Source organism: Falco rusticolus, chromosome 9 (assembly GCF_015220075.1).
Source record: "Falco rusticolus isolate bFalRus1 chromosome 9, bFalRus1.pri, whole genome shotgun sequence".
Taxonomy (NCBI): domain Eukaryota; kingdom Metazoa; phylum Chordata; class Aves; order Falconiformes; family Falconidae; genus Falco; species Falco rusticolus.
This window is the reverse complement of record NC_051195.1, coordinates 34,038,555-34,110,490: the sequence shown is the minus strand read 5'-3', so window position 1 is coordinate 34,110,490 and position 71,936 is coordinate 34,038,555. Positions and strand designations below refer to the sequence as shown.

Below are 71,936 nucleotides of genomic sequence, written 5' to 3'. Positions count from 1 at the left end.
ACCTTACCACCTGGTAGATCTGCATCAGAAAAGACCAGTGCATTTCTTTCCAGTTTTAAATGCTTGTCATTCCTGTGGTGCCTCACTTCTGAGTCACAACTTTAATATAGTAACAAGCAATTGAAAAACCCCAGCATCTATTTGGCCCACACTATCAACTGAGTGTGATTCCATGGCTGTAATTAACTGTGCAGTGTTTGGAAGTGTGTTGTGTCCACTACCTGCCTCCCCTGTGCTGAATTTCTGCTTCTGTGTTGTTCTTACAAACCTACACAGGAGCAAGGCTCAGAACTGAGGTATTTCTTGATTGAATGTCAAGGAGGCCAGGAATTCTCCTGTGATGTGGTGGCATGTCTTCTGCTGTTCTTGTTGGAGACAACCCACAGTAGTAGATTAAGTTTTATGATCTTAACATTGAAAGCATCATTTTTTTCCAAAACAAATTGCCTGCCACCTTCTTTTGTAAAAAACTGATTCTCTCCCACCTGTACAATAGGTAGCTGTTAATTCACTTGCAGATTATGCTCTGCTTTTACATGATAGCAGTTTTTTTTTTTCATAGATGTGATGGCCTAAAGATACTGCTCTACTTATGTCATGTTCGTCATCCACTTGTAACTGCTTTTGGTTAGTAATCTTTGGCTTAGGACCCTGGTTAGTGGACAGTACACCTTGCAGCCAACACCTATATGAACTGGTTATCTGTACAGGATATAGGTGACTGTATGGGCATAATTTCATTAATTCAATATTGTTCCCTTTAAACTGGCATATGAAGGGGAATTACCAGTGAGTCATGTGTTATTTGCAGATTATTACTATCCAGAACCTGGTGCCAAGTAAGCCGATCTATTCTCTGTTATTACTGTGTTATTCGATGCATTGTGCAACAGATCAGTTCCTAACATAAATAGACAGAGTAGTCCATGGATAGGAATAAATCCTGTTACGTTCAAGTACTTACATGCTATATGCTAGGCCTGGCACAGTGAATCAGAAGTCTCGTGTAGTTTCTTTGGATTTTTCCTTTTCTGTTACTGGTACTTTGATGCAATTCTTTTCACTTGGCTGCTTCATTTTTGATGGTAACTTCAAAGAAATGACTTGAACAGAACATTTTCGACTTTTTCCTGAAACTCACCATGCTCACAGCGCGTCTCTTGTGTTTTTTGACAGTTGCATAAACTATTGGGACGACGTAATTTCCTCTTGGCTTTCCCAGCAAGATTCAGCAATTAAGGTACGTTTGGTTTTGTATTGGTAATGTTTCGTTAGGTGAAGAAGACAGAATCACTCTGTGTTACTATGTAGAACATATTTCTATTTCTTGCAGCTCCTTGTGTTCAGACTGGAGGCATCCTGGGAACTTTGGTATAGTACAAAGTCCCTTCCCAGGCCAGCGTGTCCAGTTCAGTAAGGATTTTTGCAGTGCCTTGGACCTCTCCTAAGGCTCTGTCTGTGATTTGCACAGTGGTTTCTGCAAAACAACTTTCTTATCCAATTTGACACTACTCATAATCAAATCCCACTATTGGTTTCACCAGCCCTCCTTAGGCAGTGCTGGTAGAATCAGTCATTTAGAAGCAAATTCAGCTTTTTTACAGAAAAGTAGCCAGCAACTCATGCAGTCTTGCACTGATTGAGATTTTTGGCTTTGCATTAAGGACAGTGACATCGTTCCATGCAACCTTTTTTTCTACAGTCTCTGGAGGGTTTTCTCATTTCTACTGTCACTCTCTGGGTTGTATTTAAGCAGTGCTGGGGGAACAAAGAACAGTCCTTGGGCACGGACCAGCCGTGTGATCACAGACGCAGAGTATCACCCTGTGCCTTTGGCTGCCCTTCAGCCTTGTATTTTTAGCTTGCAGTCTCCGTAGTGGAAGAATTGTCTCTTCTTACTATATTTGTAGCACAGTGGGTGGATTAGCAGTTCTGCCCACTCCTGCTCTGGTCTGTAGTAAAAAGGAAATATTAAAAAAGTATTCCTTAATTGTGATTAAGGAATAATTGTATTTCCTAACACATACATGGCAAGGCATCCTCGTTCAAGGGAATTTGTTTGAACTGGCATCCGAGCTTGGATGTCTTTGTCACACAACAGGTGCTTCAAATCACTAAACTGCAGTCTGAGCTGGTATTTATTCCTCTTCAATGTCAGATGCTTTTCCTTGGTGTAGCAGAGCATACCACGCAACCTGCAAATTGTGCTGGCGAGCATATTTAATCATACATCAGCAGATTATCTATAATTAGCTCCATCACAGCTAGATCCGTGGAGATCTTCAGTGGGAGGATAATGTCTACTCCAGGGACTGAAGCAACCCTGCAGGGAAGATGGGAGCCCAGCTGCAAAGTACTGCTGGAGTAGATTTGAGTTGGTTAAAGCCTTTGATGATCAGTCTGACATTGCTTATAGTTTCATATTTGAAAGTCCAGGCTTTGACTTCCTTGAGGTGTTCCAGTGGGTAACTACAGATATCTCAGTGCTTCATGGCAGTCCTGTGCATCTAGATAAACTCTTCATTTATTTGCTTTATACCGTTCTGTCAAGGCTTCTCAGCTGGGATGGGGTTTACCCTGCCCATCACTAGGAGTCAGTGGTTTGTCTGTATTTGGACTGGTCACCTTAAACTGATTTTGTATTCAGTGCAGCGAAACAGGGTCCTGTGGAGCCTGTTACAAGCAATGCATCTGAGTATTTGAGGCATCTACTTTGTGATCAGATGAACTGTGCCCTAGAAATGAACGTTTCTTTCTAGAGATACAGATACAGATATCTAAGTGTAGCTGCATGAAACTCACCCAGTACGTTTGTCCTTCGGTCGAGTTCAGCTTTTCCTCAGCCTCTCAGTATTAGCAGGACTAAGAAGGACTTAGGACAGTTTTTCTAGGTTATAGGAGGCACAGAGAAAGCAGACAGAAAAGCAGGGTGTGGCAAATAATGTCTATAACTTGTTCAGACCTGTTAGGCCACTCCATTGTGTGTTATTAATGCTTTTCCCCCAAAAAACCTCCAAATTATCATCCCTTCTGAGTGTACTAGAGCAACACCTGCTACCTCGTAGACCCTGTAGGTCTAGCACATAGCCAGGGAGACAATCACAGCTTTCCTTGGGCTAAAGCTGGGGTTACAATGTTGTGGTCACAATATATGCAATGTTGTCCTGGATGGTTAACTCCTCTAGATTAAGAACCCACAATGGTTTGCTGCGTTGCTGTTTCAGGCTCTCCCACCTGATTAGCGCCAAATCTGTTTTCGCTCATCTGAATATATATACTAGTCGTATTATATCTTACCATATCAGCAACTGGATTTTCCTAGGCATTGGTATCTAATAATCATATTTCTTGTAGGGATATATTTAAGAAGATTAAAACCTGATTCTTCTGATTGAGAGTGAGCTGTGTCTGTGCCTTCTCCACCCCCCACAACTGACAAAGCTGCACCAGGATCACTTTTGTGACTTGAAAATCTGAAAGCTAGCTGCGTCCAGAAGTTTAGCAAAATTAATTCTGACCATGTGGTAGGAGTTTAAGTCACAAACCAGAAAGACCAGGTTAATGAATATTTTCTAGCATGCATATAGAAAGAACTAGAATATGAAAAATACTGCTATAAGATATTCAAGGAATTAGCAAAAGCAGTCACTGAATTTCTAGTTATCTGTGGTAGCTGTAGAAAATTAAGACACAACACATTTCAGCTTTCTCAGCATTATTCATCAGTAGATTTCCATCTCCACTAAACAGTGAATCTACTTTTTCCTTCCTCTTGCTCATGCAGATTTCTTTCTTATTGCCTTTTATGGTCCTTGCATCTTGAATCTTAATCTTTCCAACATGCATATCCAGTGGTTGAAATAAAAATGTTGGAAACCTGTTATAAAAATTTAGACATGCTGGTGTAAAGACATGAGAACTCCTCATAGCCTTCATTGTGCCCTGTTTTCTCTCTGTGGAAAGTACTGGTTTGAAGTATGGCAGCAGCTACCAGCTCATCCCAGTTGCTGTGGAGAGGTGTCTGCTGCAGTGTATTGCTGTTGAATGCTTGTAGATTTTTGTTACTCCCAGTGCTGTATAGCTGGAATGTATGTATCCATGTAAGCCTGCCATTAAGAGAACTGAAACCATACATACAGAATGAGTTGGAAATTAATTTCCAGCCTTGCACCATGGCTCCTGTGAGTAATATGTATGTCACAGGCCCCTTCAGCATCACTGAGATTCCCCTTCTGAGAGGGGACTGTTCAGCTGAACAAATGTTTGAGGGTCAGGACTTGAATTTTTATTATCTATTAATGCGCTTCTGCTGCGAACTGCCCTGCATGGCCAAACTGACTGGAAATACTGTCATGCATATGTGCAACGCTATCTGTGTAAAGAGAACAAAGTTAGTCTGCTTTCACATATTTGTCCAAAGATTTCCAAGAGAGAAAAATGAAATGCTTGTCTATTCAGAAATATCACTGCAGAGACCAGGCAGTGTTGCAGCATTTCTGAGCTAGCATCTTCACTTTTCAGCAAGGGATTGGGTCAAAATTGCTTGTATTTTTGGATGAAATGGGAGCTGAACAACAACAAAAAAATCCTATAAAGACTAACTTTATATAATACTTGCCATCCATTTTTCCATGCAAAAATACCCTACCAGCTCTAGTGCAAGACTTTATTGAAACCTGGTAAGAACATTTTGGAATTGGTTGGCTCTTACATCTGACTAAACCATATGAAGGTTAATGTATTAAATAAACTTTCAAACACAATTGGTTACAGCTGAAATAGCCAAGCTGTTTCACCATGAAGATATGAAAGGTGGAGCCCATAATTTCCCAGAATTTCAGGGTCATCTGAATAGGTGCACTGTGTGAAACTGGCTAGTGTTGTTGCCACCAATTCCAGTCCAACTCCTCTGATTTTTATGAAGCTCAAATTGTCACCACTAAAAATTGACATTATTAGTACATGCTGAAAACATCCTTCATTTCATTGCTGCAATGGTGCTGCTGCAGAAAGTGTGTTTGGCGTCTAGAATTCCATGACATTTTTTTCTTGTATGCTTTTCCTTTGGTACCTTTATTGGTCACAGCTTTTTGGTCATAAAGATTTACGTAAAGATCTATAACATATCCTTGTGACTTTAAAACCAAGAATAAAAAATAGAAGTTGGTTTATAAAACAAAATGGTTAAAAAACGTATTATATAATGAAATCTGAAGCAAATTACTGCTGACTAAGCTTACTGAGCATGAGCACATTGGCATCAGTGATATCGTAGAACAGTTTTGGTTGGAAGGGGCCTTTAAATGTCATCTGGTCCAACTCCCAAATGATGGGAGATACATTAATGCATTATGTTAGAAGGATGGTACTAGATGAAGAATAGATTAAACTGGAATATTAGGTGTTTCAAGGGAAAGATGTCAACCATTGCCAAGTGTTGTCCAAACCCATTATTAACTTTGAGCAATCCAGCCTTGCTATTTCTTTTGCCTATCAAGGCCCATGAAGACATGGGGGGGTGTTAACCAAATGTCAGTGGATCAGATATATTTCTCTCTCTTGCAGGACTTAGCAGTCAGCAGTCTTAAGAGCTTCTCCAAATAACAATTAGCTAACTTTCCCAACTTCCTACCAGGCTGGTAAGTATTTTGCCATTTTTTACAGATAAGGTTAATTATAAACATGTTAATACTTTCTGACTGTATGGTATCATATAGGAATCATAAAGGATTGTATAAAGAGCATTATTCCTCTACCTGTGGCAAAGCAAGTGTATAGAGTTTATGGACTAAGGGGCATAAAATGGGTTACTCAGCCAACCAGCAATGGGTACCGCTGCAGGAGAAGCTATCAAGTGGCATACAACCATCAGCCCGAACTTACATCACTCACGGTAGACGTTAACATGCCTGCGTCCCATGGAGAAATCTCACTGCTGGCTTCAGTAGATAAACAAGATCATGTTCATATATTTATATTTTGGGCATAACTTCTTGATGCATGTAAACAGGTTTGTTTTGCTTCCAAATGAACTTCAGGTATAATGCTGCTTTAAAGTATGTTCAAAGTTCTAACTTTGAAAACCTAAAGGCATAAGTGAGCTATTGACATTTTCATCTAATAGAAATGAACTCAATATCATGACCATATGGGCAATGGGGCAAATATAGTCTTACTAGGCACTCTATGATTGAAATGATCAACTGAAATTTACAAGTCTTGACTTGAAATATATTTATCTTGACAGCCATAGCTGAAGAGCATTTGGTGTGCACCAAAAGAAGCTGCTATAAGTCAAACACCAGTTCGCTTCAGTCATTGGTTCATGTTCAATAAAACCTCCAAGATGGGGCTTCTTGACTATTTTAGCCTAAATGCTTGAGAAACACTTGGATACTTTGGGAATGGGGTTAGGTGTTGATTTCTATAGAAATCATCGATAAACACCTTCTATTGATCGAGAGCTTGTGAAGCTCGTGCTATGATCTATTCTGCTTCAAATTTCTGACCTGGGATAACCCACGTAATTTCTCCACCTCATTTGAGTGTGGTAAGAATAGCTGTATGTTTCTGTATGTTCTGGCATCATAGTAATGGGAGCCATGTAAATGCTGTAGCAAGACAGATAAAATAGCAGGGGACAGAGATCTTCCCTGGTGCGTCTCCTGGGCCTCTCCCCTCTAAATATGAATCATGCTTCATCCGGGCAGATATTAGTTATGATTATTTATGTTCTTGTTCGTGACCACGCATTTGGCAGGATTGGCTAGACTTGGTAAGACACTGGTTATTTTGTCATTTGTTTTCTGCATAAAAGGAAAAGAAAATACAGTTAGAGGTGTCCATCCAGTGCTCAGGGTACTAGCAGGCAGAGGGAAGGGTGGGAAATCAATGGTTCTCAGGTGTCTTACAATGGACAAAGTGAACCAAATTATTTGGGGAATAGCAGCTTAATTTCTTTCAGACTCACTGCCTGCTTTACAGTTATCTTTTTTATGTGTTCCTTCATTATTATTTTTTAATTGAGGAAGAGAAATCCATGATTAAAAATAAGTCTGTGGAATGATGTTTTGTATTTATCTGTTAGTTAAAGCAATACAATTAGGATGTTGTAGATGACAGACAATTCTGGAATAACAATTACAAAGAAGCATTTAAAAAACTAAGGTAAAAGTAATTCAGAAGATAGTAAACAAATGCTTCATCACATTTCCCAGATTCTTCTGCAATCATAGATCCTTACTTTGCATGCAGAGGCTTTAACCATGCATATAGACATAAAGTGGCAGTTTGCCAAAAGAAGGCAAGGAAAGAAAGTAGCCTGTATGACAGCTTCCAAACTGTAGGTGGTAGAAACCACTTTGGAAACCTGTTTCATTAAGAAAAAAATTACGTTCCTGACCAACATAATTATAGTGTTTTCAAGCGTGGCTGAACTGGATGTAACTTACAGCAAAACATCACATTGAGGAAAATAACCTTGTTCAAGAAAAATGTGCTTTGATGATGAATCTCATTGACACAGCTGTGCTCTAAAGGGCTTTGACAAATGGAATTCAGTTTTAGTTAGGGAATAAATACAAATATATTCTGGTGAATTGAATTGTCAGCATACAAGCAAATTGGTATATTTTTTTTTAACTGGGAATTTAAATGAGGGAAAAAGGCATGTTATGAGTATTTAAGTTATTTTCCTTTTTTTCACCCCCAGAAAAAACCCTAAGCCATAACCTGGATAATCATGTAAAGACTGTACTTTTTAAAGCAGTGATTTGACCTCATTCTCCATAAAGTCTGTTTTCCTCTCGGGGCTCTCCCTCCCCCATGTTTATGTTCTCATTTAATAACAGGAAACAATGCTATTCCTCACAAGCAGTAGGATATGACTCTTTGAGCACCACTCAACTTCTGTTTTGATGGCCCTGCCACTTTGTGCAGCTCCTGCCCCTCCCTTGGTTATTCCTCCCACCCTTCCGCTGCCTCTGTGGTTGGACCAGCGTGATGGTTTTGATGATAACTTATTTCTCAGGTGGATTGTTTCCCCCATCTATCTCACTGCACACCTCCCAGCTGAGGATTGTATTTTGTCACTAGTGAGTTTTAACCAAAAAAACCCAAAGGAATTGTGTATTTTCTTTTCTGTAGAGAGAGAAGGGGAAAAAGATGGAAAAGGTGAATCGGGAGGGGAGTAAGGTTTTCAGGTGATTCTTAAACCTGGTCTCTGGGCTTTGTTGGGCAGGCTTTTCGGTGACTGACTGAATGTATTTAAGTATTTCCAAGTGATTGTGCTGGTAAAGATGGAAGCCTAAAAAGAGGAAACTCAACAGGGGAAATAAAATGCCTCCTTAGTAGACTACCTAGTTAGAAGTAAAGTTGGATGGGTGAATTCTTACCAGGCTGTGAAAAAGAGTAAAACCCAACCTTTTCCCTTCTTTCAGCATTCCTATCCCCCTGAATCCAGCCCCGTTCTGTGTGCCCTAGTCATCCAGTGCTACCATTTTATTGCTGTTTGAATATATTTCATTTAAACACGTTACCTTTTAAACCATTTATGAACACCTCGGTCAAGGAAGCAGGCAATGCCACAGGTTAGAAACAAAACTCTAAGTCTCTTCTTACAGGCCTGATAGTGTTTAAAATATTTGAGTGTTTTCTAAATATGTGATCTAGTTGAACTGTGATAAGCTACACACCTCTCAAGAAGTACTTCTGACCACACTGTTATGTCTTCCCATGCAAGTGAGTATTTTATGATGACTGAGGAAAAAATACCTGTTTTGTTATACCAGTAGCAAGTTGGAGTCATCCCAATTTCTATTGATGTAAAAGTGACCAGAATCTTTCCCATAAAATAGTTTGTATAGCACTTCAACTTCTGCAACATAAAGTATCTAAAAGTGGTCTTGGAATGCTCCTTTTGTAAAAATGAACAAAATTTATCGAGAAATTACATAAACTTTAAAAAAATATTGTGAAGGTAGTACAAAGATAATTTGATGTAATTTCTTAAATTTAGAATATATGCATCTACAGGCATGGATTACTGAATTTAGACATACCCTGTGACCTAAGTTAACACCTGACAGAAATGTATTGCCGGCATTATTATTAAGTTATAATTAAGGCCCATTAATAAACTTTGTGCACAGAGAAATGGAGTATTTCCTTCACCTGTACTAAACCTGAGAAAGCTGCAAGGCCCTGGCATCACGGAGAGATATCCAGACATCAACTGCCAAGTGTGTGAGCAGAGCGAAAAAGGGGATGGCAGGAGGAGAGGGGCCCAAGTAACCACAGTGCACAAAAGTATCTGTTTGCTAATGACCTGTTTGTTTTAGACCAAAAGTTTATTATTGCAGCCAGTAAAGATATGAGTTGAATTGCACACACATTTTGTGGCAATGCTGGTCAAAGTTTGTATTAACAGGTTCTGAAGGATAAAACTTTGACAATAAAAAGCTACTTTGTAGCGGAGCCTGTATTAAGGCTACCAGCAACTGATATACAGAGCATCCCCTGAAGTGCATTGAACGTGAAAAAAACATTTTCTGCAGGTAGAATTTGCTTTCTGGCACTGCTTTGATGATTGCTCAAGGTCCTGTCTGTGCCATGGATTTTCATCTGTCAGTGGTGTTTGCATTAAGTTGTGTAACTGCTTCTTAATGCCTGTTACGTAAGGATGCATAGATTGCAGCTCCATGAGGTATCCTGCACAAATCACAACTGATAATGTCAGCATGGTGGCAAAGGTTAGTCTCGGTTGAATTAATTTTAAATTAATTAAAATTCTGCCTGCATAAGTCAAATACTTGATTAATACAGAAGTGTACAATATAAGTTCAAACAGGGCTGAGAAAGCAGGTAGCTGTTGTTATATTGCAGTACGTAAGTTTTCTGATATTCATACCATTTACCAACGTGATGCAGCTTTCCTGGTCAGGGTGGGAGTTTTGCCATGCCATGATTTTACCCCAAGGATCTCAGGCCATATTAGCTAAAACTCAATAATATGTTGATAGACAAGACATCAGAAGTCAACATTCACAAGGTCGGGTGGTGGGGTTTTTTTAATGATTTTTATACTATATTTACTGTGTCAGCCCTTTTGCTTGTATTTAATCTAGTTTTAATTAGGCTAAGTCAGGATCTGTACTGAGGAAAGAGAATCTAAAGATGTCTTGGACATTGCACTAAATACAGTTTTGCCTGTAATGGAAAAAATTTAAAAGAATGGAGATGGGGAAAGGAATCTTAGTTTAGCAAAAATAAGTGTTTAAATCTGAATCAGAAGGATTATAGACAGAGTTGCAATTTGAAATGTGATCAGCTATAATAACATTTACTTCTTTTCCTTCTCTAATGTTAATTTAACACCTTTCTAAATGACTAATTTGAATTCCTGTAGCAAACCCCGCAAGTTAGGTTTAAGGCATTTCTTCACTGGAGTCCTCCATCAGCACATATTTTCTGGTGTGGTCCTCTGAAAATGCACACCTTGCTTTGTATGGAGCCTTTTTGAATTCTGACTATGAACTGGCCGCACAAATATGAGATGTGACACATCTATGGTCAGAAAACATCTTACAGGGATTTACCAGAGGAAGACATAGAGCAGGGAAGCAGAGAGAGTGGAACATCCTACTGACCACAGAGTTCCAAGACAGCACTAGGACTCTTTGATGGTGCACTGTTCTGCTTCCAGATTTTGCAAGTACAGAGATATGAATGACTTTTTCTCCAGATCTGCCTAGCTCAGGTTTTATGAGATTTAACAAGGCCTAGATCAGAAAATAAATAATGTTTCAAAATATATTGGCTCTCACTTTGTGGGCTGATCAGGAACAGATAGCATATCTATCTAGTGCTTGAAATATTAGTTAAAATATAGTAACTAAGACATTTTTAGCAACAAGCGTTCCTAGTGTAAACAGACTATGAAATTTTGTTCCATGTTTCATCATACTGGTGTTACTGATGGTACCTCCTGGCCCATATGTACTAATGATCTACCAGAGGAGCTGAAACTGGGCAAAGAATGGCCAAAAATGTCAGGATAATCCCATGATGTAGGTTGGACTTGAGGCTGATGTTTGCCCCATGATTCTCTTGCAAGGCTGTTCTAGAAGTTACTTCTTAACTGCATAGGAGCCTGCTCCAGTTTCCAGTCTGGCTGGTGCTTCCCAAGTGTTTCTTTTTATTCATTAACTTCATTAGCACATTCTAAACTTGTGTCGTATAAGAAATATTAAATACTAACTATCCACAAAAGCATAGCTGGGAAATGTCACAGGTGAAAAAGCACAGAAAGTTCTTTTATGAAAAAAGCTGGTGGAGAAACACCACTTGGCTGAAGTGGCAGAGCTCAGCTGGATCTTGGGGACACTGCAGTAGCACAGATAGAAAATGAGATGAAAACTTCTTGCAAGGAAGACCCTGAAGCAGATACATGCCCAGTATATTCTGACCGCTAAAGCAGATTTCTGAATGCGCATTCAAAACGCGATGGCCTGCTCATTACTTTTTATATTTCATAAAATCAGGCTGCTGTAGTCAATCCATAACACTGAAAATTAAAAAGTTCCATCACGAATGCAGAAGTGGTATTTATAATTTACTATTTTTTCCAGCCCCTCAGAAAAAATAATTCAACCTGAATTCTATCAACTACTCTGACACCTTTAGTAAATCATGCTGATGGACAGGTGCTCAAATATGCCCAGTTGTTTATGCTGGATGGATTTTTTTTTTTTTTGGTAACTTTGTGTCCCTGAAAGACAGGCGTTTCAAAGGCAAAAGCTGATACAACTTTCTCCTGTACCTCAGGTTAAGTTGATTAGGTCTTAACGAAAGGCATTGATCATTTCTCTTCCGCAAAAGACCTGGCTCAAAATGCCTCTCTCCTGCAGCCTGGGGCACTGTGCTGCAAGGAATGTGTAGTCTAATCTCTTACTGCACCTAAAGATAGAACAAACAAGAACCCTCCAGAAACCACCGTTGCTTTACCCCTCCTAAGGAGAGAACGAAAGGGGAAAGTGCAATAAGAATAAAAAGGCATATCTGATCCTGCATTATCCTAAATCTGAAAGAGCTGTGGGGTGACTCAGCCCTAAGCCCACAAACAGCTTCATGAAACCAGCCTGGCATGCTATGAACCATGCAATTTTCCTGAAGCAATGGTTGGTCGTGTGTGAAATACCAAGTTAGTAATGTGCACTGTTTTTCATAAAGGGGAAAGGCCAGAGCTGCAGAAACAGCATCTCTTAGCCAGAGATCATATCCTTCTCAAGGCCTCTGCCTTTCTAGGTGAATATCCTGGAATAAGCAATTTAACAGTTCAGGGTGTACACATAAGGATTTCTGCTTTCATGAAGGTACAAGGTGCTTGGGAAAGTATTAGGTTATGCTTCTAACAGTGGGGGAAAAAAAAAAAAAACCACAACCCACACACAAACCACCAAACCCTAAGTAGGATTTCATCACGTTGTGAGCTGGATATCTGTTATTTAGTAACTGAAAAGGTAAGCTTTTGCTGGGTCAGTTGGTATTGTTTCGGTCAAACTATCACCGGTAGTTTGTGAAATCCAGCACTGCAGTACAATTGTTGGCTGGGTCTTAGGACTTAAACAAGGGTATTTTTCTGCATTTCCTGGATCCAGGATACACATAAGTGGGAGTGGGAAAAAATGCTTTTGTTTGGGAAACACACTGTGGGAAAATTGCCTAACATGATTTGAATGTCAGAATTGGAATGTAACAACTGGTGTAGCCAGATCAGAGCAAAGCGACAGCCAAAGGCAGAAAATTGCTTTTTTCCAGGTTTCTCAGTGAATTTTACAATCCTGAAGTAAAATTTGTAGTTTACTTTTTGTTGATTGTGTTCATAGATAAAATTTCAGTTACATAAAGTTAATCATGTGTATCTGTGATAAACTAAAGCCTTAAGACCTCGTATTTTTTAGTGAGACTGACTTTAAAAAAAAAAGAAAAATATCTGGACGTCTGTGGGAAGTTTTCCTTCCTGTTTGCTTTTTGCAAAACCTGAACCGGTGAATCCATTTTGTGTCCCTGAGTAAACTGAGGGGTGGGGGGGTGTTGCCCTTGGGAGAGATGGCTCGTGCCCTGTTCATCTGCAGAAGAGATAATTGAATAAGAGATTAGAAAATACAGGGGTTGTAAAGCTGCCTTTGGAATATATGGCAGCCTGCATCAGGTCAGAACAGATGCCCTGGCTCTCTCCTAACCCCTCCAAGGTGTTTGTAAAATATATCCCCAAAATTTGAGAAAATTTTTCAACCAACAGGTCTTATGTTTTCCATGCCAAAGGCATTAAGACTCTTTTGGTGGCCCACACAGCAGGGTCTTGATTAACAGGGTCTTGATTAAGGTCCCAAATACTCAAAAATAAGGGGAGAGGTGGGCTATCATGTGATTTAACACCTGGGTCATATAATCTGTTGCAAAGACTCTTGTGCACTGGCAGTTGAAAGAGCTGTCTGTGATCCCAGCTTCCAATACCTACAGTGCTTTAAATTGTAAGATATGACAAGTCCTTCTAAAGCCAACAACTGCACAACAGAGCAGTGAAAACTGCCTCCTTTTGAGATACTGATTTAAAGGCTTGCCTAGCACCTCGTAATAATTAGGGGTTGTGTTATTCTAGAACAATTTGCAATCCCTCAAGGATGAGTCACAGCAAATTTGATAAGATCACGATTTTGTGATTTTTTTTAATGAGATGCTGCTTTTTTCAAAATGGCCCATACAGCCCTAGGATCTGATTTCTTTATTTCTGTTCCTTGGTTCTTTGTTTGAAGGGACAGAAAGCAGCTCTGCATTCCTGGAGAGAGAACTCTTCTGTCTGTTTTCTGCGGGAAAGTTGGCCACAAGCAGAAGTGCATTGGGCTTGGCATGAAATGCAGTCATTAGTGAAACTTGACATATCTGCAAACAGAAAACTAGATTTATCCTTGCTATAACCAGAGTCCCCCACATACAGTGATTTTTAATGATTTACAAATGGATAATATCTTTGAGGCATCTAACAGTATTTAGGGCCTTTATACAGTAAATCAGTTGTTTCATCTGTGTTATTTTTCAGATAAAATCAACTCTTGGATAAAATGTCAGCTTTGCAGATACCCTCAACAAACAAAAGCAGAAAACTGAAATAAACCCTCTTACAAAATAACACAGCAGGCATGGGGAGGCTTGCATTGTTATAGCAGATGATTGCTTAAGGTCTAAGTATGGGAGAATCTTGTTCCAAATTCTATCATTCAGTATTCCTCAATTAAAAATGCTGGCAAATTCCTTTGGATAGTTAAGGTTTTTTGATTTGTGATATATAAATGGTGCAAAGTTTGTAAGTGTAAACATTAGTTATACTGGTTTTAACCCAGTAGTGCTTTCTGTTAGAACAAAAGCCTTTTTTATACTAACTTGAGTAACAAGTTCAAGAGAAAAGCTAGGAGCAGTTTGGGCTAAAATACTCTTATCTTTTCAAAATTGCAGTAATAGATATTTGAATGAGAAGAAATTGCAGAAAAACGATGTGCTTTATATTGCATAAGAGAGAGTCACTGTACTTTTAATGGATTTTGCATTTGTTCTCAAGACAAGGGAGGTGAAATAGAAGAGATCATTTGTCTTGAAAGGAGATCTAAAATATACCCAAATCATTTCTACATACAGTCTTACCAGTCCATTTCATGGCCGCTTGCCACTCTCAGAAGCTCTTAATATATTGTACACCAAAGGCAAAACTGCTGACATGGAGTTCTGCAACTGCCAAATTGCATGTTCATAATTGTTCCTAGTCATGTGAGGTCGCGTTTGGTCAGTGCAAACAAAAAACCTTTGTCTGGATCTTTACTCCCTCTTCAAGCAGTTTTTGGTTTCCTAGCTTTTGTAGCACTCCCCGGGTTGAAAGTTTCTTTCTTAAGAGGATGCTGTGTAGTCTTTTGTAAACATGTCTCCATTACTAAAAGTGACATCATGGGAATTGCTGGTAAGGAGCTGGGAGCAAGACCTGGGGTAGAGGCGATGTACAAAGAAGTTCCCCTTATCCCTTCCCCCTTCCCACAGCATTGCTGAGCAAACAGGTACTTTGTTGAACTCTGTTGGAAGCTTTATGAGGAATTTAAACATAGGAAGGACAAATCGGTTTTGTTTTTTTTTTAAATAGAGTCCTGCCACTTTCTCATCTGCAGGCTGCTATGCACGATATGGTCAGCAGCTTATTCACACAAAGCCAGGGTTCTGCTGATTTGCCATCATATGTAAATTGCCTCCCTGGACTCATTGGCACGGTAAACACCTCAGTTTAAAGAAGTTTAAAAAGATGGATTGCAAAACTTAGGCATGCTCCTGCTCCTACTGAGATCAGTGGCAAACCTCCCATTGACTTCAATGGAAGCAGGATAGAGCCTCTCTTTTCTGGAAGCGAGAGCCAGCAGTATGTGAGCTTTTTGGAGCACATGCAGCTCTGAAAGTCTGTTCCTTTTGGGCATTCCAAAATTTTTCCTATTTGCTTGATTCCATGGCAACACAACATCACCACCAAGCTCTCAATACTGAAATGAGATTTTACTACTAAGCCTGAAGATTTATACAAGTGTATCCTGTGAAAAGATCTTGCTGAGCTACAATTGCCATTGGACTAATTCTGCATCCTTTTCAAATGAGTGACAAAATTAACTCTGGATTTATTTTACAATAAGCCAATAATTTTATAAGGTTAGAAAACCAGGAAAACTGCTCTACAAATACCAGAAATAACTTTCTATTATTATTACACAGAATTGCTATATTTGAGTAAAACACTGTATCTATTCACTATTCTTTTCAAAACAGCCTAGAGAATAGCGTAAGCAGTTTTCTCGTAAATGATAATAAAATCGGACTCTAGAGACTGCATAAAATTATGATAAAGCCATTGAGGCTTTTCTTCTAATTTTTCTATTACTTATATCACAGAAATAACTGTTTTGCAACCTGAAAAATATACCAGTGCAAAAGCATGCAAGGAAAAAGCATGCTAAAAGATCCGTATTAGATTCTGAATGTACTATATAGTTCATCTTTTACAGAGGGAAGGAAACAGGCAAGCTTGCTTTACACTCAGTGGCTGAGAGTTTGCCCCGAGTTACATTATAGTGTGCCGAAACTGAGTGCGCTGCTTGATCATCTCCTGTTTTTATGCATGGAAGGGGAAAAAAAATCAAAGTGATTCCATATCTGGAGAAGATAAAGTTGTGTGTAAGCAATATTTATGGTCCTTTATAACACAGAGTGCCTACTAAGAAGTACCCAAGTAACAATCAAAGTGCAGTTTAATTATGAGAAATTAAATTATGAGACAACACTAATAAGAATTATACGTGTCTTACATTTCATGCATTTTCTTAGACTCTAGAGGTAACCATTCATTCTACCTCTGTTATATTCAGTTTTCATGTAATCCAGTTATTGAATCTCCTCCAATGTGATTTTGGGGAAAATTCTGCCACCTAGGACAAACTCCGTGGAGTTCTGAGTGTGGGATGTGGTCCCGCTGACTAGCTGTGCCCCAGGATCAGAGGCAGACATCTCCTTTTCTGGCCTCCACAACTCCACCAAGTCAATGAGATGCTCATTATACAAGCGGAGCTGAGATGAGGATGTAACAACTGAGATCACACAAATCTGACAGTAGCACTGTGACTCTGAAAACCTTCTGTATTTTTTTTCCATATAGACTGCCTCTTGGGCTAGGCTCTGATGAGCAAAGCAGTTACAAATCCACTTAGCTGCAGTAGACCCAGATGAAAACAGAATCCATCCCCTCGTTTCCAGCTGACCTTCAGCAAGCAAGAAAAAATTGATATCAAGTCTAAAGCTTTGTTACAAAGCTAGACAGTTATGGGCTTGTATTTCAAAAGTGACCAAAGATTCTGGCTATGTTGCTTTTCAAGACCGAAACTTGAAAGTGGGTGTTTGGCACTATTTCAAGCAACTGACACACAGAGCTGCTAATCAAATTTGAAATTCTTGGCCCAGATTATGAGAAAACGGGGAGAAACTTTAGAATATGAATGCGCTCTAAGAAATAGAATTAGAGATTGTCCTTTATAAAAATGTGATGCTTTGCTATACCCAAATGTTGCATTGTATATTATGCAGAAATACAAACTTTTAATGTCGTGCATTTCACTGGGCTGCATCTTGTAGTAATTTTTTTATTTGAAAAGTCGACGTCTTATATTCCAGTCTACTTTGCCACAAAAGAAGAGTATCTTTTCTTGCAAAGGGGGGAAATTCAAACTCTCATCTGACGGGTAAATTGCAGAATGCTCTCTGTAAAGTATCAGCTGTAATGCCCCAGTGATATTGCCTGGGACGTGCTCAGTTGTGGGAAGTAGGGAACTCACAGACGCTTGTAGCAGTTTGGGTTCTGTCTATCACATCTTACGTGTGAAAGGCATTTGTAATTCTTAGTTAATTCTCATTTGTAGTAAATCCAAAATTACATCTAGAAGCAAGATCTCTAGAAGGACAATACCTCCTTGGGTCACTTAAATTTATAAGCAGAGTATTTGCATTAGTGTGAAACGATGTCTTGTATTTTGTCACTTCATTCCTGTGCTGTGCTGTTTTGAGTAACGCTGACCACTCGGACATGCAATGAAGCGCAGGCGCCAGCCTTTCTTTCCACAGGCCTGCAACTCGCCTTAAGCCACAGAAAAACGATCTTTAAATAGCCCAGGCCAAGAGATACCCTCAGCCCGTGTTTGGTGAGGTGCAGCAATCTCAATCAACATTTGCTTTTGCGCTCAGCGCAGGGCAGCTGGCACTGCGGCAAGGCCGGGGGCAGATCGATACCTGTCCCCAGCCCTGCGCAGCTGCTCTGAGGGCACCGCGGCGCGGCCCCGCCGCAGCCCCCGCGGGCGCGGTTCGGCGTGACTCTCGCCGCCGTTTTCTGCCGGGCAGCTCTGACCCGAGCGCGGCGGAACTGCGGCCCGCGGGGGGGCAGCCGGCCGGTGCCCCAGCCTCTGCGGTGGCCGCGCCGGGCGCCGCGGCCCAGAGCGGGGGGGGGGGCGGGCCGGGCAGCGGGTGCGCGGGGTGCGGAGGCGCCGCCGGTGAGCGGGTGGCGGGCCCGGGGGCGGGCGTTGGGCCCGGGGCCGGGCGGAGGCGGGCGACAGGCGGCGGGGCCGGGCGGCGGGCCCGCACCATGGCGACGGGCGCTCAGGAAGTCGCGTCAGGCGCGGCGCCGCTGCGCGGCCCGGCGGGCAGGGGGCAGCGGCGGCGCCGGCGGTGCGGGCCGGGGCCGGGGCCGGGGCGGGGGCCGGGGCCGGGCCGGCGGGGCGGGGCGGGGCGGGGCGCGCGGCTGCCGCGTGGCCGGAGGGGCGGGCCCCGGCAGTGGCCGGCGGTGCGCGCGGAGCCGGCGGTGGCGCGGGGCAGCGGTCGGCCCGGGGTGCGTGTGGCGGTGCCCGCGGGCGGAGCGGGGCGGCGCTGCCGGTCGCTGCGGCTGCCGCGGAGCCGGGGGCGGGGAGGGGAGGGGGCTCGGCCGGCCTCGCGGGGGCTCCGGGGCCGGTGGCTGCCCGTCCCTGGCGGCGGTCGGGGGCGGCCCCTTGGCAGCGGGCGCCGGCGGTGCCCGGGGGCGCTGCGCGGCCAGCACGGCGCTCGCCGGCCGGGGGCTGTCCGCCGCAGGTCCGTGAGCGTGCGAGGGGCGCCGCGGCCCCGGAGATGCCGTGCTGCAGCGCGGTAGCTGCCTGAGCGCCGCGGCGGCACCGGCGGGGCGGGCGTTGTCGGAGGTACGTACGAGGCGGCTGTTACTCCCAGAGGCTTTTAATTATGGGGGGTTATTAATTTGTTTTTTAATTCATCCCGTACGTCTGCCGGTGCAGCCAAGGTCACCTTGAGCGCCAGGAGAACGCGCGTTGCTCTCACCGTTTAGGTGTTCGTCAGCCTTTTTGTTGTGTGTATGGGGTGGGTTAGGTATTAATTTGCCTGGGCACTAATTAATTAAAAAAAAAAAAAAAAGAAGAAGAAGAAAAAGGCGAATGGAGTGCTAAAGCCAGAGGAGGCGAGGCCAGCCCGCGCACCGGGCTGTGCGGTCGGTGTACGGGTGGCAGCGCGGCCCCGGCCCTGGGAGCTGCGGCGGGCACGGCGGGGGGGGGCTGCGCCCGCCCGGGGGGCTGCAGGTCTGGCCTTGGGGGGGGGAGGGCGTCAGCGGCGCCGTGCGGGGCGGCCCGTAGCCCGGCCGCGTGCAAGTTCGTTCGCCGTGAGAGCTGGGAGAGGCGGTGGTGACCGTTCCATGGGTGAAGATGCTGGATCGCTGCTCCCGTGGCTCTGTCACAGAGCACGCTCAATCCGTAGCCCCCCCACCCCCCATACACCCTACAATGCTAAGTTGTTCTGATGCGTTTGGCCTACTTGCTTTTTTCTTTGGCCAGGGGAGAATGATTTACTGCACTTATTATATGAACTGTAAAACTTCCATTTGAAAATAATAGCTCAAGTTTAGACTTCTCTCCTGCTTTTTAAGCCCGTAGTGTCATTGATGTCAACAGCGGGTTCGGATTTAGGGGTGCGCTTTTGTATAGCGCACGTCTTGCTCTGGGGGGTTTGCAAACCCATCTGACTGCAGCTAGACCAGACACGGGAAATATACAGTGAGGCAGGGCTGGCACAGAACATTAATGACATTTTTTATAGATAACAGGTGTCCTTGAGAAGCAGATGATGAAAGACTGAGGTCATGGAGTGCAAGGGAATAGTAAACTTTTGAAAGTGGCTGAATGGTATAAACTGCAGTGAAGAGGCGTAAAGGGACTATACTGACCTGTAATGGGAAGAAGAGCAGGGAGAGGTGGACATGCAGGTAGCCAACTGGTGTGCCCTGCTTACGGAAGTTGAATGCGCTGGTTTTATTATCATATTAAAATCATGCTGATTTCTGACTGCAATGAAACAGCTTCAGAACCTAACTTGTACTGAAGAGTGTACAAATACCAGTTTGCTAATTTGTTGCTAGATACCCATCACTGAAGTCATGTGTCTGTAGGTGTGTTCCTGTGTGTGTGTATATATATGTATGTACATCTGTATGTTATTATTTTGCAGCTTCTGATCTTCAGTTCAACTCTTGTGTCATGGATGAAACTGCTTTGTCCCTTGGAACAATAGATGTTTCCTATTTGTCCACCTCAGCAGAGTGCAGCATCAGTAGATGTAAGCATTCCAGTGAAGAATGGGTAAGTAAAAGTTGTGAATTTTACTAGCCATATTTATCTTACTTTTTCTTCAAGATAAAGGTGGACTTTCTGTTTTTATTATTATTGTGATGCTTCATCTCCGTTCTTTATGTCTCTCATGCATAATACAGTTTGGTTTTAATTCAACTTGAAAAGTAAGGAGGAGCCAAGAGTTCAGTGCTGTGCCAAAGACTGATGCTGCTAGAAAAGAAAAACCCTGTCAAACCCAGTTGATAGTCTTACTGTCTTCTGGTGTGATGTTACTAATTATTTTAGATACCAGTAAATGTGCAGAATCCCATTCTGGACTAGGCTGGGGTCAAACAGAAAGTCAAACAGTAAGCTTATAGCAGTTCTGAAGGATGTAGTTTGAAATGCATGAGTGAAAAGGAGTGTGAAGCTAGAGGTATGTAGGTCACGTAGCCATTGTAGCTGGAGCTTTTCATGCAATACAGGAGGCAGAGAAAACTTGGTGGATATAAATAAGGAGTCTATTAAAAGTCTGTGTCCTCTGTTGAGTGACTCTTGGGATTTGGAGGAGTCAAAGGGGGCAGTGAGCAGAGGGGGCTGGCTGGAGCAAAAAGCCACATGGGGACGGGGCTGGTACTGGTTGGTTTAGAAGCATAGATCAGGAAGAATTAGACACAGCTCTGGAGAGGAGGAGTTTGAACTCGATACAGAGGAAGAGTTGGAGACATGGTCAGAGTTGAGGGAAAGGACAGATGTCCTGGCAGCTGGGTTTTCTATCTAGCTAGATGTAAGTTGCATTGGACAGCAAGCTGCGGTAACCGACCGATCTGTGAGAGGGTGGGATAAAGGCAGGCAAGATGAAAGAGATAGGAAAGAGTTTTTTTAAGAAAGTGGTATCCAGTTCAGTCAGGGCTTGGAGGCAAGCAGAAGGAAGATGGTATTGTTACAAAGCTGGTTCATTTTGGAGTTAGCATTACAGAAGGTGACAGAGAAGGGATTGGGCCAGACTTAGCATCTGGATGCTTGTTTATTTCAGGTGAAAGGCTTAATCTTGGAATAATTGTCATTTCACACCTCTTGCCAAATGTGATACCTGCACATTTTAGGTTTTAGGCGTCTTCAGTGTTGCTTTTGCCTTTCTGGTTGTTTCTCACTGCACTGGCTTTCTAGCTGAGTATGTGGCAATCTGTATTCGTGTTTTCCAACCCTTCTACCCTGCTTCTCTTCCACTTAAATGTGCTATTTTAAACAACATTTTAGTTTGGGCTTTTTTTTTTTTGTCTCTATAGCTTCCCTCATTAAAAACTTGGAATATAAACTCAGAAAATGGCAATCCAATGCTCATTCTCAGGCAAGCAATAATTCAGTAGACTTTAATGGGCACAATCAATGTCTTTACAAAAATTGTAGTTAAGTATATTTTCATTATGCCCTAACGCAGAGAATGTGTTTTGTGAATGCAGTTGCTTTGGATATTTTGGTTCTGTAATCTTCAGAAACACAGTGTAACATTGGAGAACGCACAGCTGTTCCTTTTTCATATCACTTTGTGTAAAACTGCCGAGAAAGAGGCTACAGAGTTAATAGTTTGTGTACATTCAGTTGTCTTGCAATTTTACAGGGTAATATCCAGTTAAAGCTTAAAACCCATTGCTCATATTACAAGCACCCTTACATTGAGAGTGTAATTTACTGTTAATTTCTTTCACTTTTCTCAGCTGACAGCTTTCTTGCTGTTTCTTATTAGATTTATTATTTATTTTAAAATTTTGCGTGTCAGTAAAAGCTACAGTGCTTAAGATACGTAAGTATAACACTGTGGTTTTGCTTTTATTTTTAAAAATCACATCATCTGGAAATAATTATTTTAGAAAAAATCTTGGCAAAATTTGTGTTAGTTTTTTGTAATTGTGCTTTGCTTTTTTGTTTGTTTGGTTTTTGTGTTGGTGGTTTTTCCCCTCTGGTAACTCCTCTTACATTGTACTGGGTATGTGAAAACTTTATTTCTGGATATTTACATAGTGCTTTTTATTCTGCAGGGAGAGTGTAATTCTAGGCCCACTCTCTTCCGATCTGCCACTTTAAAATGGAAGGAGACCCTGTTGAGCAGAAAAAGGCCATTCGTGGGACGATGTTGCTACGTATGCACTCCCCAGAGCCGGGTAAGAAGATTATGGACTGGATTATGTTAGACAGTAACGCATAGTTGCAGCATAATGAAATATCAGTAGTTTTCCTGCCTTCAGAATTAAGGCCATAATGTTCTTACTTCATAAAGGAATATAGTTTTTCACCTTTGTTTTTGGTTGTATTTGTCATGGAATTAGTGGATGACACAGACTTACTGTGATGCTTTGTCTCTCACTTTTCAGTGTGAACTTAAACGACATTCCAGCTCTTCAGAATTAGCATTAGGAAGTTGTTTGGAAAAAATTATCTGCTCTGCTAAATTAATAATAGGAATTTGGTGCATATGAAAGTGTTAAGGCTTACTTTTAGGACGCTTAGTTCTCCATCCACAGAATAAATACAGTTTTGAGGGTAAGCAATACATGTCCTCTCAAACTTGAAGAGATCAATCCTGTGATGGAGAAGACAGGTTGGTTTTCTACACTTGGCTGATTCCTGGCTTCTCTGCCCAGCCTGGAAACAAGGAGTGCCAGTTACGATGGTGAGGATATTTGTCTGCTGGGAACAGTGTCAAGATGGTGGCTCTAGAGAGGTTGCACAAGCTGATTTAAAATGTGAACTTTATTGAACTGCATTGGGCAGGCTTTCCAGAAGCTGAAGATGCAAAATGCTGATAAATGCCATAATATAGTTCGCAATCAGCTTATCGTGTAATTTGACTATGTGTACAGCCTGGACTTTAAATTGTGCTCAGTTACACCGGCACTGAGCTCCACGGTTGGCTGGACTAGAGCGAAAATTTGCCTATTCCTTTGACCAGGGAAAATGTATTATTTCACTCTATTCCTATAACAGAATAGAAAATTGCCGCAATGACATACAAATGTAGGATAGAAATCCAAATGTTTGTGAAGGCTACGTATGATGTGGGCAGCAAGACAAGCAATTACATAAACTGAGCCAACATTTAACAGACACTTAAGTGTTTTGACTTGTAAAAAGGTGTGTGGGAATCCTCAGCTTAGGGCTTTATACGTTTAGTAATCAGTCTGTTAGCTCTCAAGCTGGGAATTGTGCTTTAAAAATAAAAATCTTGCTCTGTATTTTGTTCATTTAATAAGAAACAAGTGAACTATCCTAAGATCCCACTTAAGAGAGGGGTGTGACCGGATTAAGCCCTTTATTGCCTTCTGCCACAGGGATTGAACACCATCTTTGCAGCAGACAATAACAAACCAGTTCCTGTCATTAGATTCCAGATATTTCACTTTTTTTGAGCTGCTTGTTTCGTTAATTCCCTTAAGGAAAAGGGATGGATGAGTGAGACGTTTCCTTAAATGCATTGGCCAAACTAACAGTTTCCTGATGTTGGGAGTGGGAAGTCTTACTTCTCCCTCTTACTTTCCTTCCTGCTTTCCTGGGGGCTGATCAATTCACTAACCAAGCAGAAAACTACCTGCTTTATTTATTCATTTAGTCTGGCTGTCTTAGTTTTCAGCCTTGCCTGAATGAGGTTGGCTTGTTGAGGGGTGGGATGAGTGCTAGAGGTGGTACAAGCTAAGAGGTGAAGGGTAGTTTTCAGTGGGAAAGCGCAGGATGTCGTGGTGGGAGCTGGGCTTCTTCCTCATGGCAGCAGGGAATGCTGTTATCGTCTCGCTTGGTCTCACAGAACCAGATCCTCTGCCTGACACAGGGTCAGGGAAGAGTTAAGTAAGAAAAAGCTAAAGTATGACATGCAGCTGTAGGATGAATTTCACAGAGCGAGGTTATAACCACTGGAGTGGACTTGGGCATTCAGTGGTACTTAACTTTGCTGATTTTTGGGGAGACGAAGCACAAGTAATTTCACTTCTCTTTGCCAGAACATTTCATCGGCTTTAAGGCATACAAAAAATTACTAGTGAACAGTCAAAGAAACTAGTATTACCTTGAAGTTTCCTCTTAAGAGCCTAGAGCAACAATTTGTTGATTGTATGTACAACACAGTTATGCTTTAACATGGGGCAAAAGACTGTGCTCCCATTGTAGCACGTGACTTCTACCTGATTTGCAAATTACATAGGACATTCGTATATTTAAATTTCTGGCAAATAATGTTTCCTAAATAAAATACAAACAAATGAGAGTCTTACCTGACTCCCATTGCAAAATTGGTAGTTGAGGCTGTTCTGCAGCTGTGCTATTGCTAGTAACCATCTTTCTCCTTCACTGTCCTGTTTTTGTCTTCCTTGACATGCACAGTCCCAGTGGTTTTAGCTGCAATTCACTGTTGGCATGTTATCAGTTTTATAATTAAATATTACTTGGGCAGAAAGAAACCAGCCTCTCGGTCAAGGTACTCCACTGGTATATGGAAGATTAAAGTTTAGGTCTTCCTGCGAAGGAATATTTGCTTATCCAAGTGGAACTGCACCCAAACTCATCCCAGAACAGTTAATAGCCTGGCACACAGAGGCTGTACCAGGGACGTAGAAGGCTGGATTGAGTTTGTTGTTCAGGCAGTGGAGGAATGTGGAGGTTTGCCACCTAACCATGGATGGATATCCTGACCCTTGGGCTGCCGTTAGGTGATGCATGATCTGCTGGCAGACCGCGTGTCACAGGCAGAGTGTCAAAAGGCTCGTGATTACACGAATGCCAAATGTAGCTTAATAAAGTTCTGTCTCAGAGATGAGTTCTGTATTTTGACAAGTCCTGGTTTATATTACATCAGAATATGATAAAATATCCTGAATTGAAGAATACAACTGTTTTTGTATGCGGTAAAGCCTACAGAGTAGTTTGAAAGTATTGGAGTTGGGAATAGTGACTTTCTGAATTTTATTTTCATTTCAGGACAGTTTATGTGCTTTATAAGCAGTTCAGCACTTTCAGCACTTTTCTGCTTTGGGTTTTGTTTGTAATAGAGGTGAAAAACATTGCATTATTTTAAATGTTACGATGAATGTACAGGCACAGCTATTCTTACGTAATGAAATAGTCCACCAATCTTTTTTTACTTTGTTTTACAGGATAACTTCTTCAATGCTAGTATTCCATCTTTGGGTCTACGTAATGTCATATATATCAATGAGACACATACAAGGTAATGTAGCAAGTCTTTCTTTTGCTTTTAAAATTTCATGTGTTCTGATCATATGGCAGGGAAATCTCCATGATAGTCCGGACTGAGTGAATGTATGTCGCTGTCCTAAAATGCAGGAATTGGTGCTGAACTCAGGAAAGTAATGTACTTGTTAAATCTGGCTGCATGTATCTGGGAGCTGGGCAAAGTCCTTTGGGTTTATAGACAAGGAGTGTAAGGGTCAAACCTGTGTCACAAAAAGCAGAGCATGTTTATATCCTTTCTCCTTTAGTGCAAATGGCAGCATCCACAGCATAATGCTGAGAGGAGCCATTTTATTCCCATGCTTAAGAATGACTTCAGGCTGCATTTTAATTTACAGAGCAGATCTGGCTCACAATTTAGGCGTTGACTATTATCATTAATGACAATTAGACCTGAACATGTCTTGCGAGACTGTCTCTGCCTCAGTGGCAGAGTGCAGCTCCTGTAGAATGGTGTATGTGACCTAAAACCCATGATAGATCTTTGCTCTACTGGAAATAAAACTTATGTTCTGGGATGAAGATAAAGTATACAAAAATCTTTATTCTGTTCTTTGAAAAGTTAATAAGGCTTGCTGAAGTTTTTACAGTAATCATTAGCATAAGCAGGTCCTGCAGCGTTTGTCATAGAGTCAGAGCAAACAAAGAGAGGCCAGCAGCCTGAAAGAAATGAGCCGAAGTGTCTCAGTGGAAGAAAGGCAGCATTGTGCTGTGCTCGAGAGGGAGGAAGCTAATGTTAGAGGCTGTTCTTTCTTCAATTTGAATTAATTATGGTTTTTTTTAAGAGTTGAGCTTGTAGTTTAGAGTACAGAGAAATAACAGAAATAGCATTTAACTTTTTTTTTTTTAGTTTCAAAACTCTGTTTGAATGGTTTTGAACGGTCAGACTTCCTTAAATTAAAAATACAAGGGCATCAAAACGCAGGTTAATGAATTATTCTGCAATAAAATGCCTTTAGCTCAGAATGTCATTATAGTCTGGAAACTGACAAATATTAATGAAGTTATGAGGTCCCGTGGGGTTATATAGTCACAGTTTCTTGGCCTTAGAAAGCAAGAGGCATTCTCTTTAACTGCAAGCGTATCGTGCCAGTACTGAGATGTTACCACAGCCTTTTTCCGAGGTGTGAACATGTCAGTTTTACATTATATCTTCGCTGGGTCTATTTTGCGTGGGTTTTGTCTTCTACCATTGCTACATGATTAGAAAACATTTTTTTCTAATTATGCTACATCATATCTAAGCTGTAAAATGAATGTATAAGCCTTTATACTTTGACATATCCCTGCAATAACTGTATGCTGCTGTGATGATGTGTTCATAGTTGCCAAAATTGTTGTCAGAAAGAAGCATATCCTCAACTTTGCTTTTTAGAAAAATCAATAAGGCTCTCAAACTCTCATGAGAAAGGGAAAATGGAAAAGCAATTAAGGCAGAGTCACCAGTCTACTTTACTGACAGCATGAATAGTCAGATGCATTGTCCTTCGAGATGCACTGAATATATGTCTAACTGTTACATGTCAGGCAGGCTGTGCTGGTGGCTGGTGCATGTGCACTCAATTATCATGCGAGTGGCCTTTTGCAGTGCAGAAGTTCCTTCTCATCTTTCCTAGCTGGTTTTAACACGTATAAATTCACTGAAATGTGGTAGGGAGGTTTAACAGCCAAGATCAGTTACTCAGGTGACAACAAGGAGTGGGACCTTGGCGACACTCCAGCACGGAAAGCGACATGAGCATTGCCACCAGTTCAGTTTGGGACACTTGGTAGAGCATCAGCAGTGCATTGCAGCAGCAGACTTCAGGACAGGGTTTTTGCATAATACTGAGTGTTCTGGTCTTAGGAATGGCCAGAAATTAATTTCTTCTTCTAGCTGTTAATTCTGCCCCATCACATCAGCTCTGCTGTTCAGGGGTCCCAGCTTTTTTTGCTTTGTGGAGTGACCCTCATGTGTGGTGGCTTGCCTAGTCTAGTCTAGTCCTGGCCTGGTGAGTGTGGGTGGCCAGGAGACAAAATAGCAGTGAATATTCATTGTTGGGAACTGGATTTTAGCCTTTCCTGTGTCACGCGCATCTTCTGTACTGTTAGGAAAACTGTGAAAAACAACATTTTCTCAGGTGATAGCTGCTTATATGATCCAGATAGTAGAGGACAGGGTTTATTTAAAAGAGACTGGCCACATAAGTTAAGTTGCCTTACTTAAACGCTTGAATGCATAGAGAGATTTACGGATTATTCAGTGGTTCTGCTCCTGTTAGAACCTTGGAAGTACAAGGTACATAGGAGCACATAGGGCTGGGTGTTTAAAAATACTGGAAGAAAAGGTTATGAAAATAGTGTTTTTAGTGTTGGTGGCTAATGCAAACATATTTTCAGGAGTGTCTGTGAGAGTTTACTCTGTGTGTACAATGTGAGTAACTTTCCCATGAAGAGTCTGTTTCTTGAGGAAGCGGGCAAACCTCTTAGCTGGGCATCTATGTTCCTCAGTGGAAAGTCACTGGATCTGAAATCAGTACTGCTTCTCTCTCCTTTTGTCCTGGCTGGGCCGGGGAGTCTGTTCCAGTGGACAGACAAAATGTATGTGCTGGTTTGTCACTGCTTTCCTGTGGTACTATGGATATTTTAAGGCCACTGTCACCCTGAATTGAAGTAATGCAGACCCCAGTTGTCTCAGATATTTTACATTACACATCAGTTGTTTCACCCATAACTTAACATATTGGCAATTTACTAGACAATACAAAAACCTTAGGCAGCCTTTCATAAAATTTGATTTACTTTTGCTTCTTAATTGTATTTTCAGGTGGTCAATATTCTTTTTTCTGGCAGTGAAGTGTTTTCAGGGTCACACTCAAACACCCTTCATATTTTTGCAGGTACAGAGGGTGGCTTGCAAGACGCTTTTGTTATGTCCTTTTTGTGCAAGAGAGGGATGTTCATAAGGGTATGTTTGCCAAGAATCTGACAGAAAATGTGCTGAATAACAGCAGGTAAGATAATGCAAAATAAAACTTTTTTTTTTTAATGACTGATACATTATAATATGGTTTAAGAATTTGGAAATGGCAGGTTTTGAAAATCAGATTATTTAAAACGTTAGAAGATACAGTATCTGCAGCACAGCCTTTCAGGACTGTAGTTTGCAATTTCTGTTTGAATAGTAAAAGAGGGGGGATTAGGAATTATGAATCTCCAAATGAGTGATAATAGTGGGTGGACAGCAGAGAGTACACAGGAAAATAAATTGCGACATGGTAACTTTTCAAATGTTTGTTTAACTAGTTAATGTAAATACATGGGACTGAAGTCACACTGCAGCCATTGGAAATTGACAGTGTTTCAGAAATAAGAGGAAAACAGCATTTCAGAGTACCCTGAGTGTACACCCAGAGCGTGAGGCAAAACTGGGTAAAGGCTATGGCATAAAATACCCACCCTTTATTTTGTGCAGCTTGTTTTGTGTTTCATATACTGCATTGTAAGTGGGACGTTGAGCCCCTGATCAGCTATTAAGGTGTCAGTTTTCCCATGGACACAAAGAAATTCAACCGCATGCCCACTCCTTGAGTCTGCTTTTGTCAGAGGGCACGCACTGCCTACATTAACATTCCTAACTCTCCTGAATTTTTAATGTTCAAGTCCCATCTGTAGATGATAGTATTGCTTTGGAAAAGTAAAGCAAACTGTGTTGTGCCATAGTTATGGTGTGTTAGACCACTTAATCTTTCTTAGCCTTTATAAAATCTAGTTACACTTTGTAAAACTGAGAATTCAAGGAGGAGTATACTGTAGAAGTGCAGAATAGCAACTGCATAAATCTGTTTGAGGTAAGTGAAATTGCCATGGCAGGAAAAAAAATACTGAAAACCAGGAGATTTCAGCTCTTCTTTCTGCATTTTTAACCTCACTTACTGTTTCTGAAAATTGGCAATCACTTAATATCATACCTGTGAACTGTGTACAAACTCTTTTATATGGTCAACGTTCATCCGTCATGCACCTTTTTAATCAGAGCTTAGAAAACTGCTGAATTAAATTCTGTGCATTTGGAGTATGCAGTACTTCAGCGTGCATGTTCTTTTATGCCTGCAAGTTACTCCTATAGTAATATGCAGCTCATTCCCAGCAGTAGTTGTCTGTGACTTAAACTCTTTTGTTGCAGGACTGTCTCATAAGTTTTACTTTTTAATGTTAGAGTCCAGAAGGCCATTGTAGATGAAGCTTCTGAACCAAGTGCTCCAGGTAGTTTTGCTCAAACGGATCCCAAAGCCATCAACAAAGTGAAGAAAAAAGCTAGGAAGATTCTGCAGGAAATGGTAGCAAATGTGTCACCGGCTTTAATCAGGTAAGAAAAATGGCTCATCAGTATTGTCAATGGGTAGAAGGACAGCCAAGCTCTCTGTATTACACCAGCAGAGCTTGTAACACATTATTCATGAATAATTATTCTAAAAAATAATACATTCTTCATAAAAATCCCTTTTCTAATGTTAACTAATGAAGTGGTACTTACTTTTCATTTTCAGATGGAGCAGAAACCCTCCACCTTTTCAAGGGATAAGTCTTATGATAAGATTAAATACAGACAGATTGTTTTAGTTTTAGTTTTATTTTCTCCTGAAACTACGTTTGGTGCTAAAGCTTAGACCAGTATTAGTATGTTTTGTTGTTTCAGACTGATACGAGCGACAGCAGCTAGCTGCAGCATCTTAGACTGTGAAAGACCTTTTTTCCTGTATCCCACTGAATATCATAATCTGTAGTTATAAATATCTCAGACAGAGTCTTGTCTTTAAAAAAAAATCTTCTACTGTGGTGTCTACCTTTACTACTAAGGATGAATTTGCCTCTGTCATGTTCCTAGTCCCTTTCACCAAATTCTGTGATGCAAACCCTCCATTTTTTAACTGTATTAAATTCCCCCACAAGACCAGACATGCTTGTCACCTAACTAGCTTAGCTAATTAGAACTGATCACAGGAGCTCCATTAACTTGCCCTGTATGTAAAGTGGTCTGTGCCCTTTGAACAGCCTTCACTGAGGTTTATGCTAACAAGTTTTGTGTCATAACTGCAGGAGGCTAAAATGTAGTTACTAACCGTGGCTTAGCTGATAGGCAAAAAATGTTATGCAATTTGATTGATAGTAATTTTGTTTGAATATGAAGTAATCAGATTTTATGGCTTTGCTTTTAGTCATATACAAGCATTATAAAACGGAGGCAGAAATGAATGAAGTTTTTTGAGTTGTGTTTGTTCTTCTTTCAGGTTGACTGGCTGGGTGTTACTGAAGTTGTTTAACAGCTTTTTCTGGAATATTCAGATCCACAGAGGCCAAATAGAAATGGTCAAAGCAGCAACAGAGGTAAGGGAGGGTGGGAAAGAATCTAGTAGGATAGATTGCTGATGTAGTTTCTGTTAACGTTTACAGCACTGCCTCTTCTTAGGAGAGTTCTGCTAAGTCTGTATGGAATCAGATTGTAGATAGATAGAACTCTCTCATATCTGTGAAATAGTGTTTGTAATTACATGCAATGCTCTTTGAGTTGTGTAACCTAAAAAACTACGTGAACTCTGGTTTTACCTTTGTTTCAGGATCAAATTTTAACTATCAGGCTGAATGATTACCTCAGATAACCTGCATCCAGCATTATTTCTTTTTTTGTGCTGAGGCAGCCAGTTATAAATTAGTAGATCTGTTTAGGATTTTTCATTCTTACCTTAAGTTGGAATAAAAAGCTTTAAGAAATAAACTTTTCCTGGTTTTTACTAGCAGTCTGTTCCCAGTCCTTCAGTATTTATTGAAATTGATCAAAGAGCAGGTGTGGGTGCCCCATCCCTGGCAGTGTTCAAGGCCAGGCTGGATGGGGCTTGGAGCAACCTGGTCTAGTGGAAGGTGTCCCTGCCCATGGCAGGGGTCTGGAACTAGATGACCTTTAAGGTCCCTTCCAACCCAACCCATTCCATGATTCTATTTTCTTTACACTCAAAGGAATTGATTCTTTTTGCAGGGTTCGCCTTAGAAAGATGGATTAGATAAACGAAACAGAAAAGGTTCTTACTGTTTTCTGTTACCTTTTGATTACAGTGTTTGGGAACCCCACTGTTCATAGAGCCTTGCTGATATCTAAGAAACAGCAGTACATTGGTGATACTGATGATTTGGCCATATCCCTTTAATTGTTTGATTGTTGTCTCAGTACTGTGAGTCTGAAGAAACTGGGAGTATTAATCATTGTTAATGTAATGAATACAACTGAAAGCTACAGTCAATGAAAATTAAGAAGTACAGTTGACTGTAATGTTCTCCCAGTCACAGCTGAATGAAAACCAGAAGTAAACAAACAAGCAGAAACTAGCATTGGTTCTGATAATATGGTAGTTCTGATAATATGATGCTAGCAATCTCAATGATGGATTTTAAGAAGGAGTAATATTATGCCTTTTTTACCATCTGTCTTCTCTCTTTTTTCCGCTTCTCCCCACCATAGATGAATTTGCCTCTCATCTTCTTGCCTGTTCACAAATCCCACATTGACTACCTGCTCCTTACATTCATTCTTTTCTGCCATAACATCAAAGCACCCTACATTGCTGCAGGGAACAATCTCAACATCCCCATCTTCAGGTAATAACCTGTTCTTATCTGGAAAAGACTGAGGTGGGGGATCTTCAGGTGACCTATTGTGCTATGTATCTTTTGTCCAAGTATAGTCTGAGTATTATTGGGCCATCATGTAGAACTTCTTTGGTTCCTACTACATGCTCAGAGAGACAGCATAATAAAATCCTTCTGAGAAACTGTGTCATAACCTCAGTAGGTTAAGGAGGGATATTCCTTTCTTCTTGGAGTCTCAGAGTGGGTAGGTGACTAAGGAAAGATGAGTATGTTAAAAAGTGTTGTGAATGGACCACTCTTCTTCATGAAGTTTAATGAGCTGGCTACTGGGTGGTAACAGTGCTGAGTGAATAATACTTTGTGGGAAAGTACTCCAGTTTGGTCTGTGTTTAAATTACATTTCTGGTGGCTGAAGAACCTAAGGTCTGTTAGGTAGTGTTTCTGTGAGGCAGATTTTGGAGATAACTCAAAAAATAAAATGATAACTTTTTCTGAAAAGCCGCTGGATATTGCAGGAAACGAAAGAAGGGGGATACCCTAACTTAGAGATTGTTCTGCACTGGTAGGTGTGAATGATCCCAGTAAGGCATTCGAACTCTATAAAGTATTAATTCCAATGCTATTTGTTAGGCCTAGCAGTATAAAAGAAAGAGAGACTAGCATAAGTAATCTAACATCCCTTTAGACGCTGGGAACCCCGAGCTGTGCAGCATCCAGCAGGCCTCCCTCCGCACGCTGCATTCTGTGCGCACCCTTTTCTGCAGAAAAGGTTACCCCATTTCAGTCACTTGAGCTAGTATAGGATTTTCTTAGAGGAAAAACCTCTGTTCATCATTTATTCTGTCAGGCAGAAAGGATGTTCTCATGAGAACTTTTTGCTGCATGGTTAGATAAAGGCAAGCCTGCGCAGGTGGTGTAATTGCTGGTACCCAGTGGGAGCTGCTGGCAGGCTCCTCTGTCAGAACTGGCCGGCTGAGCTGATCCCGTGGCCACGGGACTGTGCAGCACGGTGTGGGCACGAAGGCTGTGCTGTATGTGCAGCATGGCACAGGCTTGGGCCAGCCTGGGTGAGCTGTTACGTGCGTCACTAGCATCTCCGTGTACCACAGCCTCCCAGCCAGGTCACTGCAGAGGTAAGTTGTCTGTCAAGGGGGTGAAAGGCAGCAAGACAGTGTAGAGAAGCCTGCTTAAGTTAAACGGAGTAATACTCGTGTGGTCCCATCATGTGCAGATAGCGTAATATGGTTTCGTTTTTGAGAATTTCAGTCATTTCAGTTCCTGTTGTGTGCTAGGAGTTTTGTGCTGGACATGTAGTAGTTTCCTGCAAACTGAAATCGATGAGTATAATTCTTCTTTATTGTGTAGCACACTGATCCGCAAGCTAGGTGGATTTTTCATTCGTCGAAAGTTAGATCAGAGTCCTGATGGTCGTAAGGACTTCCTCTACAGAGCTTTGCTCTACGTGGTACGTATTTCTTGTCTTTATACAGGTAGTGTTTCAGTTGGGTGGCAAGAGGCAAAGTGAGTTCCATCAGTCTGGGGATGTTTTTTACTGCTTTGAATTTGTCTTACGTTTCATGCTGCAAAAAAAGTATACATTTTTGTATGAAGTTTTTGGCATATAGAAAAAAGATTGAATGCCCAGCACCTTTGAGGACAAGCAGATTTTCACCTTGTGTAATCCTTATTAAAGAAAGTGGAATTAATACTCTCTGAATTAATGTTAAACTTAAGCCTTGTTTCTCCAATTTATTTTGTACTGGGACATATCTACACTGATTTTGTTAACTTAATGCAAGTCCCTGTTTATGATGGGTTGGTGTAATCCCTTGGGCCTTGCAGTATAATAGCTGTATTTGAGTCTTGGAAGATGGGGTGTGCTGAGGAATCAGGAGAGGCATATGCAAATCAGCTGGATCAACTGCTGCTAGAGATGCTGTTCTTGAACAAATGGCATTATACTGCTTGTATATTCATGCAAATTCAGTGGCGCTTTGGTCTGGGTTTGTGTCAGGCATTAATTATTACTTTTTTGTTTTCACTTGTATTCATGCCAACTCATGATCTTCCAATGTTTTAAAAAAGAAATGGTCGCTGACAGTATATTTCAAATGTGAATTTGCCGGTATAATTAGATACTTATTTTTACCTCTTTTCCAATCCTTTTGTATTCAGCACATAGAAGAATTGTTGAGACAGCAGCAGTTTTTAGAAATATTCTTGGAAGGCACACGGTCTCGAAGTGGAAAGGCATCTGGAGCTAGAGCAGGTCTTTTATCTGTGGTGGTGGATGCTCTCTTCTCAAATGCTACTCCTGACGTCCTAATTATACCCGTGGGAATCTCTTATGATCGTATAATTGAAGGTCACTATAACAGTGAACAGCTGGTAAGAGCAAATGAACAACTTGTTTTGCCTAGGAAATGTTCTGTTTATATGCAGGACAACGTGTTACGTAGTTAAATAATGTCCTAGTAGTCTTCTGTCACATGTACTTGGTGTTAGTGTTGAAGAGTGTGTGAATCACAAAACCTCTGTGATGGGGACTGCTGAGGTACAGATGACAGACTTCTAAATGCAAATTCATGACACAACAAATAGTATGTTCAAGTGGATATCTATGGAAAAAGTAGTTCTGTAGATATACTTGAATTTACGAGGTATGCCTAAAGATTTGGGCTTGCTTTGTCTGCTGTCACATGCATTTTAATTCTAAACATAACCTTTTAATTGCAAATGAGAAAAAACCCCAGAACAACTACCTATTTTTTTCCAGGGCAAGCCGAAGAAGAATGAAAGTCTTTGGAGTATAGCTAGAGGAGTCTTCAGAATGCTGCGGAAGAATTACGGCTGTGTCAGAGTAGACTTTGCACAACCGTTTTCCTTAAAAGTAAGTTTGATATTTTGAGGATTCTTTTGAATGTTTGACATTTTTGATGTTTCAATAGTGGGACACGTTTATTTTTTTTTTTCTCCTTGTGGGTTGTCATCGTTAGCGTTATCTCCTGAAGCCCATTTCAGTGGGACAAAAGCATCCCTGTTTTGCTGCATGTGTGAGTCTTTGAACATGTTTGTGTTAAGCTGAAATAGTCTCTGAGTTGATATAAAGGGTTATGTTAGTTTTGAAATGGTGTAAATATTCTTACTGGGGATCTTTGTTTTGTTTTAACAAACAGTCTTTAAAATTGTTTGACATTTGAAGAGATGACACATTTGAAGGAGACATTTGAAGTTGAAGGAAACATAATACTGTTCTCCAGTTTTAAGTGATTTAATGGCTTACGCTGTTGTTGAGGAGGGGCATTTATGTCACTGGATTTTAAAAACTGCTAAGCAAATTAGTAGCTATAAAAGTATCATGGGTAATGTATCATAAAAATCTGCATACTCTTTGAAAGTCATGGTTTGTTATTAGTTTACACAACTATTACCTACAGTAGTTCACCAAATACTGTTGTGTCGTGCAGTAGTATGTACCTTCACTTTTATTTTCCCTGTTCTCTGCAGAATCTGCTAGTACTAATACCCAATTTACCTGCATTTCACTAATCTGTGTTCTGCTACATTATACCTTATTTTTAGTGTGACTTTAATAAGATTAATTACTGTAACAACAACCTACTAGAACATTATTCAAATTAATTAGGTGTTCTTCTTTCTGCCCTACTTCTCTCAGAAAAGCAGTGGGTTGGAGAGCTTTGGAGGGTTCAATTACCACAGCATGAAATTGTTGTGACTGTCTGCACTGCATTATAATTAGCGTAGTAGGGAAAAGATGTTAATTCACTTCCAAAGGAGAAGGCTTGGGCTATTCTTGGTAGGGAGTTAGCAATTGTTCTTGGATCAGTGTAAGGAAAAGAAGGTTATCTGCCCACTTAATCTAGTGAAATGCTAATCACTCTACCTTCCTAGCAGCCTCTGTCAGGTCTCATTTGTATGTGTATTCATTTTTGTACTCCAGAAAGATAATAAATGGCACACATTGTTTAAGTGTGCCTAACTAAGATTTGCAGAAGTGTAACTATTTTTAAATCGAGGTAGTTATGTTGCTGCAGGTTTTTCTGAAGGAGACTGAGCTTTGGGGGTTAATTTTGAGTGTCTGCAGTCCTGTGAGCACAGGCTTAGGAGCAGAAGAGAGTGAGCTGGCTGTGAGAGTCTTCTAAGCAGCTTTCCTGGGAGGAAACTGTTTTCCTGACCAGCAGGTTAAGTGGCTCTTTAGTTTCCCACATCAGTCTTCATAGCAACTGAAAGAACACAGCGTCCTGAAAACAGAGTAATGTGAATGCTAAACTGTAAAGAGAGGCTTTTGAGAAATTTGGGATTCAAGAATTCCCAGCATGTAGGACCTTGCCTCCTTCCTGGGTGCTTTAGTTTGTGGCACTATGAGGGGTCTGTCTTGCAACTGGAGTCTCTATGCTAGGGTTTACCTTTGGAGAAGCTCCTTATCCTGGTGTTTGAGGAAAGAAGCAGCAAGTAATAATTACAGTGTTGCTTCTGAATGGGTATTAGACTTTGCTCTCACTCATGTTAATGAAGGCAGTTCTCATTAATTTAATCGTGGAGAAGCTAGTCACAAAAGAGTTGTTCCCAGCAGGGTGCTGACAGGGGTTATGCATTGTTTTTATTGCAATGTTTTTCATGAAGTACAGATTCCTTGCAGTAGAAAGTCTGCCTTTTCATCAAATAAAATCAGAAGTGAATAAACTGTTGAAAACTTTTAATTTCTTTGACCTTATTACTGCTCTTTTAGCGTGAGCTATTTTTAATCACAGTTGAATTTTTGAATAATTGCCTTTTTCATAAAATAATAATACCAGTTGAATGCAAGAATAGGGTGGGAAAAATACAAAAAAATAACAAGTCTTCTCTTAACAGGAATACGTAAACAGCCAAAGCCAAAAACCTGTGCCTGCTCCTCTTTCTTTGGAACAAGCTTTGTTACCGGCTATACTTCCATCAAGGTAGAGATTTGTTTGGGTGCTGGGGAGAGGGAGGACAAGTTAGGGGTTTTTGTTTGCTTGTCTTTTTAGTGTTCTGCGCTACATTCTGAGCAGTGCTTGAACTCCTCAAGGGTGATCTAATTGTGTATAGAAAAACCACAAACGTAGACAATTGTAACTGCAATTTATAATAAGAGTTGCATTATTTCGGGGAAGCTCTGTTTAAGCTCGAGGAGGCTTTTTTCCTTTTTTCCTTTTTTTATTTTTTTATTTTAATGACCTCTGTTTGTCTAAATTTTATGGAATAACTTAGGGAAAAAATGACACAATGAAAAATGAAGGATTTGGTTTTAAACCTCAGAAAAATTTCAAGTAGGTTTTGGTATAATTCCAAAGTAAATAGGACCTGGGCGTGAGTACCCCTTACTCAAGCAGGTGACTGTCACTCAGAACTGCAAAACTGTGCTCAAGGGCTAGATCTGCATTTATTACACAGATACACATTTTAGTCGAGGTCTTTTCTGGACATGTACAACCCTGTGTGGCTCTAGTAGAGACAACCATTTGTCTTTAGAAAGTTGTAGATCCATACAAAGATCCATTTCTAGTTTGTACAGGGGACTGGGCTGGAAACTACCTTTTAGGCAATTTGCTTAATCTACTGTTTTCATATTCACTGAAGGGAAGAGAGAAGTGACATGCAAGTGATGTAAAGGCAAAGTCATGAATAGCCGTAGGACAAGGTTGTGATTTTTCTTTTGATAGTCTTAGCTGGGATTGTTGTTTAGTGTGAAGAAATAATCAGAAGTTGGTAGATACTAAAATTTTTGTGGAGCTTGTTATGCATAACATTTTTGTGCCTTTACCAGACTGCGTAGTGATGTTTTGCACTGTAGTTCAGTTAGTGTATTAAAAAAAAATGTTATTCCAAATTATTTTACATTTTGATCAAAATCTAAATGTCATAATGTGAATTTTTATTCTGTATTCAGACCTAATGGTACTGTAGATGAAGGTACAGAGGCCTCTCTGCCCAGCTCCAGGGATATCACCAGTGAACCCTTCAGAAGAGAGTTGATATCCAACTTGGCTGAGCATATTTTGTTCAGTAAGTGTCACACTATGACTATCAGCTGCCTGTTACGTTTTGCTGATTGCCAAACAGTAAGTTAGTTCATGCAATGTCGTACTTTCCCAATTCCCTCCAATCGGATGGTCATTTCATGACTTGAGATGCTCTTTGGACAATTTTCCATCCTTTGCCTCCCTCCCTCCCACCTCCTTCTGATTAAATACAAGCTTTTTATTCTGATTGCTTTGTTAACTTTTGTATTCCTTGGACTAGTATGCTGAACTTGCTGTACTCTGAAGTGTTTGACTGTCATGCTGGTATGCTGGTTTCTTATCACTTCATATGAGAGGTTATTGCAGAAGAACTTAATGCAGAAGTTAATGGCATTATTTAAGACCGTACTCACATTAACTCATCTGTATGCATGAACCACTGTTGCCAGGTTTTATAGATTGTATGGTGTATGCTTCAGTCAGTAGATCTGTGATTTGTGATATGAGATGCAGTACTTAGCTTAGTAAACATTTAAGCTTTACTCGGCCTTCTTAGTTCAAGTTAATTGATGAATATTGTTACTATATAGACATGATACACTTTGTATTTCATTCAGAAGGTACAGGTCTATGCCAATATCACTTCTTTTTTTTTTTTTTTTAAATAATGAGTACTCTTTCATTTGTAATGATGTTCTGCACTTCTCAGGTCCCTAACCAGTTTATCTTGTTTCCCTCTAGCTGCTAACAAGTCCTGTGCTGTGATGTCTACACACATCGTTGCCTGTTTGCTGCTGTACAGACACAGGCAGGTAAGGTTTCCACGCTGCTTAAATAGCCAAACTTTAAGTTTAGTTAAACATAAAATTTTAGCCTTTACTTTAGCCTTGTTAATTAAACAGTATGCATTATACTATTATATGATACTAATAGAAGAAGAAAGACACGTTTAAATTAAAGTGGATTTCAGGTAGTCTGAGTGCTAGTATTTTAATTAGTAGTGGATACTTGAAGATAAGCTGTTGTTGAATGGGAGATAATAAATACTCATGCGGAAACAGATTTTTGTAATTCAAAATGTAGTTAAGCTTTTTTAAAGAATACATGGTTTCGGTTCATTGCGTTAAGGTTGTTTTTTAGATCTCAAACACATTCGTCATTGAATATGCTAGAAACTCTTCTGTTAATTTTCAAATTAGTTTCGCTGGTCCTCAGTACTAGAATATTATATCACAATGACATAATGGTACTAATGTTTAACTGAAGGCTTGTGCGTAGGCCTTGGAAGACTGTTTTTTTCCTTGTACAAGTGTGTTTTGCGGTTTTTCTGCAATTCTTTCTCCCTGTAAGCTGAAGCTTTTATTGCACATATATTGAGAACAAATTGAAAAATATTGGTCAGATGTGTAATCTTGCTTGTTGAGAATAGGATCATCATTCCCATCAGTCCGGTCTTTATAATTTCCTAAAATAGTGGGATCAAAAAAGCATTTTGCATTGTGATCTGAAGCCATCTTGACAAAAAAACAGGGAAAAGAAGTGCTTGAGGCAAAGCTTTTCCTCCTGTCCCCAAACAATTGAATAGTTCTGTTAACTACAATATTCCCAGATAATTGATCATTCATTTTATAGCAAAAGTAATAGAAATGCGGTATCTCTGACACATTCTTGAAGAACAGCTCAGGTCTCTGCAGGTCGTGAAATAAACCAAGAAGCAAACAAAAAACTTTCATTCCCAAATACCTGCATGGCTTTAAAATATAATTGCATGTAATAAAGAACCTGTGGACTATTGCAGCAAATTCTCCATGGGAATAAATTTTTCTAGTATGACTGTGGTGCTTTGGATTGTTGACAATTATTGTATTGTTTATGTGTTTGCTAGGTATGTGGTTTACAGGTAAACTCCTGTGCAGAAAAATTTTTTTCACTGTGTGATTCTGTTTCTGTACCTAGGGAATTGATCTTTCCAGGTTGGTAGAAGATTTCTTCTCCATGAAGGAGGAAGTCTTAGCCCGTGACTTTGACTTGGGGTTTTCAGGGAACTCGGATGATGTTGTCATGCATGCCATCCACTTGTTGGGGAACTGTGTAAATATCACAAACACTAGCCGAAACAATGAGTTCTTCATCACTCCCAGCACGACAATACCTGCTGTCTTTGAGCTCAACTTCTACAGCAACGGAGTACTTCATGTATTCATTAAAGAGGCCATTATTGGTATGTTTTGAAATTTGCCAAGGAAAGACTTTCTTGTAATCCATGAAGTCAAAATATCTGCACAAAGAAACTCATCGGTTTTTCCTGTAATTTACTTTTGTATATTTCTTCCCTCCCTGCTTCAGCCCAAGTTTACCCTAACAAAACCAATTTTAAAGTAACCTTGTGTTTTGTTTCTGGAATTTTCCCATCGTCCTTTATCTTTCATAGAAGTTGGTTTTTTGTTTGTGTTTGGTTTTTTGTTGTTGGTTTTTTTTTTATTGGTCACTGCTATAGCCAAGCCACTATCAGAGTTTTGAGCCACCATGGCAAAACATGTGCTTTATTAAGATTTTGTTTCGATTGTCATTAACTAGACACAAGTAAAATAGCGGTGAATTCTGTCTTTATTCTTCAATTGTATGTGTAATGTTGGATGGCTTTTAAGCCTAGAAATAGGCAAAACAAAAGTTTTATGTTTCCTTTGCTATAAAACTCTTCGGAAAAATAAACTTTGCTTCTGTTTGTTTCTGTTCTAGCCTGTAGTCTTCATGCGGTTCAGAGTAGGAGGTACAGAAATTGTTCCAATGGTGCTTCTCCAAGTTTGATTAGTCAAGAACACTTGGTCCGAAAAGCTGCAAGCTTGTGTTACTTGCTTTCTAATGAATTTACTGTATCTTTGGTAAGTAATTGCTTTGATTGTCCATGTTGCAAATTTTGTTCCACTTGTAACTGTGTATATTACTTTAAAACTAATCGATGCTTCAAGTGTCACAGTTCTAATTACACAGTTTGCTGTAAGTACAGTCTGGTGGTAGTGGGTATCAAGAGGCTGAATATAATTTGAAGGAGGAAGATAACATTGATCCCACTTGCTTCAGGGAGGTGTCTGAACATCTGAATGGCTGTGGCTCCATCAGAACAGTTCATCCAAAAGATGTCAGGCCTAAGATAACAGGTGAATTAACTTGCCCCAGCTCCTGTTGTTTCCTTGTTTCCTCGGCAAGGTGTGACACAACCAGTTGGTCTGGTTTTAGGGCTCCATGCTGACTGGAGTGCTGAAGTGGGTGATGCTGGGATGAGCCTGCAGCACTCCTGCTGCGCTGGCATGAGGCCTTTCCCGAGAAAGAAGAGGGGCTCGCTCGATCTCTGTCAGCTTCCCACAACTTGAGGCTGGGCTGATTAACGCCTTCTAACAGATTTTGTGTCGCTTATGTCATTAGAACATCGCAACTCTATCTCCATTCTGCCCAAACTATTTAAGTATTTTTTTACATATATACAAGTCTTTGAGAGTACCCAACTCATACAAGTTTGCGCAGATGATTGGAATTATGCTGGGAACTAAGGCTCCAGATTCTAAAGATATTCTTGATTTGCATAGGAGTGCAATAGTCACAGTGTGTCACACCTAGTACTTAGTGGCAGTTTTAAACACGGCCTGACTTTGGTTTTTGTGTTGTTACAAAACACTGAAGAGACCTGATGTTATCTCAGATTTCAGACACTGTATGCTTACACTCTGCATACTTGCAATTTTAAGTGCTAGGTATTTTTCTTTCTTATGCATAGAAGTTACTTGGAATTCTGGAGATTCTTGAATTCTTACATTTGTACATGTGTCTCTGACTTGTGCCTTTTAAAATGAAGCATAAGCTACTTTTAGTGTTTTTGTCTAGGCAGTAATGTAGCTCATAGCGTGGGGTTCTTTAGTAATCTTATCCTTCTGCTTTCGAAGTTAATAATTGATTATTTTTTAAACTTAAAAATATTTCCTACATGATTACAAACAATGTAAAAGAGGTTTATGTTTTTTTTAATTCAGTTTCAAAACATATAAAGGAATTTCTTGAAAGTGTGCTTTCCTTTAAATTCCAAATAAATCACTGGTATGGGTCTCAATGATTTTAGTTTTATAATGATTTTATTCCAGAACTGTTAAAATAAAATTTGGTTAGAGGTGATTAAAGGAGGGGAGAGTATTTAATGTGTTTTTCTACCAGTGTGGTGATAATGCATTTCTTAAAAAAAAAAATAATTGGGCAAATTTTAAATATCCAATTTCACTTTAATTTTTTTAATGTCTGCCTGTTTGCTAGGATAAACATAAGAGTGGCACATTGGGATTATGCTGGTAAAAGTTTAATAACTTAAAAGGAATAATGCTGCTGTATCTAAACCATTCATACTTAATGGAGAACTGGTATTGCTATAATGGGTATAATGGATGTGATTTTTTTTCAGTTCATTTCTTTTATGTTGTGCAGCCTTGCCAGGTGATATATCAAGTTTGCCATGAATCTGTGGAAAGGCTGATACAGTATGGCATTCTTCTGGTGGCTGAGGTAAAGGCATAGAGATACTAAATGAGCTTTGTTTCTTGTACTTGACTTTAGCTGTAAGTGGTTTATGCTTCTGATTTGTGAATCTTGTTCTAAATATATGCTGTTACTGAAGGCTTGGAACAACAAGTCCAGGACTGATACTACTTCATTCCCACATTTGTAAGCGTCAGACATTTGAATATAGTTATCCTGTGATGCTAGGAATGACTCTGTGTGTAATTTCATTGTTCCATTAAACCTACTGAGGAAGACACATTTTTTATACTGTCTTGTAAAATGGGGGTTTATTTTATTATTGGAGCCCTTTCAAATTGTAGCATAGCTACATGGATGTTTACTTTCTACCATACATGAGTCAGTAGTCCAGATCTTCTGTCATTCTTTTATTCTTTGCATCGATCTTGAAATTATTGTAAACCTCCTGCGCTAGCACAACTTGCAGTTTCAGGGATGTCCTAGAGTTGCTGTGTGGTGCAATCTGCCAGAGGCATACAGTGTAAAGAAAACCTGGGGAACAGAGGGCAGTTTACTCCGTTTACCTTTCCTTTCCAAACTTTTTTAATGCACAATAAACAAACCTTGGTGCACAGGAGGAAGCAACACAATTTAAAGAGGCCATGAAACAGGAGTTACATATTTGGCTGCTCTCTTCTTGCAGCTCTGCAGTTTCAAAGGAGGCTAGAGCTGCTTCTGGTGTATTTGTTAACGGCCACTGCTTCACTCTAATCTTACAGCATGCCTTCTGATACGTGTTTCCATTTTTATTATATGTAAGCATAGGTACTATTTACTTGATATACCTGGATATTGAACATTCTCCTTTGGAGTTGCTACTGCTTGCTTTTTATCTGAACTACTGACATGCCATGTATTAGATTGTAATCATTATTAGATAAATCCAAAAATGAATGCTAATGAGAGGATTAGGAAAAATCCTATATGTTCCATGCCTGGTGATGGATAGGGAAAATCGGTCTACTCAAGCATGAGACCTGTCCTGAGGGTTCTTCTGTAAGTTTTGGTTGCTGAGCCTGGTACTTTGCTGTTTATAGCTGGGATATAGATAGCTGTTATGCAGTGTGCAAATATTTGCCCGTCTTGTCTGATACACATCAGCAGCACAACATTTGAATGCTTAAAAAAGAGATATATCTTGTCAGTAAATTTCTTAAACTTAGAAAGCCTCTGTACTTGCTTGCTACTTTTAAAATGTTAATAATTTGCATAATGAGTGGAAACACTGTAAGCAATGGTTGTTTCATGACTTCAGACAGTTTGGAGATGTTTGTGGGGTTCTTACAACCTGTTCTCAAAGAAAGGTCACTAGCTTCTGCCCCTTCCAATTATTTTAGTTTACTGCTGACACTAACACTCTGATAAATTTCCCATTAAATTGAGCTAGATTGACCCATGTTTTTTAAAAATTCTTTTCCTATGATTCTAGTGTCTACTTCAAAAATTAATAAATATTCATAATACATAGCGAACACTTTGTGTTTTTAAAAACTTATTTTTTGACCTTTGCTTCTTTCAAAATAAAACATTTGGTCAGAGTGTAAGATTTGGAAGGATGTCATTCTTCATTTGCTGCAGAGGCCTTTTTCTTTGTCTTGAATATTAAGAAATTAACACATCTACAATGTGTCTGTTACCCATTTAGTTTTAATCTTGCCTGATTCCCATTTCTGAATGGAATAACCTTATGGGGGTCTTTCATCTGCGACTTAGCACTGGTGACCTCTGAAAAACCTTTCTGTTCTGCTGCTTTGAGCAAAACAGATAATGGTGAATGATTGGCACTAGGCTTCCCTTATTCTTTCAAATAAATGTGTGTTTACTATCTCTTAAACTAATTTCTGAAGATTTATTGTTGAAATTGAATGTTACATCAAATATTGATCAGTCAGGTGGAGTATTCCTGTTGCCCCTCAGCTACTGTACATCTGAACTTCTGACACACTTGCACTAGCGTAATCAAGGTTTAATTTTTGGCCTTTGTGATTAAAATGGGCTCATTGTATACCAACCAATATCTCACGTGGGGTCAAATGCAAGAACAGCATCATTAGAGGCAGTAACTTACCACTTCCAAATAGTAGTTTGTAGCATTAATCGAGATTTTAACTACTCTAATGTAATAACACAGAGTTTACTACTCTGTCTTGTAGGCAGCAGTAGTACGGAGGTTAGGAGCATCCACATCCAGATAGCGTCTCAACTTTTTGTCCTCACACAACTGAAAATACTTTCTTGGCAATTGCTGCTGCCTGATATCTTGTAGGAAGGTCCAGCCACACTTGAAAGATTTTCACTATTATGTGACAGGAAACTAAAGAAAAACAGTCTTTTTAACCAAATGTCTCTTCTCTCTGCTTGTCCCAACCTTCTTTATAGTTGGGTCTCACCTGCTTTTGTTAAGTATTAGTTAATGAATGGACTAAGTCAGATATGATTATAAAATAAATCTATTGTTTGCCTGGATCTGGATTTTTTACCTATTTACCACCTTATCTTTCAAATTTAAGCAGGATGATCAGGAGGATGTTAGCCCCAGTCTTACAGAACAGCAATGGGATAAAAAACTCCCTGAGCCGTTATCCTGGAGAAGTGATGAGGAGGATGAAGACAGTGATTTTGGAGAAGAACAGAGAGATTGCTATCTGAAGGTAATATTGTCCTAAGGCTAATAATGCTGAAGCCTGTTGCAAGAGATACAAACTACTTTGCTAGTTTGGGAAGGTTAATGATAATCTATTTCTTTTTGCTGGTTTGCAGTATTTGTCTGTTGTATTTTGATACAGTCAGTAAAACACCTTTCCTTCCCATGAGGAAAACAGTTGAAAAAATGTCAAATAATCTTATAGAGAGATGGAAGGGCAATGGTTAGTATAATGAAAACTGATAAAGGCTCAAGTACCTTAGTGTCTAAATCAGGGGTCCTCAAACTTTTTAACCAGGGGGCCGGCACACGGATGCAGTGGCAGGCAGTCATCTGCGGCTGCTTGGTTCCCCCTGCAACCCCCGGCCGGGGCAGGAGGTTCTGTAAATACCAGGGGCCGGATTGAGGACCCTGGGGGGCCGTATCCGTCCCGTGGGCCGTAGTTTGCGGACCCCTGCTCTAAATGTTTTATTCTTTACTGATGGCACACACTCTAAAAGGGGTGCATCCAGCTGGTAATTATTTTCAGCCTAAATTTCACTTCATAGATTGTTCATGTTGATTTTAGACGTATTACCGTTTTTTCACAGAGCTGACACAAGCACTCTTTAGGATACCTTTTTGACACTTGCGAACTTATACCCATCTCTGTGGATGTATGGCAACCTTGCTGCTGGCTGCAGAACTTCATGATGTCTTTAATTTTAACTTAGGAAAATAGTTATTAATACCCTGCAGGAGAAAAAAGTAACATTGATCTGTGATGTGCAGTGCCTATTTTGTCCCTTGTAGAAAACTGCTTTTTTTGCTATGCTTCCATAATGTGCTGTGTTGTGCCCCCGTATTCCTTTTTGTACTAAGAATTATTTCAGCTGCCATTTTGCTGTGTACTGTGTTGCAGGTAATTAATATTGTTTCCACTGGTCTCTGTCACCTAAGCTTCTGTTGCCCTTTCTTAGGTGAGCCAGTCTCAAGAGCACCAGCAGTACATCACTTTCCTGCAGAGGTTATTGGGACCTTTACTGGAGGCATATAGCTCTGCTGTCATCTTCGTGCACAATTTTAGTGGTCCTGTTTCAGAGTCTGAATACCTTCAAAAGTTACACAGGCACTTAATAAACAGGACAGAGAAGAATGTTGCTGTATATGGTATGTTACACTGGTTTTGGAACTGGATTTGATTCATTCTGTGTTCCTCCTAATACAAGCTAGTCCAAATTCAGTTGCAGTTTGTTTATCTCTGGGGTTTCTTTCTTACAGCTGAGAGTGCTACCTACAGTCACGTGAAAAACGCAGTGAAAGTTTTTAAGGAAATTGGGGTAAGTGTTCTGTGATCAAGGCTGGAGACTGTTAAGTTCCAGTTTAATAATGAGCACAATTTTGACAATTCACAAAACCTGTTCAATGTCAGTTTAAAATCTGTGAATATATCTGTGCAGAAGTGTTGTGGGTTTTGAGCATTCCGCTTTCCTTAAGGCTCAGGGCTGCAGGAGAAGAGCACACTTTGCAGAGCAGGGCACTTCTTGCCCCTGAGAAAACCTGTCTAGGTGACTAGACATTTTTATTCACAGTGAATGAAGTTCCCCTGCTCTACTCCATGTCCTTATTGGACACCAGTGCTGGAAGAGTTGGAAGGCTGAGAGCAAGCTCTGTGCTTAGTAATAGCTACATTTAATTTTGAAGGACTACTTAAATCTTCAAAAAATTATTAGTTACTGAATTTTAGCTTAGCAGTGATTGGTGGTCCCAGAGAACCATCCTAACAGACCTCTGGTGTCCACCATGAGGATATAGGTGTTCTTAAAACAAAGGATTAGTTTTGCACTTTACCACTAGCATTTTGAATTTTCAATCACCTGTCTAGATTTTGCAGATGAAGGGGTTTTGTTTCATCAGAATGACAACACTTCCTGAATGCCAGATGGGATTTAGCGTTATAATTTTGAAAGCATCAGCATTTAGGCAAAGTATTGCTCGATAAGGGTTTTGAAGTCTCTGTCTTTAAATTCTGGTGTATTAAATAATCTAACAACAGTTAGCTTGTTGTACAGGTATCTTCCTGTAGAGTGTGAGAGCTGCAAAGAAAGCACATAACAAATCCGTTGCTGTAATACTAGTTTATTCTGCTGTTGGAAAAACAGAACTAGGTAGCATCTGCTGAGCATCTATTTAGAGCATAGCATCTAAATTCTTCCTTTCAAAGTGCTTACACTTTGAATTCAGGTGCCTGTTGAGTGTGTGCTTTATCCCTTGCTGTTAAGAGTTGGCTGTTTATCATATGCTGTGCTTATTCCTCGGTTTCTATTCTTCTGTATCACTTGAAGGGCTTCAACATTGAGTGAATTCTAATAATACCTGAAAGCAATGCCATCTAAGCCTTCAAGAAAGGAGAAAAGAGGGAAAAAAAGTCTTGAAAATGAGGGCAAATTTAGTATAGACCATTAAAATTTTATCACAAAAGAAGAGACCTTGAACATGGTGGTATTCACATATATTCATGCTGTGCTTTAGGTTTTCAGTCAGACGAAACAAAGGAGAGACACCATTTTGGAACTAAGCACTACGTTCCTACCTCAGCGCAACAGGCAAAAACTACTGGAATTCATCATGAGCTTCATGGTATTATAGACCACATAGAGCACCTTTGTCCAGGGACGTGAGGACAGGTTTTGAGGCTGTGTCAAAGCCTGGGGACATTTTCTAATCCTTCAAAGTGTAAGGTGCCACTGTCTGGGTAAGGCCTTCTTTGACTTGAACTACTGGAAGACAAGTGCCTTCTTATGTATGCATTTATGGGTTTCTTACAGTCTCAATCCTGTTGTAATACAGTGATACTCAGATGACACTTTGGATACAAGTTATTAAATGTGTTGCAAAAAAAATAGTAAGATAAATGATTAGAATTAGATTTAAAATGAAGAGTGAAGTTTTATCAGTGTTACATTTTAAATACACTTTTAAAGACTGTAACATGCACAAATACACATATTGGTGATCTGTAGCTAACCCTGAGATCTTGAGTTTAGTGGCAACACAGCTTATGGCATAAACAAGTAACTTTCATTCCAATTCAGTTTTATTGTTTTAAATAAATGGTTTAAAACTTTTGCTTAGGCAGGATATATATTTCATGGATAAAGCCATAGTTTTTCATAAATGTTAACATAAATGCCAAAATTCTAATGAGAATTAACAGTTACAGACATCTGAGAATAATGATCATGTAGCAGATGATTGTGAAAAGAGTCAGCAGGCACACCTTGCACTATTGGAGCTGTGTAGTGCAGTGGTAAGCTGCACTAATCACTGCTGTCATGAATGTGAGAGTAGCGTTCCTGTTTTTATTATGGCATCTGTCATTCAGCCAGATGACAGGCAGGAGACGTTTGTCTGAATGTGAATATCTTGTAAAATCTTAGATTACTATTTAATTGAAAAAAGTTATTAAGTTTAGGTTTTGGGGTTTTAATTAATGGGATGTCAGATTTTATTTTTTTTTTTAGCGGAGTAAAGACTTGATTTGGTGAAATAATTTTTAATTATGGCCCTAAAAATTTCAGCAATAACATCTGCAATTCTTCAGAAACAAATGTTTATATTGTGTTCTGTTGCTGAGCAGTTCTAAATTGGCATGAAGTAGAGTAACCTCTAGAAACAGAAATATCATAAACAATATACTTTTGCTTTGATCTAACTGACAAAAAAACCCACTCAGACAAAAGTGAATGATTATTAAATTCTGTCCGATGAAACAGGGCTCCGGTCTTGCGATTTAGTCCTTTTGCATGGAGGACTTGCACTGTAGATTTCATCTTCTCTTCATGTGAGTGGAGATTAGATTGCAACCTGTAGTCCTGTGGTTTTAGTACAGCTGATCTAGCTGAAGCAATAACTTGTTGGTATGTGAAGCTGGTTTGCTTGTGAAATGTGGTCTTCCTCATTTAGATGGCCTTCTGTATGAGGGAAGTCAAACATTTCAATCACTGCAGTGTTTCGCTTGATTCTCGTGTCCTGGCCATGTGAGCAGAAAATCCCCCAAACTTCTTCATGTAATCTCTGTTGCTTAATAAATATGGGAAAGCATACTTGAATCCCAGCACTTGCACTGTTATGCCAGCACAAAACCGATGCACACAATTTTAAGTTTGTGGCCAAGGAGCTTGCATTTGTACTGCACATTCGTCAACAAGAAGATTTCTGTAAAGTTTTTTTATTAAATGCTATTAATATTTGAAACCTGCAGTTTATTAGCATTATACTGTTAGCACTGTGAGATGCATGTGTTTTGTCACTAAACCAGGTGCTCTACAACACTTAAAGAATTTCTGAACCAAAGCTACATTAATATGGATAGAAACTGACCGTAGAGTCGCTGTTGTTCTTATGTCCTTCTGCTGTCTCAGCAGGATAGTGACTACATCACACCCAATTTGTTTTGTGAAGTCTACTAGCTATTTTGAAAACATTTTCATCTCGTACTAGCTGATGTGCACTGTTGGTTAACCTGATGAATGCTCTCGATACAACGGTTGTTGCTGATGGCTTCCACTTAATGTCAAAAAAAGACCAGGTGCTTCTGAATAACGAGCCCGCGTAGCTTACTGCATTTCAGTAAATCTGAAGTGTACTAACAGCAAAGATTGTATATAAAGATTTTTAAAAATGAAGCAATATGAAGCAAACAAAACTTGGGTCATTTTATTACCATTGTTCTGCCAACTGACATATTAGTTACCATAAAACCCAGGAGTACTGTGGTCACTGGGGTGTTTGGGCTAGGTGTTGCAATTAAGATAATTTATGGCTTATGTTAAAAAAAAAAAAAAAAAACTCTGGTTAATATAAATCAGTGAGCGGGTAGGGTAATAATGCATGTGAATACACATTAATGAATAATTTGGTATGCAGAGGGAGGGGGCACCTCTAAAACCGGTTTAGTTTTGTATGAAAAAAAAAAACCTGCATGTGAGAAGCGAGTACTATGAATCATATGCCACTGGAAGCCTTTGCATTCTGCAGCAAGTGTGTATGTATACATATATATGCAAGTGTGTATTTTATGACACACAACAACTATGCTTTTCCCTGAAAATAAAGCACAGAATATAAAATTATCAGGCTGTAACAGTCAAAACCTAAACCCAACAGTTTTGCACTGTGTTTACACCTTCAGTGTCTTCTGATTTTATTAACTTCTCATGTTTTCTTTGCTGATAGAATGCCAGGTTGTGTTCATTTCAAGTTAACCAGTAAAGAAGAAAGGACTGGCCCTGAATTACCACAAATGTATCTTAAGACTCTCTTCTTACAAAGACTTACACAAGTCTCATCATTCTTGTGCGCGTATTACTCAGGTGTGCAAGTCTTTTTGGGCCAGGATCTTTCATGATACTAGAAACTTAATCTTTCCGTATGCATCCTGTAGATCTCACGTTTTTAGAGTGATGAAAACGTAGAATTCCACTTTCTGTGCCACCACAGCTATCCCGGCCCCCAGGGATCGTAAATGCGTTAATACATTTACTTTCGACTTGCACTGCCATGGGAGGCATACCTGCCTTCTCTTTGGCAGCATAGGGCTTTATTCACCTATCTCTGCCTGGGAAGCATATATCACGCTTGCATTCAGCCTGCTCCACAGAGAGGTATCAGAACTGCCGTGTAGAAGAAGGTTGAGCTGGGAGGTGATGTAAGATACTGTTGCTCTTGTGTTTCTGTGCTAATGAGCCTGATACTGCTTCCTTGAGAATGTTACCACATTTTACCTGTTACATGTAATGCCGTGTCTGTTGTAGAAGCACAGAGATGTACTGGAGTCATTTTAATAAATTAAACTGTTTGCTAATACGACATTTAACAAGCTCTTCTACTGTTTGGGTTTTTTGGGGGTTGGTTTATTTTTGTTGTTGTTTGGGGTTTTTTAAAGTAACTTGCCAAGGTAATTGATTCAATAACTTTTGTTCCATCCCAGGTAGTTTCTGAAATTAAACCATGAAAAGCTTTTATTGTAGATGTTTCTCTACCAGTGTATGTAGTGGAGCAGAACCATTTAAGAAGCAGATTGAGGTGACATCCTGACTCCTGAGTCACCGCCTGTTTTGTTGCGATGCAGAGGTGCCGTCTTGCTTCTCTGTTTTCCCCATCCCTTCAAGGCTCCTGTACATGGCTTCCTCTTTTAAAATTCCTCTTGCCTTACAGGGGAAGGGGAGGGTGTCATTAAGGAGTCTGGGGCAGCTCTGGTGTTGCGGACTCCCTTCTCTGACCTGGGGCGCAATAAGCACTTGTCAGCAATTCTGACAGCATCTGGCAAATGTGAATTGATTGGAGTGGGACTTTAATATAATAAAACCTGCATAGATGATCATTACTTAGATTGAGAAGGAGGGATGCTTTTTCACTCTTCAGAAAAAAAAAAAAAGTTGTAATCAACTGATTCTTTAAGAGGCCTCTAGCAATGTTCACATGCAAGCAAAGCTCAATTAATTGACAACACTAGGCTGAGGCAGGAAACTAAAATTCAATTATTGTCAATAGCTTGAATAAAACCTAGTTCTTATTGGTGATGACCTTACATGTTTTTCTTCCTGTAAAATGTTTTCCTATTTCTCAGTCTTTTAAAATCCCAAATGTCAGATAAAGCACTTATCTCTGGCTTTTGCTTAATTCGTTTTTTTGGTTGATTTTTTTTTTTTTTTTTTGTAATAAAAGCTTGTCAGGCTTATTTAGAAGGATCGCTTGATTTGAGCTCTCTGTTTTGTTCTTTCTTACGGTACACCAAGTTTTCATCAGCTCTCTGTTTTCAAGGTACGATCCACATTGATCTGAATTGCTGCTTGAAACATTTTCTTTTCAGTCTTTCATACATGTTCATCACACTATGCATTTGCTGGGTGAGAAGTATCATCCTTAATAATTCTGTAAGTTGGCCCACCTGTTAATGTAATTGTCCAAAAAGCATCATAGTTGATGCTGTAATTAGAATAAGGAACTTTCTGGCTTTTGGGAGGAAACATGTATGAAATGTTCATTGCTGTGTGTTGTGCCACAGTTCAGACCTGAGAGACCATAAACCCCAAAGAGACTTTTAGATGTCACCTGTCATAAAGCATTGGCAGTTGCAGAAACAACAGCTGATTAATTATTTATTGTGTGACTATTAGTTATACAAATACGTGTCCATGTAACTATGCAATGCAAAATTTCATTAAAAGATGTATGGCATAATTTACAAGTAACTTGCATTAAAAGGCTGTTCTCCAGCATATGTAATAGTATTCAATATTGGTTCTTAAACTGATAGTGTTTACGATCTCTTGGTCTCAAACATTTTATAGAGCAACACTCTCTGACAGATGGGGAAACCTAGACACACGGGTCAGAAAGTGTCTAAGGCCAAGCATGGGTTCAGTGACACCTATGAGCCTATTCTTTTGCTCCTAATTTACATGTCATTTCTGATGTTGTCTTGTGTTTTCATTAGCAAGTGGTGGCAGTTTGAGGAAAGCTCCATGTGTACAGGTACTCAGTAGTTTGGTTTTTTTCTTCTTCTTAAAGCACAATGCACAGTCGAAATGGAAGAATTATGGAGCAGAAGAATTACTATTAGTAGTGGACACGATCCCACTAGCATCTGTTCTCATCTGTTCGGCATTTTCATTAGTGACCTGGGGAATGGAAGAGAGAGTTTGCTCTTTACATAGCAAGATCCAGGAGAGCCAGGTGTACCAGAGGTTATCATGATCCCAATGGTAGTGGTACATTTTGGAAATATCTGAAGGCAAGAAGAAGAATGCAATTCAGCCAGGGAAGTACAAGGTATTACAACTGAGAGAACTAAATGTGCAGACACAGGAGAGTCTGTGTAGCAATTCTTTGGAGAAAACTGATTTACTGGCAGATCACAAGCAGACCATGAGCCAAGTGGCATGCTGTCATGAAAAGGGCAGGCATCATGCAAAGGTACCTTACATCTGCATGTGAATGACAACCACAGGGCAAAACTTCCTAGTCCTTTCAAATTGATAAGGTCTCAGCTGGGATACCATGTTCTGTTTGAGGCGCTCTGTTTGAAACATGATACAGGCAAGATGGAAGAAGAAAAAAAAATGGTGGTTTGTTTTTTTTTTTTACCCCTTGTGGAGAAGCAGAGAAGAATCTGGATTGCTCCCTGGATTGGGGAGTACCCATGTTGGGTAAAAGTAGCAAATTTAGTCTACAGTTACAGTGAAAAGAACCAGGTTAGATACTGTAAAGTTGTTTTACTGTAAGCAATGAGAACCACTGAGATTGCCAGGGGGGCTGATGTTTTCCTTGTTCTGGGTACTGGGTCCTTGTCCCAGTTGGCTGTGTCATGCTGCGTGGTGGCGAGCAGAACAGATGGGAGGTGAAGCTCTGCCTTTCAGGTCTGGGCAGCTTTCCTTGGCAAAATACAAATGGATTTGTGAAGAAGCAGCTTGGTCAGCCTGTTTTGACTGGTGGCCTGGCTTGCTCTTGATCCCCGAGTCCCGAGATCAGGAGCAGCTCTAATATAGGCTTTGCTTGTCGTTCCTATAATCATTCAGGAATAAAATATACGAGGGCTTTATTAAGGTTGTTCTGTAAAAATGTTTGCTTGGTGTCTTTGCTGGTCAAATAGCACAGGGAGTGCCAGCAGTGATCAGGAAAGAGAAGAAGCCAGGTGACATGACCATGCCTCTGCACTGCATCTTGCCTTGTGTGAGCATTTTCAGGCAGAGATGTCTTCTACCTTTGCCAATTGTAAAATCTCTGGTGACTGGAAAATGTGTGAGGAATCCTCCCCGTGGTATTTTCACCTTTCAGACTGTTCCTGGCAGATCACAGCAACAAATCACAAATTAACCCTGTAATCTGTTCACAGATTACAGTTTAACTCTGGCCCTGCTTTGGAAATGCTGAAAGCCAAGTGATGCTTCCTGAGGTTCGGGTTTAGCACTGCTTTGACCGTTGGGTTATCTCAGGAGGTCAGGCTCCAGTGATTGTATCTACCCGAAGGAAACAACAAAGTTTATAAATGTCGCAGAATTGACAGTAGCACTATTTTAACATAATGCATTTTCTTTGGAGACTTTCCAGGATGCCCCAAAATTACTTAAGCAACCTCTGTAAGTGAGCTCTGTACTGTGAGATGGCTGCTGTGTAGCTGGTACCCAAGATGGCTTGTTAACAGTGAGCTGGAGCGTGTCCAGAAAACCAGTGTCTCACCTTTGATTTGTTGTCCTCCTTCAGATGAGGCTAAGCAAGGGCTGATGGATTGGCTTTGTTGCTCGGTTAATCATTTTGCATATCTGTGGAAAGTTACAGGTTCACCTTACGGCTATGTTAATATATGTGTTCTCTAAATTTAGCAGAAGCCTAATTTTAGCAGTGGTGCTAGGCATCTTTTTGATCAGCCTTCCTCTTGTCTCTGCAGGATGGAGAAGGCCAATTAAGCTACTACCTGTCACAAAGCTGCAAAAGCCCTTTTTTCAGTGTTGCTATTTCCCCTTCATTAAACTTAATTATCATAATTCAGCACCTTTGCCTACAAATATCTCCCTTTGTCTTGCTGGCTGGCTGGTCATTTATAGCCTCCAGTTTACCCAGTTTCTCTTTCCTGTGTGCTGCAGGTTTAGACACTCGTCATCCTATTGACTGTTCCTGTTCCCCGGTGCTTCTTGTAGTTCTTCTTAACAGCAACTCTTTGGCTGGGTGACTCAGCTTTCTCATTCAAACAGAGGCCACAGAGTATAAAAATAAGCTCCTTTAAAATCCAGACATGGTAATTGAAATTAATTAGTTTTTAAAATATTTTTTCCTATCAAAAAATCCCGTTTCCTTAAAAATCAATGCGTTAAAAAGCAGGTTTATTTGTCTCTGTGCTTCCTTATTTTGGCAAGGTTTTTGTGAAAGATTAAATCTGAAGAAAGAGTTTGTGTTCAGGTAGTTCAGTTTGGAGTTGTGAAAGTGAAGGTACAACAAACTTTTCCGTGAAAGTTTTCCATAATAACTTTCAACAGAACAATTGGATTTGAAATGTTCGTGATGTTTCAATCAGCTGTCATTGAAGTGTAATTCATTTCATCTTCTGTTTGGAGACTAGCTTGATTAATCCAGTACTATTTGTTTTCCTGAATAAACGCTATTTATTATTTTTTAAAATTATCAGCCTGACTCAATGAGATGAGCTTTAACGGTATGCCGCAGAATAATATGTTTTATGCAATGAAATTATGTTTTGTGGAAGCCATACCACAGGGCACATTCCTTGAAAAATGTTTTTTAAATTCCCAGAAGAAATCATTGCATGTAATAAGGTGAGTGGTCCCCGTCTGTAGGAGATGAGGTTTAGACGTGTCTTGTGTTTACATTTTTGTGAATTAATTCTGCTGATAGGTTTTAGAACTGCTCCATTCTTCTCAAAACTGTAGATTCTGTCCCTTGTATCCCAAAATGGTTCTTTTTGTCCAAAAGTCTGGGAAAAATTTTTAGTTTAGTTTAGAATTCTATCCCTTTACCAGCTGTAATCATTAACCCAAGTTGTAGTTTAAGGAAGTCTGAGGCAAAAAAATGTAGAAATATTAGAAGCTGGTATCTCTGGATATACTCCAGAGCTTCAAGAGAGCAAACCAGGGCAGGAGGTTGTGTGTGTGTGCTTTTGTCTTTTAATTGGTTTATATGAAGTTATCTGTTTGCCAATGCAGAAGACAGTAAAAATGAAAAATGTTGGAACCAGTGACACATGTAGTTAATTTTCTGAAGTAAGTAAATTAAGTACAAATTGGTTATTAATAATTCAGAGCAAGACGCTATATAAGAAATTGGGGCAGCTTGTCTGTCTTTTTCAACCATTAAAAGATTAGTCTGAGCAAGGCAGTCGAAGGCTTCCCTATGTGCTATTAAAGCCTCCCTTCTTCATTTATTAAAGACAGATCTAAATGATGCAGCAGGCTTGAGATGTTGCTGTTGCAACAGCCTGGTGTGTTGTGCCTTGCTGTAGACTAGGCATAAGATGGAAGGTGAGTCCGGTGCAGAAAATTTTGGGTATGCAGGATCTCCTGGAGACAGCCTCGTCATTTCCTTGTGGATTGTTGTTGTGGGTCGTGTGAAGAGGTGAGGAGCTGAGAGGGTAGGGAGATACGGGAGGGCTGTGCCCTGGGAGGAGGGTTGGAGGGACAGCACTGTGATATGTGGAGTTAAAGACCTCAGCTCCTGGCTCTGAAGTGGTCTCCAAATGTGGAAGATTTCCTCTACGCTCTATGTATGTTAAAACATCCTTTGGTGCCCAGGAGGCAACGGCGTGATGCCCTGTGGTACCCAGGTCCTGGGAGCAGGCTCTGGACCAATGCCTCCATGGCTCTGCAGGTATTAATGTGCATGGTGCTATGCCCTGCTGTGCTGGCAATCCCGGGGTGCATCTCAGTGCTGGCCGTCTGCTCCATCCCTGCCCCCGAGCGGGACAAAGGCACCAGCCCAGCAGGGACTGGTACACGTGCACAGGGAGCTGCCAGACTGGGCAGGCACTGGCCACCCAGCAGCATCACGGCAGCTGGGAATACATGAGAGGAGGCACAGTGAGACTCCTGGTCCAATGAGCTCAGGGTGATTTTCTTCTTTAATACAAGAAATGCAGTTCTCCCTGTTATGGCTGTGTGACTATAGCGATTCTACCGCCTGCATGGGCTCCTGTACAATGATTTCTTTCTCCCTTTCTCCCAACTCATTCTCATACCAGGGGGGGGGGTTAACCTCGAGCCTGACTGCTCCCTACTGTGTAAACCACCTAAGGTTTTTTTGTTTAAATTGCCTAAGAAAACACTCTTTCCTCACCATTTGCCTTGCTTTTGCGTTCAGGCTGTACTTTGTGAGGTAAGAATTGCAGATCTCAGACCTGTCAGGGCTACAAAAAAAAAATGAAATAAAACCAGACTTCCCAAAGGAGAGGTATAGTTGCCACTTGGGTCCATGGGTAGAAAAATTCCCAATGGCTGGAAAACAGGGGGTTAAGGACTTTGGCCACAGCATTTATAACTTTTTTCTTTAGAGGGATGTTGTCATTTTGCTAACAGACATCCCGATGATCCCAGCTCCATCCTCAGTGTGTCCAGCAGATGGTGGTGGAGTTTCATCTACAGCTGCGATTCCTGCCGAGGGCCTGGACACCACCATTCCCATACCTCAGCCCCCAGGCTCTCCCTTAGAAACAAATCATCATTTCCTTGGCAGCCAGATGCAATATTTGCTTAACATGGAAAGCACTTCGTTTGGAGCTGATTTTATCTGTTGCTGTGATTGATTTTTTAGTTGCAGCTGTCAGGCTGTATTTGGCACCTGACATAAACGCCACCACCTTGAAAGACCATCTTTAATGTCTGTGGGCATGGAGCGGTGTTTATGCTGCTTCAAGAGAAAATTTACATTAGGGCAGAAGCTCTTCACCTAGTCTTCTTCCTGCAACCCTGGTCCAGACAGGGATTTTAAGGCAACGAAGCCATCACTCCAAGTCCAGAGCTGAGTGCCTTAAATTTGGAAGTGTCCCAGTTGCAAGACCAGACTTCTGGGTTGCAGACCCATATCAGATCCCTGCACCCTTCCGACCCATGCAAACTGATGTCCCTCTACAGCACTGGAAGGCAGAGAACTGGATCTTCTGCAAGGTAGGTAGAGAGGAGAGGTTGTGTCGTTGGGGTGTTTCGGAGAGCCTGGCAGGACTGCTGGCTCAGCCTATCCCCCTTTAGGTGTAAACCTTCCTCTGATGCTGGAGGAAAAGTCCAAGATTTTGACTGAATGTGGGTACAAGGTGCCCTCATAGCATCACTACATCTAAATATTCTGTAAAGCATCACAAGCATTAATTTAATTTTAAAATATTCTGCAAGGCTTCTCCTTGTGAAGATAACCTTCTTGAACTCAAGTGTCCTAGGAACAAGAGAGGACAGCCTAATTCATCAGCACACAGTGTTTTTAACTCAAAAACCTCCCAATGCACCTGCTAGTGCAAAGTAGGTTTGAACCTGCCCTAAATAAAAACTGAGGAGCCCCTGAGTTTAAGAAATCCTTCAGGGCAGGGGAGATGGCACAGTTCACTGCTGCACAGCACGTAGGTGTGGGCTTTGGATGGGGAGATGGCTGGTACCCTGCTGAGTGCCTCCCTCCCGGTGTCCAGATAGCTTTCTGGATCCCAGGTGATGTGTGTGGTTCATGCGCATTTCTCGACAACATTCTTGATGATGACAAATCCTGCCCTTTCTTCTTTCCTGCCCCTGCTCGGTTCCTCCCCGATGCCTGTACCCCCTGTTCCTAGGCAGCTGGTTTGAGGCTTTGCTGGGAGCACAGCTGAATGAAAATCTGCAGCTTCCCCCCGCCTCCATCCCCATTTTCTTCTGGATTATTTTTCAGGTGGATCAAAGTTCAGCTCCTTGCAAAGCATCGCTGGCCACTGTCAGCATGGTGGAGGAAGCCAGGTTACTGATGGGAATAAATGATGCAGAAAGGCTGAAAGGAGGACAGGAATGCCTTTTTTAGTATTTTTAAGGGCCTTTTACCCTTAAGGCTTTAAGTTTCTGTGGCCACTCAAGCAATTTCCAGGTAGACCAAAAAGCAAGGTGTGGGGAGCAAAGCAACACCAACACGGATGATGTACAGGGCAGAGACCATGCATGGGCCTGAATCTGAGAAAAGAGCATTTTCCTTAGAGATGGTTTAAAAGTGAGAAGGAGAACGGTTCTGGCTGCCAACCCAGAAATCATAAGACCAGAGGCACACTCTGAGCTGGAAGAGGCTGCATTTAACTCCTCGTGCCTGTCCTCTGCAGCCTGGCCTGCTGCACAGTTTCAGTAGCAATGCTATTTTTATTATTCTGCCACTAAACTGCTGACATCAGAATTTGGTTCCTTTAGTCAAAATGACAAGGAATTAATTCCTCTGTCTTAAACTTCTTGTGAGAGAAGTGGTCACTCTAGCACAAATACAACTCTGAAAGGATTTCTTCCACATCTGAAATATTAGCTAATCAAGCCTGGAGGAGATTCCTGGGTACCAACACAGCCACTGGAGGGCAGTTGTAAAACTCACAACTGCCCTTGTATCAGCTAATCCATCCCCAAATGATTCACTTCAGCCTTATCTTGTTGCAGCAAACATTTCCCTTTTGCTTTCCTACATTCCTTTCCCTCTCATTCCATTATTCTCAGATCCAGCAGCTTTTGGAGCATGCAGGGTGGCAGCTCCCTCTGCTCACCTGCCAGCTGGCAGCAGCGCAGTGATGCTACCGGTACCACCAGCATGGACAAACAATTGTTCTCCTGCCTCCAAGCATCTGCCTGCTTGGTCCGTGCACCATCTCCCTGCTGCTGCTGCTGGAGGCGCGTGCTTTGTAGCCCAACGGGGTGTTGAGCACAACGGGGAGTTTGGATATTCAGGATGAAAAGCCTTTTACAGCTCCCGAGTTGCTTTTGTGGGGGCTGAATGTGTCCCAGCAGTGAAAAGAGGGACACAGACCTCATGCATGCTGTGGTGACGATGGGCTGCGGCACGTTGCAGCCTGGCAGGAGATGCCAAACCGTGGCAGAGCCGCCAGCAGCAGGGAGGGCTGGATGGTTGCACCAGTTACTGACAGCGGGGTGATACTGGTGGTGGGGTGGGCAGCAGTCTCAGCTGACAGGCAGCCTGCTTCTGTAGGCACAGCAGGAAAGGAGTGTTCTGGGGAAGCATACACAAGAGGGCAAGAGGATGGACTGGACAATGTGTGAAAAAAAAAACAGCGGAGATTTCTCTGCCAGCTCCCATTGCTGAAACAGCCCAGCGCTGGACCAGAATATGCCAGAGCTGGCACCAGAGGAGGAAAGGGAGAGCAAGATGGGCCCACGAGTGCCAGTGCTTCAACTGGAGTGTGGTGCCAAGGCACCGTGGCTCAGGAGCTCCATCCTGGCAATCCTTCAACTCGATACAGGGCAGGGACACGATCATTTGAGTGTCTCTGGAAAGCAGTCATAGGCATTCATGTTGAGAAATTAAAGAACTTCCAACCTTCTGTCTTAGGAGCAGCTGCTTGGCTACCCCTCAGCTCCCCAGGCCGGGTGGGAGCAGCATCTGGCTCAAGAAGCAGGAGGGGGCTGCTGGGGAGAGGCGGCCGTGTCCCTGGGGAGCCCTGCCTGTGGGCTGGGGTGGGCGGCAGTGCCGCACGACTGGGCTGCTGTGGGACGAGGTGGCCTCGAGTTGCTCGCTGAATTGCACCATATGCCATCAGATCATTCCACATTAGACAAATCTGCACTCTGGATGATTTCCCTTTTCCACCATGCTTGAATGGAGATGCAAACACATACAAACACTCTCTATAATTTTCCTCTGCGTGGTAGATGCGACCTAAAAAAGTAAACACGCATGTTTCCCTATGGGCTGTGATGTTCCTCTAACTGGTGCTTTTGTTTGCCAGCTATAACACATCCCTTCTAGTCTGGTGCCTTTGCTGTTGTCACTGTGATCCCTCCTGCATCTCTCTGGTACTGCCCTGCGGCAGTTGGGATGATTTCCACTCTGCTCCAGCCTCAGTTAAGCAGTTTTTAATTTCTTTGGTGGCACCGACAGCTGTTGGCAAGAGCGAGGTAGAAACTAGATACCACCAAGAGGCCTCCAGAGCCTTGGTCCTGTCTGCTCTGCTCTGCTTGGGGTTGTGCTTGGCAGTTTTAAGAAATGTGGTTCTTCAGACAGCTGGGATGTCTGTCTGTCATCTTTTCCAGACAATTTCAAGCAGCTTGCACAAGTCAGAGAGACAGCAGATGTAGTAACGAGCTATGATGCCACCACTATGCAGCCCAGCTCCTTCGCTGTTTCAGGATGCAGCAGTCGCATGGCTGACCAGTCCCTCGGTGGTTTCGCTACTGCTTGTACGTACCATCGTGTTCCCTAGGGGAAAGGTAAGGGCTGCGGGAAGATGTACATCAAGGTGGTGGTTAGAGGAAATGGGATACAAATTCACAAGAAATACTGTTTCATTGGTTTTGCTCTTCATGGGATGCCATCCTTTACAAGTATAAATAGGTTACCCTCTCTTTTTAAATTCCTTGTGTTACTGGCTTCTGGGCATTGACTGTTTCCTCACAGCCCACAGGGGACAGAATTGCTGTAGGAAAATGAAGGGGAGAAATGAGTCTTTAACTTGACCTGTAACATCAGAGAATTTGAAAAATTATGGTTTTGTGGAGCTTTTATATCATCACCCTTTACAACTGAGCATCCTGAATGTTTTACAAATATAATTAAGTCTCATGCGGCTTCTCTGAATTACGTAAAGATAGAATTGCCTCATCGATCAGAAGAGAGGATCCAGAAGCTGCTTAACAATTTGAGACGGCGTTAAATGACACCAGCTCCATGAATACAAGCATAACACCCGCTTGAAACTTCTGTGTAAGAGAAAAATTTCAAGAACTGGACTACAGCTTTCCTCTCTTGCAGAAAAAGTAACACTGGATCATGAAGGGCTATATGAGGACCTCTCTTCCCATACCCTCCTTCTGTATCTCCTTTTGCTTTGTGAGAAAATCTTGTCTCCCTGGGTTAACTTTATTTAAGATTAAGTTTTCAAAAAGAAACAACCTAAGGGAAAATGCTCATAAAAGCCTCACCCTCTCTCCCAGTCCTAAGATGTTGTTGTTGGCTGACCGATGCTGATACTGGGAGCTGCTGGAAGGGAGGGCTGGACCAGAAGGATGGAGAGGCCAGGAGAGCACAGCTGTTAAGGGAACTTTGCGGAGCTGGGAGAAGGACAGCTGAAGCCAGGTATGATGTGGAAACCTCGTTAGAGAGCAGAACAGAGTGATTTAAAGGGCTGTCAATGTAGTATCAGTATGCAGGGGATGTTGCTTGTTTGGGAAGGAATTTCAAGATTGTTCCCACTCATTAGGATGACAGAAGCTCACCCAAAGAGATGAGCTAAGAGCAAAATGCCTGCCAATTACATATCAGGTGCTAGATAAATTACATAACCACACCTAGCTGAAGAATTTGGGTTTGGACCCCAGTTCATTAAAAAGTTTAACTCAAAGTAGAGACTGGCATGTAAACAATGCAGAGGGGCATCAGTCATTTACTCAATTTTCTCATCTCCTACTGAAATTATTCTCATTTTCTCTTTCAAACACCTAAGAAAGGCCCTGGATTAAATGTCTATCTTGAGCTTAATTGTCCATTAATAGTCCATCTTCAGCTGGACTGCTCCAGATGGGTCTTCTAAAGCCACTCTGGTTCAATGGTTTCTAATAAGACAACAACAGACCAGGACAAAATTAAAGTACAGTGTAAAAATTTGTTGGTGTTGGAAAATTCACGGATGTTTCCTGTGGTATACCAGATATGCCAAAGCGATTTTCAAATGTTTTAAAATTTCAGTGAGTACAGAAGATGTGCTAGAGATGTTATTTACATCTCAGTACCACTAACTGATCTTTTACATAGAAATTAGTTAGGGAAAAGGACCTGCATGATCTGGTGGGCATCAAACTGGTCGTGCACCGTTGCCCAGACCATAAAGCCCAGCTGCACTGTAAGCTGTGTTAGCTGGAGCCCTTGTGCTTCTTCCCCTCTACTGAACGTGTAAGAGGCCACATCTGGAATAATGTGCTAAATTCCACTACCACTATCCCCCAAACCTCAAAACAAAGGCTTGCTTTTTCCTCTTCTCAAGAGGGAGCAGACACAAGCTGCAACAAGGGAAATTCCTATCAGATACTGGGAAAAGCTCCACAGTGAGGGCAGCGAAAGCCTGCAGCGAGGGCTCAGCGAGGCAGGTGAATCTCTGTCGTTGGAGGTGTCCAACACCGGGCAGCAAAAAGTGCTGAGCAACATGGACCCTCCGGTGAGGCAGGTTGGGGAGGTGTTGGACCACCTGACTGCCAGAGGTCCTTCCCAACCTAAACCCTGTTGGGAACTGGGGCAGACCTGTGGAATCTGTATTTTTTAGTTCTCTAGGCCATACTTACACAAGTTAACAGCCATGAACAGACACCAAGGTTTGAATCGCTGTAAGAATCATCATCATTGTAAGGTCATGTTTGTTCTGCTTTCTTGCAAATGTAAAAGTGGAACTGGTGTTCTTATTTTAATTCCTTTCTTCACCACATATGAATTCACCCCTGCTGAGGTTTAATCTCCTGTGAATTTTCTGGCTTTGTTTCCTGCAGAACTGCTTTTGAAGAGCCTTTGTAAAGAATTGCATGGACTTTGAACGGAAATGGAAAGTAATTCAAAGCATAGATCTGTTAATCCTGAGAGTCTCAGTACAACCTCTTAATGTACATTGGTAAAATATGCAAAGTTATAGCAATCAATTACAGCATGGCTGCAATGAATCTGTTATTCGCTCATGCAAGGCACACTGTGTGAGGACTGATGACGGAGGGAGGAGGTGAAAGTGAATTTATTTTTATTTAAATGGCCCCAGTTCAATGAATTCTCCACGTTCTTGGCATGATAACCTAATCAGTGATTGGCTCTGTGAAATAAGAGGATTGACACTATTTTAATGCATTTCCTTTTACAGCAGTTGTTTTCCTACACACAATATTTCTACAGGAAAACTAACAATAGTTGACAAAGTAAGTGAAAACAAAATTAATAATTAAGTAGATTGCCTTCATCCTCTGTAGGATCCATATATCTTAGGAAGGTGTTCTGTTGCTTTTTTTGTGCGTAAAGCAATACTACATACTTAGCAGCAAATAAACACCAATCTCTTGCCTTTCCAGTCAGGAAAAAAAGGGGTTATGGCAATACATTGCAAAGAAACAAATGGTACTCATGGTAATACACAGTGCTGGGAGTGGGTCAGTCAGGTTATAACATTGTCCTTGTCCAAAGGAGTTTTTGAAGAGTGCTATTAGTTTCCAGTGACGTGCAGGAGGAGTTCAGCAGTGATTTCACCATTCCTCTTCGTTTCAATTAATGGTTTTGTTTCCAGATAGAACAGCAAAAAACATGTATGTGTTCACAGTACCCAGTAAATTCTTTCATTTCTTTCCCCTTTTTGTTTTTAACGTTACCAGCTCTCCCCATGGTCAACAGTGTGTCAGCACTGTCATTAAAACCTCTGGTTTTGTTTTTATATATGAACTGTAAAAAAGTTTGCTTCAGGCTTTCAATTTGGTTTCTAGGGTCTTGCTCATGACATCCTGTAAAACATTTTATGAATTCATAAAAATATGTTAGGCTCTGCTCCAGCTCTTGGATTCAGTTCATTGAATCTCCACCACAAAACTTTACTAAATATGTTTTTAATACAATTTTATTGGTGAATTTCTTATAGAGCATATTATAATTTTGTTATCAGAGTTTCTTTATGGCTTTATTTCTGCTTACCAAAAATTAAAAAGAAAGGTTGTTGTTTCTGCTGCTTTCAAAATTGATTCTTGGCTCAGATAATCAACACACTCTTAGGACCCCCAGCAAGGATATTGCATGCTTGTATTCTTGTACAACTCTCACATTTGCCGCCTTGCTTCAACCTCTCCAATCTGCTTGTTTAAAATACTTCCAGAAGGATTTTGAATGACATGAGCTAGCTGGCAGGGATCTTTAAACAGCGTTACTGTACCTACAAAATCTCCCCAGGAAGGGTTTTAAATCTGCAGAGTACCTCTCCAAAGTGGTTGAGGGAATCAGGTTTCCAGAAGGGCAAGAACCCAGGATTTCCTTTTGCTCAGAAACAAAGTGAATTATCTGTGGTATTGTAGAATTAATAAACACAACTTTTAACGTGACTCTAGTTTCTGTTAAGTATAGAAATGCAGGATTTGTCCAGCTAGAAGAAAACCAGATCTATGTCATCCTGCCTCTGACAGCTGCCAGGAGCACGTGCTAAGGCACAAGTTCAGGAAACCCCCCAGTTAAATAACTCACCCAAAGGGGAAGTTTATTCCCAGATCTCCAAGTTCATGGCTGAGAACACAGGCTGAAACACAGGATAGCTTTTATTGTGCGATCTTCTGTATCCCTCAGCACTGTGGGAGTTTCAAAGGCTCATGAGTGTTTGCGTGAATTGCTCCTGCCCAGGCAAACTGACATAAATTTCCTCCAACCAGCCTGCAACGTGTTCCCAATTCACATTAACTAGATTATCTCCTTCCATCATAAGGACATATGCAGGAGAGCTCTATTTTCCCTTCCATGTGCCACTTGGTATTTTACCCATTTCACTACTGTATCTACCCCTCCTCTCTTTCACCTGCGATTCCAGTTTTGGAGTTGATCCTTTCCATTAGGTGCTGGGGTGCCTGTCAGTGTATGTGAAAGAGATATTTAGCGTGGAATAGACTTTTTGGTGGTCTATATAGATGTGAAGTTTATGGTTTATCATTTCTGAGAGTGAAGTTTATTGGTTTGGATAGTTAAATCTTCTCACAGGCTGCCTCTGAGTTGGGGGGGCACAGGAACACGCACTGTCCCAGATTGCTGCAGGAATATTTTTAATCAAATGCCAGTGCTATCCTTAACTTCTGCAATAGAGGGGGATTTAAGCAGCTATAGGAAGTGAGACTGTCAGTCAAATGGAGCATAATAGGAATCAGCTCTTGCTCAATGATGAGATTTAGGCAGTGTGGATGTGCCCTGCATATGATGGCTTTGTGTGTGCAGGAGCAAACAGTCCCTCCCCACCCCCCTGCAGCAGGCCGTGCTGCGACCCCATAAATCTGTGTGATGTTACACTTTTGCTTTCATAAAGAAGCACTATTACCTGCTGCCAGGTTTAGGAAGAAATCAGGATTTCTTTCAAAAATCAAAGTTTGAATTCAGAAATATGTTGTACTCTCATCATTTTCCTCCCCTTTAGCCTCCCCTCAGAAACCCGAGGAGTGTTCCATCACTAACTGGCTGCACAAGCCCCCTGGACTCCTTCCCGACAGCAGACCGTGAGCTTCAGTGGCTGGGTCAGACCTCTGCCCTGTGCCCAACCACAGCGCCGTCAGACAGCACGCTGTGAGTACATCCCTCCTACTGATCCTAATGCTGTCCTAAATTCCCAACAGGTTTTGTTCTCCCCACTTGCTCAGGAGTTAGGCACTTGGATTACCTTCCCAGCCTGTCCGCTGAGCTGCCACGTTCAGGGACTGTGATTGCCCATCCAGAGAACTCTGCAAACCATCCAGGGCATTGGATCTAGCTCAAACACTTTTTCCTGTGAAAGAGATTGTGTGAGCAGGAAAACAGACCTTTGTTGTTACTATTTGTTCTATACTAACTCCTTGTTTAAATGTTTAATGAAGAAATGGGAGCTATATTTTTTCTTTCAGTATTGCTCATGTAGTGAACCATCTGAGATCACCAAATGAAAGGACCTCGAGAGGAAAGGCGTGGGAGCAGATTTCTTGTCACCTAGGTAAGAAAGAGGGCAGGCGGTAAGGTTACTGCCACCGGGACTTCACAATACCAATCTGTTAAGGTTAACGAATGCTTCAAACCATGTCTCAAGTTCACTCTTCTGTAGAATATTAAAAAAACCACCTCATAGTATCATGTGGAAGCTCTGTCTTCCAGTGAGGCTCTTGTGATTGCTGGCATCAGTGAGCTGCTCTATCCCTGGGCGCAGAGGTTGGATTACCCTGGAGAGGGACCACAGGGTTGGAAGGGAGGCATGGCGCTGCACTGGGCAGAGCCTTGGATTTCACATTTATCTGTGCAGGGCTGTAATGCAGGAGCCCCCCCCAGGGAGTCTCTTTAGTGTGCCAGGCTTTACAGCACTTCAGAAAGACCTGTGTTATGTAGGAGTCATCTCTCAGCATCTGCAATGGGACTGACAAAAGTACCATGGTCTTAGTAAATTCCTGTAAAATCTCTTATGACTGACCTGGCAGCTCAGCAGCAAATGGTGTTGACCTGGCTAATCCCCATCTTTAGAATAACCTGAAGTAAAATCTAAGTTTTGAATGCTTATACTCCTTGAATTATCCAGATAAACATCTGAAGGTTGTGGCAGTGCCTTGGGTCCACCAGTAATAAAATATGTGTGTGAGCTCATGTTGTCGTTTGCTTCATTTCTAGTAGCACTTTACCTGGTAGGAGCAAGCAGAGAGAGAGAGTGGCCAAAAATGATAAACTACTGTGTCGGAGAGCCAGTAAATCCTAGCCACAGAGTCCTTCTGCTTGTCATAGGCAAGTGATTTAAAACTTTTATCACTCAGCTTCTGCTAGCAAACATTGCACAGATTGTCCTTTTTTGCTCCACCTTGCAGCTGTCGCCTGCAATGGAGAGCCCACAAGTGATACAAAAATCACCGCTACAAACAGGACACAAGACTAACAAGGAACCACAAAGAAAACTCACGTGCTCATTGCTCGTAGTAAGCATTTCTCTCTGGCAATAGCTGCAAACCAGTGCTTTCCCCCATGGCATTTCTTACTAAAAGATTCCCTTGAAAGGAAATCATAAGCATGGAAATGAGGGTAGAATGCTTGATGGTCCCTAAGGTTTTTGAGTATTCAGTTCTTTCTAAAATTAATGGAATTTTGGCCTGTGAGTCCCTTATGTGGCTTTGAACATCCAGCTTGACTAATATTTAAACGGCTGAAGTTCATCACGAGCTCCCAAGGGCGAGCACTGACAGGGGCCTCTCGGGAGCTGAGAACACCAGCAGCCGGCAAGAAGGCAGGCGTGCTCCTTCCTGCGAATATGGGATGCTTCGCTTCCATAGCTGCGAAGCCACAACACTTACAAATCTTCAATGGCACTTGCAAGTCTTCAACTTCAGTCTTTGATTAATTATTTAGGCAATTACCTGTCAGTGGCACTTCTCCCACCCATCAGCTGCCCTGGGTTACACACGCCCCTTTGACTGTCTGCTATGTGACCGTTTGAAGACCAGACCTTCTATTTTTACCTTTGACAGTGCTAAGAAACCTCCTTCATCCCAAGACCACCTTGTCTGCGCTGCAGATAGTGTCTACACATAGTAAAAAAATGGTTTTCATGGTGGTAACTGTGGTCTGCAAGATCTAGTCCCACCTGGGGGAATTAGTGGGCATTTCTGCCATAGGAGGCAGCGGGGCAATTATTAAGGCCACATTTCATGTAAACTTTGGAATGAGAACTCAGACTGGGAATATTTGGGTACCAATTGGCAGTTTTCTTTTTTGAAAGTAATTTTTGTAGCTTTTTTCAAATCTATTTAAATGCCCACAGTATTGCTTAATATTAAACCCTCCAGCTTGTTCCACATGAAGTGGCAGTACTGCATGTTCATTGTGATGCCTGCTTTGGAGATGTGACTGAACATTGTGTCTTGCCCGTTTCCGCTGCTGAGGGCTGTTGCAACAAAAAAAATGAATGTTCAGAACCATTCATTGTAGCATGATAGAAACAACAGAATAAAAATTGGGAAAACTTGGCAAAAACTTTCATTTCCAAGCTGAAATGTATTTGTTTTAATAGCTGGTCTGAGAGGTGTGCTTTGAACTCATTCTCAAAAAAAACTTGTCTTACAACTGTGAAAGATTATATTCCTGCAGATTTCATATCGATCTTCTGTCATTTGAGGTTTTTAAAAAATAATTGTTTCTTTTTGCTACTTGTAGAAAATCTAAGTTTGCTACTTCCAGAAAATCCAGGAGCAGAAAAATGCAACAGCCCTAGGGTGGATCGTACTACCAATGATGGGTTCTAAATAGGACTTCTGAAAACAGTGCGTTGTTTGATCCATTTAAATCTGTCTCATCATATCGGAGAGGATATTCCTTGGTGCAGCTCTCTTGGGGAGTCTTACAGTGTCAATCCCACAATGTTAGATATGATTTTTCTCCATCAAAACACTGATGAACCATTTGAAAGAAGCAAGTACACTGTGATGAACTGTGCAAAATCAGCCCAATAGCTGATAACTTTGCATTCTGCAGAAGAATAGGAGAACTGGAATTTAATAATAATATTTTCTATTTCTTCTGTATCCTTTATGCTAGATTTGAAAAATGTTCTATAAGATTGTCATGTCCTTGCAATATGTTGTTAAATATTTTGATTCCCATGTGATGGGCAATGGTAAATGAAGTCAAGGAACTCAGAGGCACGAGAGAGGACAGAGGATGCCTGGACAGTCAGAGGCAGCGAATGGTAACCATCTACTGTGGTTTCTAACCCCTGACCCACACAGGTCTACCAGCTCTGAGGAAATCTTTGTATGTGCCTGACAGTGGCCAGAAACCAAAATGTACGTCACCCTGTTTGCAAAGTCTACATCTGGAAAATACAGATTTGACGTTTTGCATGTTAATTCGCTGAAGACTGCGTTCTCAAGCATGGATTGTCTCACGCCAATCAAATGGAATTTCTGTCAGCTTTGTAAGTTTTAAAGAAATAAGGTTTTGTTTAAAAAATAACTGATGTTGTACAGGGGAAAAGAAAATTGGTATAGTTTGGATTGACCTTCCAGTTCTGAGAGAAAACTTCAGCGTGTCAGTGATCTAACTGTGCCTTAATTACCTGTATAATGGGACACAGATACTTTGGAATATGCGTTCCACTCCAGCTAGGGGTCAGAAGTAGCCATGTAAATGATGCAAAGAGTATAAAATCTGATAGACTAAAGCATTTCTGTGAGCCCAGTTTTCTGATGCATTGCAATTTAAGATCCAGAAATTAATGTACATTCAAACAGCTCAAAATACCCTGCAAGAGCTAATCAATCCAAAAGTACTTACAAGCAATAATTTAGTCAGCTGGTGAACTAACTGAGCACTAATGATGAGTGAGGAAGATCCCCTACATTTGTGAGCTGTTATCTGGATCATCTAATCTGGTACTGAAGATAATTGCCTATCAATATATATGAAAAAAAAAAAGTGAAAAAAATTTAATCCCACCAAGTGTTTGTGTAGTTGAAGGGGATCTCAGAAAGCTGCCGAGATTATAAAATTAAAGGTAATTTGTTGTTAGCTTTCATATTGGCATTAACATTTGTAAATGTAATCTTTCAAATGAAGGGATGGGTCACACTGTCAGGGACCTGAGGGCACTAATGGCCCTTCGTGTCCCCTGCCCAGCTTCCCCCACCCCTGCCTGTGGTCCCAGAGACCCACTTTAGCTCAGCCAGGGGCTATCAGCCCCTGCCTGTGGATGTGCCTGACTGTGACCTTGCCTCCTGGACGGACCTGGACCTGCCCTGTAGGTATCCTGTCTCCTGCATCAACCCCTCAGGAATATCTCAAAGCTTTGTCTCCATTCCTGTCTTTCTGAAACAGCCGCTGCTGCCATACCCTAGATGTAGAAGTCCACTAAACTGTACCTTCAGTGCTTTCTTGGATGATTGCCTGCTTCTGTCTGTTTTTTTCTTTGGGGGCTAAACCAGTGTGGTGCAGATGCCTCTACATGCTGTGGGAGGAAAGGCCAAAAGCAGCAGTTGGAGCTCACTATGGATTTGTTATGGACAGACAGTAAGATCACCTGGGATGGGAAACAGTGGCTCAGATGTGGAATGAACCTTAAGCAGGGAGTAGAAAGAGATACTCTGAAAGTTTCCGAGCTCTGGGGAAATAAATCAGTTGCTGAACAGTCCTAACCAGCTTGCAGCAGAGACTCGGGTGATGGAGAAGACCCCTGAAGCTGGGGTCCGTGAAGCACAGCTGTAGCTGCACAGGGTGCGGTGGAGGGGAGCTTCTGGCCACCTCTCGCAGCCCTTGGAGGGGGTCCTGGCACTCTGCAGCAAGCAGCTGCCCAGACCAGGTCATACATATGCTCCCTTTGAGAGGCTGGTATGGAATACTTCCATGAATTGTGGGTGCTTTGACGAAGCCACTTCTGGATGGGATTTTACCAAATGTTTGGTAGTATTTGAATTTTCAGCTGGGCTCTGGGGAGCTAATTTGTGTCAATGCAGCTCTCCTCAATTTACAGTGGCTGGAAGGCCAAGCATATGCCTCCTTATTGAAGACACCTGCTGGAAGGAATAGGAAGTTTTAAAAATATCTCAAGGGAAAAGAAGGAAATAATCAATCAAACTTTTTACTCAGGAACTTCAGAAAAGCAGCAAGTTAATTAAAAAGTGACACTTAAAAAAAAAAAAAAAAAAAAGGTGATGTTTCCAGAAGCTGGGACAAAATTAAGTAACTTCAAGAAGAATGAGAAGAAGGGAAACATATTTGTGGTTTGTTCGGGCTTTTTTTTCCCCGCACTAAAACTTCATTTAATTGTTAGTGAATCGCTGCACATCAAAAATGTAGCTTTTTCTTCCGTGGTGTGATTAATGCTGAAACACATCTGATAACATGTCTGCTTGCCCAGCACCAGACAATTGCTTCATGGCTTTCCTGAGATGCTGGAGAGCATCACTTGGATCCAAATCCAGCTGATGGCCCCTGGATTAGCAGGGTGGGGAAACACAAGTTTGCTTGTTGTCTGCCTGCAGCTGTTGGAAGCATCTCTGAGCTTTCTCTTGTTTTCCAAGAAAAGGAGAGTTAGACTGCGTAACTTTGTCACCACAGGCTATTTATTACCATTTCATAGCAAAGAAAGATCATCTTTACTTTTAATTTAATTATAGTAGTTTCCTGCATACGACAATACTTCGATAGGAGCTCACGCTAAATCTCTGTGGTAATTTTCTCTGCCTCTTTGGGCTCAAGACCTTATGAAGATTTAGGCAATTTGTTTCAAAATCCATTCTCTTGTGGACTACCAGGGTTTTT

At 41.1% G+C, this 71,936-nt stretch overlaps 1 protein-coding gene across 4 annotated transcripts; it reads left to right on the top strand.

The window, feature by feature from the left end:
• Positions 1-18,430: 18,430 nt before the first annotated feature.
• On the top strand, positions 18,431-51,129 carry GPAM (glycerol-3-phosphate acyltransferase, mitochondrial). 4 transcript variants are annotated; one of them, XM_037399355.1, is made up of 21 exons: positions 18,431-18,451; positions 20,104-20,234; positions 22,244-22,366; positions 25,346-25,419; positions 28,322-28,435; positions 29,641-29,790; positions 30,713-30,809; positions 31,936-32,072; positions 33,429-33,528; positions 34,239-34,451; positions 34,840-34,953; positions 36,939-37,024; positions 37,996-38,111; positions 38,810-38,880; positions 40,025-40,289; positions 40,808-40,950; positions 42,536-42,613; positions 45,139-45,279; positions 46,232-46,421; positions 46,533-46,591; positions 47,784-51,129. In XM_037399355.1, the coding sequence occupies exons 2-21, from the start codon at positions 20,133-20,135 to the stop codon at positions 47,898-47,900; spliced, it is 2,490 nt and encodes an 829-aa protein (XP_037255252.1). In that variant the 5' UTR covers positions 18,431-18,451; positions 20,104-20,132; the 3' UTR covers positions 47,901-51,129. The 4 variants fall into 4 exon arrangements, with proteins under 4 accessions (XP_037255252.1, XP_037255251.1, XP_037255248.1 ...); XM_037399354.1 differs by lacking the exon at positions 18,431-18,451 and adding an exon at positions 18,598-18,791; XM_037399351.1 differs by lacking the exon at positions 18,431-18,451 and having other exon boundaries at positions 45,142-45,279.
• The last annotated feature ends 20,807 nt before the right edge of the window (positions 51,130-71,936 follow it).

Excerpts from the sequence above, each read along its gene's own strand:
- GPAM (XM_037399353.1), top strand. The coding sequence starts at position 21,439 with ATGTGCTATTTTAAACAACATTTTAGTTTGGGCTTTTTTTTTTTTGTC. Across the intron at positions 34,954-36,938 it reads CACAACCGTTTTCCTTAAAA|GAATACGTAAACAGCCAAAG; the intron begins GTAAGTTTGATA and ends TTCTCTTAACAG. Across the intron at positions 38,881-40,024 it reads TGCTGTACAGACACAGGCAG|GGAATTGATCTTTCCAGGTT; the intron begins GTAAGGTTTCCA and ends TTCTGTACCTAG.